This window comes from Mastigoproctus giganteus, chromosome 13, assembly GCF_048544385.1.
Source record: "Mastigoproctus giganteus isolate SK-2022 chromosome 13, ASM4854438v1, whole genome shotgun sequence".
NCBI classification, from domain to species: Eukaryota; Metazoa; Arthropoda; class Arachnida; order Uropygi; family Thelyphonidae; genus Mastigoproctus; species Mastigoproctus giganteus.
Window position 1 is genome coordinate 78,241,031 of NC_143587.1, and position 60,948 is coordinate 78,301,978.

General features: G+C 39.4%; 1 protein-coding gene across 1 annotated transcript; it reads left to right on the forward strand.

Annotated features, from left to right (window-relative positions):
* The first annotated feature begins 12,313 nt into the window (after positions 1 to 12,313).
* LOC150076201 (uncharacterized) lies at positions 12,314 to 59,045 on the forward strand. The gene is made up of 6 exons (XM_090387284.1): positions 12,314 to 12,365; positions 37,128 to 37,189; positions 39,498 to 39,596; positions 48,673 to 48,711; positions 53,533 to 53,586; positions 58,965 to 59,045. The coding sequence occupies exons 1-6, from the start codon at positions 12,314 to 12,316 to the stop codon at positions 59,043 to 59,045; spliced, it is 387 nt and encodes a 128-aa protein (XP_090243410.1).
* The last annotated feature ends 1,903 nt before the right edge of the window (positions 59,046 to 60,948 follow it).

Here is a 60,948-nt window from a genome sequence, read left to right on the forward strand (position 1 = left end):
TAACAAATCTGATCTTTCAAAAATTCACACTTTTTAGGCTTCTATTTTAGATCATAATCTGTCAGACCCTGGAAGACTTTCTGCGTTTTGGCAAGATGTGAATTCCAATTAGTGATGCGATGATGATGTCATCAAGATAAGCGGATATAAATTCATTTTTCAAGACCTGTAATACGAAGGCCATGGCCCTTACAAATGATGAGTGCCGATTCTTAATGCCAAAAGGCATTTTTAAAAAATTCATATAAAGTTTCCCCAGTGAAATTAAAAATGAAATTAAATTGTCTGTTTATACTCCGGAATGACCAAACAGTCAGAGGAGTTCACAAGATAGACAGATTACAAGAAACAGTACCGTATTCAGTAGTCACGGGCTTGAACCCTGGTCACCCAAGGCACGTGTACTTATGCACCCTCGCCTCGCGCCTGACCACTAGGCTACGGCGGCCTTCGTAAAAGTGGTAAAAGCTGTTTTATGATGGCCCGCTGGGTGTACCTAAATCTGGTGAAATCCTGATTGCAAATCAAGAGAAGAGAAATAGCCTGACTTTCCGAGAAGTTGCAGTATTTCAGCCAAATCCGGGATACGGTACGAATCAGAAACACTTTTAGAATCAATCTCCGAAAATCAATACAAAGTCGATATGATTGGTTCTTTTTGCATACTAAAACAATTTGCGCCGAATATGGTGAGTTATTGGGTTGGATTATGTTTGTCTCCAAAAGTTCATTCACCTGCCTTCGGACTTCATCTTTCAATAAAATGGGAACCCTATAGGCTGATTGTCTTACTGGTATGTTGTCCATAAATTTAATTTTATGTTTAAATACCTTTGAATTACCTAGCTGAACTGGAGATTTAGCAAAAATGTCTCTGTATTCATACGAGTCTGACAGTTTATGTTTCTGATCACCAGTCAAATGATCAAGATCAAAATCTAAAGTCACAGGAAATGTCTTATTCTCATCTACTTCCTTACCTGCAAAAGTAACTGGGCTATTATCAACACTTTCCAAGCTAGCGATCCCCATTCCCTTTGGTAGATATAAAGGCTCCTTTGTAAAATTTGCTACCAGGACATACCATTTGATCCGGACACAATTTATCAATTGAACATCTCACAGCTAGGTCTTCATGACCTAAGTTAGAATTAGGCTCTGTTAACACAAGTTGTTCTGTGGAAACAGCAAGCTGATTACAATATGCTCTCACTACCCTTTCTGAAGATACTGGTATCGTTGTTTACTGGTCAATTGGCTACAAATGGTTTTGAGTTCAAAAACTGGCCCTGACACCATCTTCCCTTAAGCAAATATTCAATGGGACCGAGCGGATTATACTTTTGCCTAAGTCTATTATGAAAGAAAAACATCTTAAAACATTTAATCCCAATATCATATCATATTGCCCCTTGAAATTTCCTGAAGCTACCAATACATTTTCCTGAAAAGTTGCATTATCGAATTTCAGATTCGCTGTAACCTCCGTATGTAGTGGTACCACATACCCTGAAACGCCCTGATGGTCAAGTCTGGGGACCTTGGTTTTAGGGATTTATCATGCTTAATTTTATTAAATACATTCGTGGATATCAGCATCACACTAGCTCCTGTATCGATCAAAAACTTGGCCTTAATGTTCTGAACATAACCAGAAATGAATGGTAATTTCACGTCATTATCAAGAATATACACTATATGTTGTATATTTTTACCATTAGACTTTAAATTGTTAACTTTGTTCCAGTTTTGACAGGGGGAACAGTTTTACGATGAGGAAAATTCCCTTTATTCTGTCTCTGTTAGAAATACCTATCTCTATTTTTCTTGTAATTGGCCTGATTTACTGCTCTTCCAAAAATTGGTTTAGGGTGTGTGTCTGATCACAAGCAGACTTATTTCTATTATATTATATTATATTCCCCTTCTTTCTCTTGTATAGAATTTCAAAATACCTCTGTTTTGTTCATTATAATATGTTTTTTTGCCTTATTACTTCGATTTCCATTAAAATTACAACCTTGTCTGTTAGTATGGGGAACCCAATTTTTTGGTAATGGAGTGTATTCGCATGTTCCATGACTCGAGCACGAGCAAGAAGAATAATTTGCCATCGGTCTAGAGTGATAAAAGCAGCAGAAGCTATCGTGCTGCACTTGCTCTGCAGTATTGTCGGTAATTTCGCATGCATAATAGCTTCTATAACACGGAGCAGGAGAGCGTCTATTGTGAAGGTCACTGCCCTTTGTTCTAACATCACTGGCGATGCTTCGCTTGTCGTCCAGTGAGCACCAAACACTGGGCGCTTTGCGGGGAGGGAGAAAATGATTATTGCTCTGACTCTGTCTTGTTACGTAAGCTGCCTCGACCTGCCCTTCTGAACAATTACATTTAGCAGTCTCTATTGTTAATGCGTGAATAGATTGTTGTCGATCTTCAATCTGATCTTGCAAAGGTTTTAAAATATATCTAAAATTGTTCTCTTGCCGACTAAAGTCTTCACTGCTGTAATTTTGACTAGATATGACATTAATTGGGCTATGTTTTGTGTCTGTGAGGAGATCGTTCGTTTCCTCACGTTTTGAGATTGTCATTGCTTGTGCAAAGGTTAAAGGGTATTGAGACAGAACCAATCTTCTAATTTTATTCAAAATTCCCCTGAGGATTGAGCCAGCATTGCCTGATCAAGAATATTTAATGCTTCTGGGGAATTACTTTCCGTTTTAAAAGCCAGGCATGCTAAATTCTGAACCCTAGCACTAAACATTGCAATGGTTTCGTCATGCACTTGTACAGAGGTAGGGAACTGGTTTAAACATGTTATAATTGGTTCTGTTTTCTCGAACTGTGCTACTACTACACTTTTGGACACACAATAATCCTTTAATTTGCGTAATTCAGTAGAATTTGCTAAAAATGCTGCCGAACGAAATTTTGCCCTGCAGATAGCCATAAGTTCGGGATCGCGCCAAGATGCTAGTTCCCCTACGCTTTCTAAAGTTTCAAAAAAAGATTGGACAGATGGGCCTTCATCTGATTTGCCGAAAAAAACTTGGGACTAGTCCAAGGTAACCCGCAACATTTGCTAAATAAGACCCACCAGTTTCGGACAAAGACCGCTGCTGAGTCCCGAAAAGTAGAGCTGAATTTTCAAAACCTATAGTCTGTGAACTCTGCTCTTCCATCTTGTAATTATTAGTGTATGTGTGGGATTATTGTCCCCAAAAATGGTGTGAACTTACCTTTCTGATGAGCTGAAACAAATAAATATCGTTAATACTCAGCAGTTCTAAAACAAAAAGTGTTTTAACATACAGCAACTCATTTTCTTTTTAATTTTGATATATTATCTAGGTGAAAACATTACAAATTACTAACTGTTGTTCAAAATGTGTGCTCCTGAAGTTTCTGTTATTTGTATTGCTGAAAAGCAAAAATAGATGCCTATATCTATTGTCTGCACACATAAAATATCAACATTATCACTACTCTTTCTACTACCACAGTAAGCTCCTTAGTTTTGTTTTCTGTTCTGTGATACTACTGATACTTTGCTACTCAGTCTACAACGATCTGGGTCATCTGTGTGGAACAGGACAGGGGTATGTCTGCCAGGGGCAAAGGTTGATGATGTTGCAGAGCGGATATCATCTTTTAAGGGCACTAAAGTTGGTATAGTTGTACACATTGGCACTAATGATATTAAGAGTAGGAGACCGTCACTTTTGAAAAAAAGCCATGAATTAGGTTGAATTTGAAAGTGTCTGCAATTCTGCCCAGAAACAATAGGAGGGATTATATGATGAGAGCCCTGTCAATCAATTTGGCACTTGATTTGGCACTGGAAAGATTGTGCAAGGCTCAAAGGGTAGAATTTTTTTCAGCCTGGTCTGTACTTGTTAACAGCAGAGACTGCTTCTACAGGGATGGGATACACTTAAATATAAAGGGTTCAAGAATGTTTGCTGATGCTATCGAAGCAGTGTAAGGTGGGTCGGAAAACTGCTACATTGGGGGAAACAAGGACTAATAGATTAACAGTAGCCACTGGCAGAGGTGAAAGTGATTCTTGCACTGCTTCTATTGGAATGAGCAGCAGCTTGGAAAATAAGATGGAGGATATTTCAGAGACTGCTCGGAGTCATTGGGGTACAAGAAAACACATGGGTTGTGTTAGGGTAGCTAACAAAAAGAAGAGGTGCATGTATACTTGCATGTACACCAATGCTAGGAGTTTGGTAAATAAATTTATTTGATGAATTTGAGGTATTGCTCAAAGTATCAAAGGTGGATATTGTTGGGATATCACAGACGTGGTGTCACACAGATATAAGGAATGCAGAACTGGAATTTTGGGAGTAGAACGTCTACAGAAAGGATAGGAAGGTGATGATGGGGTTATGCTATTAGTTAAGAAACACATAAAATCCAAGGAAGTGAAGCCAGTCGACATTGCTGGACAGTGCAGTGTCGAGTCAGTTTGGTGTGACCTAAACATTGGGAGATCAAAATTGAGAGTAGGAGTGTGCTATAGGCATAACGACTCTGAGGAGTATAATAAGAAACTGTACAGGGAAATAGAGCGGGCCAGTAAATCAGAGAGCCTTATAATGGGGGATTTTAATTTTCGAGATATTGACTGGAATTTGTGGGTTGGTCACTCACACACTAGCAAGGCTTTTGTGGATTTATTGGATGATTGTTTTCTAAATCAGCATGTTTGGGAGGCAACTAGAGGGAGCAATACTCTTGATTTGATTATCAGTAGTGATTTTTCATGCATTAAGAATCTGCAGATAATTGAACCACTAGGTGGCAGTGATCACAGTGTGCTGAAGTGGGATTTACTCAAGGAGGTAACTACCATCAAGGGTAAAGGGAAGGGATATTGCTTTCGTAAAGGCGACTACGATGGTCTGAGACAGTATTTAAATGCTATGCAGTGGGACGAACTGATGATGTTACCAACAGCAAACTCAAAATGGGAAGCATTCACAGAACGTATCTTGGAAGCTACTAGGCTTTACATACCAACTAAGAAATATTGTTCAATGTTCAGGCCTAAATGGATGTCAGATGAACTAATGAGACATATGGCAGAGAAGAAAAATGCATGGGATACATATAAATTAATGTGTAACACAGAAGCCCATGATAGATATAAGTTGATCTGTAACCAAGTTACAAAGAAGGTTAGGCAGGCAAAGGCAGATTACGAGAAATCTTTGGATGCAAAGAAAAACAGCAAGGAGTTCTTTACTTATGTAAACTCTAGAAGGAAGGGGATGAATCAGATTGGTTCACTTGATATCGATGGTTCAACTGTTCATGATCCTGCTCAGGTAGCTAACAAACTATATGAATATTTTGCATCGACATTCACACATGAGGAGTTATTCAGGAAGGGGAATGCCATAGTTGAAGTAAACACTGGTAGTGGGCTAGATGATCTTGTAATAATTTAGAGTAAAGTGGAGGAGAAATTATTGAAGATAAATACAAGAAAGGCACCTGGGGTGGATGGGATGTATCCAGTTATATTAAAGGAGGCAGAAAAGGAAGTAAGCATACTGTTAGCCATAATTATGAGATCTTCCATGGACTCAGGGGAGGTACCCACAGACTGGAGATGTGCAAATGTAACCCCAATTCACAAAGGAGGATCAAAGTCTGACACAAGTAATTATAGACCTGTGAGTTTAAATTCCGTTCCAGGAAAATTAATAGAAGCACTTGTTGAAGAATCAGGATCATCTTGACAAGAATTCAGTTATAGCTCAGGCAAGCATGGTTTTTTCAAGGGAAGGTCTTGCCTGACCAATTTGATTGGATACTGTGATGTAGTTACAAAAGAATTGGATGCAGGGAATAACTTTGATATTATATATTTGGATCTTAGAAAGACTTTGATACTGTTACCAATGGAAGACTGCTGCACAAATTGGAGCAGTGTGGCATTTGTGGCAAATTGTTGCTATGGATAAACGGATGGTTGAGTGGCAGAAGATGGAGAGTGGTAATTAATGGACACTGCTCATCGTGGACTAATGTTATCAGTGGAGTCCTTCAGGGTTCAATGTTGGGTCCATTGTTGTTTTCTGTATTTATAAATAATATTGATGATGATATATCAAGCTTAATGTCCAAGTTTGCAGATGATACAAAGGTTGGCAGGGTTGTTAAGGATGCTACAGACGCTATGCTGCTGCTGCAACAGGATCTGGAAAGGTTGAGCAGCTGGGCTGAGAGCTGGCAAATGGAGTTTAACATTGACAAATGTAAAATACTACATATGGGAAACAGCAACCACAGAGCAGCGTATCAACTCCATGGTACTACACTGACAGTGGTAGAGAATGAAAAGGACCTGGGGGTATTTGTGCAGGCAGATATGAAGTTCTCTGAGCAATGCAGATGGGCTGCAAGAGTAGCTCCTTGTGTCTTTTCAATGATATACAGGAATTTTTCTAGCAGGGATAGGGAAGTGATTATTCCCTTGCATAAGGCAAAGGTCAGGCCGCACGTTGAGTATTGTATACAGGTTTGGAGGCCTCATTTCAAGAAGGATATAGAGCTGCTGGAACAAGAATAGAGAAGGGCAATAAGGTTAGTGAACGGAACAAAGGGTTGCTCTTACGAAGAAAGGCTTATGTTTTACAGTGTCTGGAGACTAGGCACCGGCGAGGTGATCTGATAGAGTTGTACAAAGTCTTGAATGGTTTGACCATGCTCAATGCTGATGGGATACTGCCTCTTGCTCAGAATAATCACCTGAGAGGGCATAAATTCAAATTGAGGAAAGACAGATGTCGGATAGATGTGCGGAAATTTGCCTTTAGCCAGCACGTGGTTGTTTGGTGGAACAGACTTCCATTCCTTGTTGTGGAAGTTGATAGCCTAAATAAATTTAAGGCTCAGCTGGACAGGTATTTCGAATGAATTGCGGGGTGAACTGGAAGAGGTTTTTTTTTTTTTTTTTTTTGGCTGATGCTACATTAGCTTGCTTCTGGGCATTCATGAAAAATTGTTTGTCATCACGCAAAGACATGCTTCAATCCTGATCACAGCGCCAGTAATCCACAGGCTTCCTTCTGTTTTAGCATGCCTGCTTGTCTATGTAATGTTCTCTATGAATCACTCGGCGTCTGACAAGGCTGTACGCTAATATGTATTTCCAGAAGACCTGGGTTTCAAATGATAGTTCAGTATTTGGATTAAGACAAAAATCTTGCACCCTCAAGCCCACTCAGACTTAAATAAGAGTAAGCCCGAAGCATCAAATTTGCGTTGTGATTAACTCAAAGGTTCTCCTTAACTTGAACTTTGAGCACACCTAACTCCAAATAAAAATCTAATCAATAAATTATGTGTAACAGAGAATTGTCACAAGGCAAAATGATCAACAAAACAAGATTTCTTAAACATATAAGTCATATACATGAGTACATTTGAACTGGTCAAGGCTTTAAATTAATTTGTGTGGTTACATTGTAAATTAACTGAATAACAAGCATTATCTTCCCATTAGTAGTATTTGAATTTTCGCAAGAGAAATAGTGGAAATGTACATGAAGAACATTCCAAAATTCGGGGCTTAAAGGGGAACAGGTATCCTATGTGTTATCAGACACTCAGCCTAAAACACTGATGGATCCAATATCTCTCTATTACAGAAGATTTAGGAGAAGTCCGGTTGGCCTGCTTCCCTAAAATCCACTCATGCACACCTTCTCGATGGTAAGCCCTGTTTTGTCACTTAGGTGGCAACGAACGTGTAGAGTGGTTCTCTTCAAGACGCCTGGTCAGCGTGAAGAGGGAAAGACCAAACCCTCCAGCACATGAAACCACAACGAAACAAATGGCCCTCAGTCCCCAGCAGCTTTCACTCTCCCTCTTACAGCAGCGAGAGGATCAGAGTGGAAGCAGAGGGTGCTAAGAATCTCTGGGTACGACCAGGCTGCCATGCACGGAAACTGAACTTGGCCTGTTATAACGTAAGAACACTCATTGGTGAAGATAGGATATTAGAGCTGGAAAAGGAATTGGAAAATGTGAATTGGAATACCATCGGTTTGGCTGAAACAAGAAGAAGAAATGAATCACTTATAAGCTTATCAAGTGGAAATCTGCTGTACACCAATGGAAACAGTGAAAGGAGTGAAGGTGGAGTTGGGTTTCTGGTCCATAAAGATTTTAAAAACAACATTTTGGAATTCAAAAGTACATCACCAAGAGTGTCAAGACTAATACTCAAGATTTCTAAGAGATACAAGCTAAAGATTATAATGATCTATGCACCAACATCGAGCCATGATAATGAAGAGGTTGAAGAAATGTATACCGAAATTGAGAGTCTTCTAGATGAGCATAAAACCCACTACACTATTATTATGGGAGACTTCAATGCTAAGGTTGGAAAAAGACAAAACAGCGCAGAAAGGGGAACAATAGGAAATTTTGGAATTAGTGAAAGAAATGAAAGAGGTGAAAGACTTGTGGAATTTGCAGAATCTCAAGGATTGTCAGTAATGAACACTTTTTTCAAGAAAAGGGTGAACAGAAAGTGGACATGGAAGAGTCCAAATGGATTAACTACTAATGAAATCGACTTCATCCTCACTAACAGAAGATATATTGTGAATGATGTTACTGTCCTGAATAAGGTAAATGTTGGAAGTGATCACAGAATGGTAAGATGTACACTTGATATAGATGTAGGAAAAGAAAGGAAAAAACTGACTCGAGTAAATAATACAAAGGTCTTTGAGATAACAGAAGAGGAGAAAAAGCAGTATGTACTGGAACTTAAGAACAAGTATGAGCTTCTGCAGACTGCTGAGGACCAAGATATCGAGGAGGAATATTACAACTTTTTGAAAGTGATAAAGCCCAAGAAACCTATAGGGAAAAAGAAATCCAAAGAAGAAAAAATTAGTCAAGAAACACTTGTCATGATGAACCGAAGACGACAAATGAAAAGCAAGAAAAACACTGACAGGGAGAAAATTGAGTATACTGAGTTATGCAAAGCCATTAGAAAGAGACTCAGAGAGGACATAAGAAGATTTAACACAAGAAAAGTAGAACAAGCATTAATTGAAAACAAAGGAATTAAATCAGCAGCCATGAGCAGTAATACAGAAAGACAAATGATACTGAAACTGAAGAATAGCGATGGTGTACTTATAAACAGCAGAGAAGGCATAATTCAAATAGCAGAAGACTACTATAGAGAATTATACAAGGAGCAGGGGAATGATGCCAGCACTGTGGGGAAGATGGATTGCAAAGTAGCAACACATACAACATACCCAATATTCTTCCTGATGAGGTAGAACATGCATTGAAGAAAATGAAGAATCAGAAAGCCCCGGGGGAAGATGAAGTTACTGTAGAGTTGTTAAAATTATGAGGAAGAGACATAACACAAAAACTGGCAAGGCTCTTCACAAAGTGCATTAGAAAAGGTGTGACACCTAAGCAGTGGAATAATGCAATCATAGTTTTGCTGCATAAGAAAGGAGATAAATCAGAAATTGGAAATTATAGACCAATTAGCTTGCTATCCCACATCTGCAAGTTGTTCACAAGGGTCATTACTAACAGATTAGAAAGAATACTTGATGCAAATCAACCGAAAGAGCAAGATGGCTTTAGGACAGGATTCTCAACTATGGATCACCTTCATGTAATATCACAGCTAATGGAGAAAGCAAATGAATATAAAACACCATTATGCCTGGCATTTGTGGATTATGAAAAGGCATTTGACTCCATACAGCATAAGGCAATGTTTCGGGCACTGGAAAGACAAGGCATTGATACCCCATATATTATGATTTTGAAGAAAATATATGAGAGTGCTACCTCCTTTATTAGACTAGACAAAGACAGTAGGAAATTTAAAATTGAGAAAGGAGTTCGACAAGGAGACGCAATATCTCCGAAGCTGTTTACTGCTGCCCTTGAGGAAGCTTTCAGAAGTTTAGACTGGTCGCAGAAAGGAGTCAATGTGAACGGAGAGTACCTAAACCATTTACGATTTGCAGATGACATTGTGGTCATTAGCCATGATCCCAACGAATTAAAGATGAATATGGCTAAAACAAAAGTAATGATGAACAAGTATGCCACAGAAAAGGAAATAATGATTGAAGGAGCAGTAATTGAAGAGGTGGAGTCATATACTTATCTGGGACAAGTCATTAGCTGTAATAATGATAAATGGCTGGAAGAAATTTTGGATGGATAGCATTCAGGAAATATATTCACATACTGAAGAGCAATATCCCAGTTTGTCTGAAACGTAAAATAATGAATCAATGTATACTCTCCACCATGACTTATGGAAGTGAAACTTGGGCACTCACCAAAAGAATGGAAGAGAAGCTGAGAACTACACAGCGAAGAAGGGAACGAATCATATTGGGAATCAGACTGTTAGATAAGAAGAGAAACACATGGATTAGGCAACAAACTCAAGTAAAGGACATTCTGATCAAAACTAAAGAACTAAAATGGTCTTGGGCAGGACACATAGCTTGAAGACATGATGACAGATGGACTAAGAAAATAACAGAATGGTATCCAAGAGGAGCTAGAAGAAAACCTGGAAGACAAAGGCGGAGATGGATAGATGAAATTCGTGAGTTCGTGGGTAGTAAATGGATGGCCAGTGCTCAAAACAGAAGGAACTGGAAAGTTGCTTGAGAGGCCTTCATCCTGCAGTGGATTGAAAATGGCTGATGATGATGATGATGATGATTCCAAAATTCTAATACTACTAACGGAAAGATAATGTACTTTTCCACTATTTCTCTTGCGAAAATTCACAATCACTGACGACAGTGTCATACAATTGCTCCATTATTAGAATAAGAATAGCTCTGTCAACCTAACAATTATAATGAGTATTAAAACAACTAATTGGTTAGGTCACGTTAACTGTTAAATTCTAACTATGAAAAGTAGATACACATTTGTCGGAATGATTTTTATGAGGAGAGAGGTCAATGTGTATGTGTGTGAATTTAAGGCAAGGGAAAAGTAAAATTAACTTGTAATGGTTGAGTTTATATTGTTTCAAAAAAAAGCCTTATCACTTATCAACAAAATGCCTTTCTTTCTTGGCACTGCTTGGTACTACCATTTGATCTATAATTACGACTTTGGGTTATCTTCCTCGATTTTCTTTATCGGCTGATCTTCCACTCTCTCTTCACTACTTTCGGTACCAGAAAAACTCTACCAGATACTGGAAAACCTCTTGTAAATCTTCAACTGTTTTCTAAGTCTCTCAGATCTCACTCTTCCAACACAGAATATCACGAAATCTACCTTAAGACTGGCAAGCCCCTTGGTTTCATTCCTCTCTTCGTATAAATACCTCTACATTCCCCCTTTTCATTCTGACCTCACGTATTAATAATGTGGGGCAAGGAACTAACTTGGGGTCTGTCAATTTTGGAATTTGACGCAACTGAAAATGAAATATTGTAGGAAGAAAGGAAATCCCATGTTTGTGTAAGGCAGTTTCTTTTGTTTTAAAATCGCGTCATCGAACATTAATCGATATAATTTTACGAACGGAATTTTAGAATGACAGTCATTGGGTTTATTAGTTTCGATCTCGTAAGGAATTATATCTCATGTTCTAATTTCTCACTCTCTCTTCTGTCACAAGTCGCAATCTGCTCTCTTCGTTCCTGAAGCAATTTAAGCAAATGCAAACGACCCATTGCCTTCAGGGAGAGGGGACTGAAGTCATCTAATTGCTCTAGGCACTAAACACGGTGTATCGTTTCAACAACAACTTCCCACTATTGCGACAACTGAGTGCTGCTACGAAATCGAAAGTTAAACGGCGTTTATTTCGTCAGATTAGTTGTATAGACCATGGAAAAAGTACAGGACACTTTGAAGAATAAATGCTTCTCAAAAGCAGGTGAAAGGGATAAAAAAATGATGGCATTTCTTAACACTTTAACAGTTGACCGCCCTCAAGTGTAATTCTTTGCCCCCACACTATTGACCCGTGAGATCAGAACACGTCATGGGTAATTCAGTTAGGGGATGCCGAGGTATCTATATTGAAAAGGGGAAAGAAAACAAAGAGTTTTGGCAATTTTGACGTAGATTTTGGAGGATTCACAGTTGGAAGAGTGAGAGTGAGATCTGAGAAACTTAGAGGGCAGTTGAAAATTTCCAAGAGGTTTTTTCAGTATTTTCAGAGTTTTTCTAGCGCCGAAAGTAGTGAAGAGAGAGTTGAAGATCAGCCGATAAAAAAAATCGAGGAAGATAATTAGTCGTAATTATGGATCAAACAGTAGTACCAAGGTTTGCCGAGAAAGAAAGACATTTTGTCGGTAAGTGATTAGCCTTTTCTAAAACAACACAAACTCAACCATTCGAAGTTAATCATACTTTCCCCTTGCCATTAATTAACTCACACTCACAGTACCTCTCTTCTCATAAAAATCATTCTGACAATTGTGTATCTACTTTTCATAATTAGAATATAACAGTTAACGCGACCTGACCAATTAGTCGTTTTAATTTTCATTGTAATTGTTAAGTTGACATATATATATACAGTAAACCCCCGCTATTCGCGGGGTTACGTTCCTAAGAAATGCCGCGAATACTGAAAACCCGAACACTGGGTTATGGCTGCCATAGTAATAAAGGGGTTCCTTTCCAAAATATGAAATATATAAGAAAAACTAGTCTAAAATTTTGTCTATGTATGTATTATATGTGCCTTCATAATATGACTATGTACATAGACAGTACATAGTGAAATGTAAGCATATGGCATCGAAATGAAAATAAGAAACAATTTAATATTAAATGTAATATTTATTAGAAATTTCAAACAAATCTTTCAAACCAGCACCTTTGCTAGCTAAAACTCTAATCCCGCCAGTGCTATCACCAGTTTCGCTAAAGTGCTGATAAAGGAGTTTTGCCTTTTTACGGATGATGAGTGAACTTAACGGAATTTTATTTTGAGTTCGGTCTTCTATCCACAGATTTAAAGCTTTTCCATTTTTTCTAATTTAACTTCACGAGTTACAGAGCAAATTTTTGAAGCAATTAGCACGTTTTCATGGACGCTACGGAGGATTTTTTCTTCTGATTTCTTGATTGATCATACCGTTGACCCATTGATTTTACAATGTTTTGCCACTGAGGAGACACTTTCACCATTAGAAATTTTGTCTAATAACTCTCGATTTTATTCGCTAATGTCATCACCTTTGATATTTTCACAATATCCCTTGTTATTCGTAGCCATATTTTTGTACCATTAGAAAGAATTTGTCCACAATAAAATCACTTTCTTCCGTTAACACACTCGAAAAAGTTTGTTTTACACTGCTTTTGCAGTGTTTATATGCTTATAAATTAAAATAAACGACGAAACCTTCCATGACAAGTGCATATCACATACTGAACAAGGATTAGTGAGAAACATCCACGCTCGCGATTTTGTCACCCCTCTCTCCTCCACCCACTGATCGCTGTTTTGACAGAGAAAGATAATTTTAGCCACACCCATGTTTTTTTATGGCGGAAAATGTTCACGGTGCTTTAAAATTCACATTTTTTTAGGTTTCATTTTATATTAAATCAGCGACCGCAAATACAGATACCGCGAATAGCGGTGGTTTACTGTATTCCTATTCTAATTGTAGAACAATTGTACTGCATGACTGCCATCAGTGATTGGATTGTGAATTTTCGCAAGAGAAATAGTGGAAAAGCCACATGAAGAACATTCCAAAATTGTAACACTACTAATAGCAAGATAACATTTGCTATTCAGTTAATTTAACCCTTAGTACCAGTTCAATTGTACTCATTTGTATGACTTATATGTTTAATAAATCTTGTTTTGTTGATCAACTTGCCTAGTGACGATTCTCTGTTACACATAATACACATAATTTACCCAGTAGATTTTGAGTTGGTGTTAAGCGGGCTCAAAGGTGCACTAAAGGAGACCCTTTGAGTTAATCACAATGCGATCTTGATGCTGCGAGCTTACTCTTATTTAAACCAGAGTGGGTTTGAGGGCGCAAGGTTTTGTCCTAATCCAAACTACTGGACTATCATTTGAAACCCAGGACTTCTGGACACACATATTAGCGTGCAGCCTTGTCGGAAGCCGAATGATTCACGGAGAACATTATTTAGGCAAGCACACACGCTAAAACAGAAAACCTGTGGAACAAATATCTGTAGATTTCTAAGTTCTGATATTAAAATCTAATCTTAAGTTAAGTATTCCATCTCATGCTTACAGTGCCAATTTCTCCCCTGGTGGCGGAAACGTGAACTTTTTTTCTTCTCAAATCGCTTCCCCATACCCTAAGTGACACACCCACCGATTTCACAGTGCTATCTCTAACTGTTTTGACAGTCTGCAGAGTAGCACAGTGGTATCGTCACCGTCCTCCCCACACTGGGTGAAAAAGGCCTGGTTCGCATTCCATCGATGACACGAGGAACATTAGTGGGTTTTTTCACTCTGTGGCTGAGTTAGTCGGTCTCAGGCATATAGAGCAAGGTTTTTTCCCCAGAAACTCGTGTTTTTCGTCCAGCAAAACAGATAAATCGACCATAGAAAACATGCAATTAACAGACATAAGACACAGCATGGCAGATGACTTTAATGATTCGGGTGGCGTAAAAATAAAAAAAAAACTGTTTTGACACTAGGGTCTCGTGAATAGGGAAATTTATTTTATAACTACTAAATTAATTATTCACTCCGGTACAAATTAATGTACCGGAGTGAATAATTAATATTCACTCCGGTACATTATTGTTAGATCGAACAGCGGCATTGCTGGTTGAAGGCCCTGCTAAATTCAACGCTTGATTTTCTCTTTGTATTTTAAGCAATCTTGATAGTTTTTGTCGTTCTTACACACTCATTGCTACCTCTGTCTTTATTTTCCTAGGTTGGCTTGCTCGATACTCTCGATAACGATCTGCATTTGATTTCAGCATCATCGAACACAGCTATAGCACTGTGGCATTCAGTTCCTTTGACTAATCAGAATATGATTGATGTGAACACATCTATAGCGGCACCTATGTTGCACATGGGTGACTACTGTACAAATTGGAGCAGTATGACATTAAGGACAAGTTGCTAAAATGGATAAAAGGACGGTTGAGTGGGAGAAGAAAGAGTGGTAATAAATGGATACTGCTCTACGTGGACTCATATTATTAGTGTCCCCCAGGGTTCTGTGCTGGGCATATTGTTTTGTGTATTTATCAATGATATTGATGAAGGTATATCAAGCTTAATGTGTAAGTTTGCAGATAATACAAAGGTTGGCAGGGTGGATAATAACAGTAATGACAGTATGCTGCTGAAACAGGATCTGGAAAAGTTGGATAGATGGGCTGAGAAGTGGCAACTGAAGTTTAACATTGACAAATGGAAAGCATTGCATATGGGTAGCAGCAACCCCAGAGAAATATACAGATGGGTGGTGTTACACTCAGGGCAGTGGAGAATGAAATAGACCGTGAGGTAATCTTGCAGTCATATGAAGTTTTCTGATCAGTGCAGAGAGGCTGCCAGAGTAGGTAATGGGGTACTGTCAATGGTATACAGAAATTTTGCCAGCAAAGATAAAGAGGTGATTATCCCCTTGTATACGGCAATGGTCAGGCCACATGTTGAGTACTGCATACAGGTCTCGAAGCCTCATTTTAGGAAGAATGTAGAGTTGCTATAACGAGTACAGAGAAGGGAAGCCAGACTGGTGATGGGAACAAAGGGGTACTCTTATGAAGAAAGGCTTAAATTCGGCAAATTGCAGCTTCTGGAGACTAGGCACCTGCAAGATGATCTGATTGATGTTTACGCCGATTAGCCAAAACATTATGACCACCTACCTAAGATGATATTGGTCCTCCACGTGCAGCCAAAATAGCTCGTACCCGGCGAGGCATGGACACTACAAAGTTTCTAAACGTGTCTTGTATCCGGTACCAACACGTAACCAGCAGGTCCTTTAACTCCTCTAAGGTCCGTGGTTGAGACGCTGCAGATCGGAGTTGGTGTTCCAACACAAGCCACAGATCCTCAATGGGATTGATGTCTGGGGATTTTGGCAGCCAGGGGAATACCTGGAAGTCTTCCTCCTGTTCCGTGAACCAGTCTCAAACAATCCCAGTGGTGCGGCATGGCTAGAGCTGCCATCTCTCTCTAACCTTAAAAATGAGGACATTTGGACAGAAAAATCCCGACTTTTGAGGACGCTTTTCCCTATTGTATCAAAACACACCTTACATTCTCTTACAGTCTTTTAAAAAATGCCTATGCAATAACAGTTTATTATGATAACAGGGTAATAACACGGTCACTGGCAAAGTAATAACATGTTAAATATTTTAATTGAATAACTCAAATCCCTTAATTTAACAGAATTCACACTTACCATTCTTATGCAGATTGCTTAACTGTAAAAAATGATACACAAAAATGTTTCTTATGGTATGAATAAAACAAATACTTTTATTTTTCTCAGCCTAATTTATTTGCTGTTCTCTACATTTCTTTTATATTTTTCCACTGATGCAATTTTACTCTGTAAATCTGTGTTTTTGGATAATATGAATGGAAATTTTTACACAGCATATCACTGAAATTGAATTTTATAAGCATTAGTCCCTTAATAGAATCCACAGTAAACGAGTTTTTATCCTTAGACCACTGCATCTCCATCACTGAAAACTCTTTCAATAAATGCATTATGTGGTGGTGGTGGTATGGAAAAGAAAATTTGAGCAATTATTAATAGCTCTGAGAAAAACTCTTCATTTTTACAATGGCTAAAATAATTAGCCCATCTTACATTACAAGGAACAGAAACATCACTATCCTTAATTTCCAGTACAATTTTTTTTAATTACAAAACTAATCAAAACACTTCACTTCATTCACACACACACACTCCTTTTGCATGAAGGTACATAATTGTTGATACTATGCAATCCCATTCAAATTCATTCATTCTCTTAAAGACATCCACCTGAATGAAGAAACTTCTTCCAGTGGTTTCAACCCGATTTCCAAGTATTCAGTGAATGATGAATATAGGTTCTGGATATTTCTTCTGAAAACTCCATATTTCTCTGTGTATATCTCTCTTCCTGGCGCCTCTCCAACATTTCCTTCACTTTGAGGGAAATGAACTGGCATTTACTTCTTTGGGACAGAATGTCCCTTACGGAAGAAAGAGCTTCAATAACTGCTATCAGAGAATTGTCATTCGTTTCAATGCTCATTATATGTGAATTGAAGACTAGCATTGCAGTTTGGCAATGAACATGATAAGTTTCACTAAACTCATCTTCAAAGAAAAGTTTTAAAATTTTGGAGGGATTTTCTTGAGAAAAAAAGAAAGACCTTAGGAATGGATAAATACTTATAATCCTTTCGATTGAGGCAATAGAGATAGAGAAAGCTAGCGTGTTCTGCTATGATACACAATTTTTTTTATAGGTAACCTCTGTAAATTCGCAGAACTTTTTTTAGGTTTTCAACACGTACAGTACAGACACTGAAATAATTCAAAATCTTAAGAACAATGGAGTCAATATCTACATCAATTGCATTTGCTCCATGCTGGATGCAGTTATGCAGAATGTGGGCAAGGCACCCACTCCTATTAGCTGCACTCCTCCAAACATGATGTTACAGTTATCCCCACCAAATGCAATACATTTCTTATCCAGGCCACTTTTACACAAGGTCTCATAAATATAGCCAAAATTAGTAGCTGCTGTCGCATCTGACATGCTATTTAATTCTATTAGCTTAAGCCACCACTTTTGAGCCACCATTTTTCCAGTCAGTAGGGATAGCACAAGAATAGGGAAATTTTTCAGAAATTCATGATTAATGGTGTGAGTGGAAACTCCAAAAAACAGCACATTCTGCAGAGATTTAACTACTTCAACTGAATTCACTGCTAAAACAGAGTTAATTATGGCTTCAGTCTTTGTTTTTACACAAGATAACCTCCTAGCAATATCTGAATCAGAGCATATCGACTTTGATAATTCTGCTGTACAAGACATTGATTTATAGTTGTGGTGATGTGCCACTGTGTGAAAGGCAAGGGCTCCTTCAGCAACAAACTCTTGGATCAAGCCCTTTAGGGGAATTTACTAAAAAGTCCGTTACCTTGCTGCAAGATTTTTTAAATCAAATGTTCTTATGTTTCTCTGAATTCATGTGGATGTCCAAATCACCTTAACCCTTGTTAGCAACCGAGATATAGCTTTCTGGACTGAAAACAATGCATTTTACCTCCTCATCTATTCTTCCCTTTCGAAAACCTTGATATTTCATCCTCAAGTCGTCAGTAAACTTGCACTTCCTTTTGGCATAATGGGTATTCCTGACTATATGTAAATTAAAGAATTATTTTAATTTAAATCGTAGAAATAAAAAATTATTTGAAGAAGTGACTGATTACGTCATCAGCTGATAATTAAGAAATATTGCATACAAAAACTATGCTTACTCGTAAATAAATACGACGAATTGAAACTGGACGTATCAAATTATTGTTTATATAAACTGCTGAAAGAAGAATAGAAAATGTGAGATCTCTTTAAAAAACATGGAATAGAAATTTTAATTTAGAATAAATTCACTTAATTAGAATGAATTTCAGGTAAAATGAATAACGAGAGAAAATTTATTTTGAATTTGAATTGTCTACTCACCAAGAATGTAAAAGAGCAGAGAAAAAAAAAAAAAAGAGTGAAAAAGCCAAACTGCACGAACAAAATTTCAACTCGGAACGCACGATGAACTCCTTAATATCTGATCTGCGTTGTTTACAGCCAGAAGTGGAGATCCTTGGGATTCTTCCGCAACATTGATTGGTGTACAAATTTTACCGATAAGTATCAGGAGATTTTCAAATTTTAAGAGCCAAAATTCCGGATATTTTCAAAATTTTAGAAATATCTCCGAGACGGTCCATGATACGTAAAAAATGAGGACATGTCCAGAAAAATGAGGACGGATAGCAGCCCTAGGCATGGCATATTATCTTGCTGAAAGACAGCGCCGCCAGAAGGGAAGACCGTTCCCATGAAAGGGTGTACCTGGTCAGCAGTGATGTTTAGGTAAAGTGTAAAGTGTATTTAGGGTCAAACGGTTGCAGGGGTTTACCCCATCTCCACGTAGTTTACGTTGTAAGGTGATACAGTACACTGTAAATGCAAGAGATTTAAAAGTGTATGGATAATGTTTAAGTGTGGTGTTTTGTACTGTTGTTCCTCTGGCCATTTAGCTGTCAGACCTCTGCTGAGGCCCGACGTTGCCCAACTTTCGCCCCGTGGAGGCAGACCAGATACCCAGTATCTCTAAATTCAATCTGGCAGGTCCTGCCACCAAATTTCTTGAGATTTCAGTAGCTAGGACCTAAACAAAAATATATATATTTGTTATACGCGCGAAGTTTATGTTCGATTGTAGGAGACAGCGCTAGGGATAAAAGAGGCCGAGTAGTTTGCGAAAATTTGGTTTTGGGCTAAATTTTGACATGTGGAGTGGTATGCTATGCTGCAGGTAGAGAGGGGGAGACTGAAGACTAGGGGAGAAAGGTAGGAAGAATGGGGTCAATAGTGGAGATTATCCCAGTGAAAATCACTGGGGCGTGCCCATGCCCCACCAGAGGGAAAATAGGGGGAAAGAACGGGAAACCGTCGCCTCCCCCCTTTGCTAGGTGGGGAGAAAGTGGTGAGCTGAGCAAGAGATCTGGCTCAGGAGGTCGCCAATATGGCACAAAGCAGCATGTATACTGCAGGTTGTATCAAAATGGTGAATGTTATTCTTCATGGCTGTCATTTGTTGAGAGTAATCTCTTCACGGTAGCTTGATCAGTTTTTGCCAGACAGGGTCTAGATTCTGCTCTTGACTGGTTGTTAAGTTGTCGTGCACAGTTTTGTGAGGTAGTGATGTAATTTGGTGCGGCTGCCAATTGTGGAAAGTTGTCTCTCCGTTGCGATTTGATAAGGTTGTTTCCAGCTGGGTCCATGTTTGGCTTTTTATCTAGTTTATAAGTAATCTTTCACTGTTTGTCGCTCACGCTTGCTAGATGGCATCGTCGGCAGTGATTGTCACGCCTAGGTTAGTACGAAGGCGTTGATTCTCACGCCTAGGTTAGTATCTGTGCGTTGTCTGGTCTGTGATTTAGTCAGTTCAGGTTGGCAGTGAGGTGTTTTCCCTCTGTGTTTGTGGAATGAGGTGTTTTCTTTCAGGTAGTTTAGTATCATCTGCCGGGCAGTTTTGCAGGCAGGTGAGTGTTTGTGCTGTTTTTCTCCGCTTATGGTTGTGGCTCTGGCAAGATTCTTCTTCTGCAGAAGAGGTCTTGCGTGTACTTAGTAAGCGCCTTGTAGCTGTTCTTCCTCTTCCTCTGTTCTTCCTTTAGTAAGTGGTGCTCCTGGTTGAGTGGCACATATTGTATTTCTGTGATCAAGCGGCAGCGTAGATCCTCATATAATTCGCAGTGGTGCATCAGATGCGTCCATGTTTCTGTCTCTCCACAGTGACAGAAAGGTGTGGTACTGAGGCTGAAGTAGGGCAATTTTTGGAGGATGGTGCTGTGAGCAAATAGGTGAGTAAATAAATAAATAAAATTTCTGTTTATACTCCGGGACGACCAAACGGTCAGAGGAGTTCACAAGATAGACAGAATACAAGAAACAGCACCGTATTCAGCAGTCAGGGGCTTGAACCCCGGTCACTCAAGACGCGTGTACATATGCACCCGCGCGTGATAGCCAGGTGTGGTGATAGCCAGTGTGGGTATTATGGGTAGATAACCTGAACCTGTGGTTTGAATTTTCGGGAATTGAGCCCTTTGGAGAGTTCTCCCAGTGTGTTTGCCAGATTTGCTGTAGGTGTGTATTTAGCCTCCTTTTCTCTGTTTTGATTTCGTCGTCAGGTCTGTTTTAAAATTTTGGCAGGTGGCAGTTTTGCCCTTCGAGAGGTGGCGAAGGAGACTGCAGCAGACTATTTCCAGGTCCAAAGGAAGGGCCCATGAGGGCTTAATGTGTTATAAGCTCTGAAGATGGTAAGCAGGATGTGGCGTTGCGTTGCTTCAAGCCTTCATCTGTATGTTGCTGTAGTTTCTTTGTGGTGCCATGATCCAGCTGCATATAAGACAATTGGTAGAAAGACAGCTTTGTAGTAGAGGACAAGGGTTTTCTTTCTTAAGCCCCATTCTTTACGGGTGACTCTTACGAAGAGAGACGAGTACTTCCTGATTTTGTTGCTTATATAGTTGATATGGGGAGTGAAAGGTAGGTGCACTTCTAAGATGAAGCAAAGATATTTCAGCTCAGTTTTTAGCTTGATCGTGGCCCTGAAATATTTTTATTTGTGGAGGTCTCCTGATATCCAGGGTCCCTCGAAGTAATACTGAGTTTGTTTTGGTTGGGGATATTGATAATTATTTTGGTTTGCCCATTTTTGAAGGGCGGCGCGCGCCCGGTTTGCGGTGGTTTCTAGCTGGGCCCTGTTGTCTTCAGCGAGCATCAGAATAAGATCGTCGGCATGATCTTATTCTGATGCTTGGGACTTTATGTCCCCAAGGTCTAGATTCAGAAAGCTATCCATGGTCACATTCCATAGGAGCGGGTCCAGGACGGACCCACTCCTATGGAATGTGGGCATCCTCTGTGGACTGGTCTAAATACGGAGCTGTACGGGGTTTCTACTCTGACTGATCTGTTTGTGAAGTAGGTGCTGATACACTTATAGAGGTTGGTTGGCAGGTTAGCCTCCCTGAGTCTGCCGAGGACGCTTGGCCACCATAGGATGTCAAACGGCACAGCAAAATCGACCACGATGACGAGGAAATATTTCCTGTTTGTTGTTCTTGTTGTTGTAGCAGTTCCGATGATGTTTTCAAGGGCATCCGTTGTTGAACATCCCTTGCGGAAGTCGAACTGGTTTGGAGATTGTAATCATGAGTTTGCATAGCATTGCTCGATTCTGTTTTTCAGCAGATGTTCTAGAAGCTTTCTGAGCACAGTTAAGAGCGCTATGGGTCATTAGGAGCCCAGGAGATCCTGTAGCTTAGTTGGGTTTTTGAGTACCGGTCGAAGTGTTGCCTCCCTCCAGGCGAGGGGGAATTAACCATCTTTTAAAAATTTATTACGTAAGCTTAGCAGTTGATCCGGGATGATCTCAGTTGTCTTTTTGATGAGTTCGGTTTCTAGGAGGTCTGTGCCAGGGAATCATTTGTTTCTCAGCGTAGCTGCTGCATTATCCAATTTATTTCTTGTGAATGGTTTTTCTTCCTGCTCTGTGATGTACATGTGGTTTTGGTGGCAGAGCAGTAGTTGTTATGGAGTAGCTGGATCTGGGTGCCCTGGGAAGATGGCATCCAGGATATTATTTGTAGATTCTTGCCATGTGGTTGTATGTCCGTCCCCCTTGTGGTTTTTTAGTTGCACAGATGACTTTGCCTCTTGGGTGCCTGTTTGTGTTTACACAGTAGACGTTTCCTGTTGTGGTGACCAGATGTTCCCACGTACGTTGTTTTCGTTCCCAGACTTTGGCTGTGTATCTATTTCTTGCTGTGCGGTATAGTTCCTGCATTTGTTCCACTTCGGTAGCAGGCCAGTTTCACCTGGCGCGTTGGAAGTTTTTTCTTGAGGTATTTGCCTCCTGCTTGAGTTACTGGAGATCCCCGATACAGTTTCTTCTTTCTACTTGACTTATCAGCCGCTTCTGTGATTAGCTTAGTTATTGCTCTTTGGTGGTGGTCCAGATTTAGTCCCTCTGTCTCAAGCATGGGGACAGTCATCCACAGTGTTTCTTGGAAGAGAAGCCAATCAGCCTTTCCAATGGCATATCTGCTTTGTTTTTGCTTGGGGATTATTTCTCTAGTTATTGTGCGATTTAGCCGGAAGATGATCGTTCTGTGGTCTGAAGTTGTCCAGTTTTCAGTTGCTAGTATGGTCTGCGATGGTTATAGTAGCTAGTGAGAGGTCTAGTGTGGCTTCCCACAATGTGCTGGAGAAGGTCGGTAGGTTAGTAGGCTGGTTTAAGATAGTGTAACAGCTATTTTCAAGGAAGTCCTCCAGGCGCTGTCCATTGTTTACATCTCGTCATCCAGGAGATTCATGGCGCCAGGCTGATGAACGGCAGTTTATATTTGCTCTAATGATTATTTTTGCCTTTGGGAATCAGCGTGGGAAGTTTGCTGCCCAGGGCGTGTCTCCATCTTTTTGGACTATTTTGAAACTCAATGGGTAGCCCTGACTTCATTGCCGTGAGTATATGGTTCCTGTATGGGTAGGTTGCCCGCATTTTCTTCTCAGGTTTCTTGGTTAGCTGTGCAGCAACCGCCTTTGACCTTTGGGCATTTAGTTGGGCGATCTGTACCCTGTTGTTATTATATTGTTGAAGGAGCGCGGCCATAGTCTAGTTTTAGTTGATATGTTCTCTTGGCCTTAATGTAGACAGGACACTTGTTGTTCCTGATCGAGTGGTCTGCCTGTAGTTGTTATGACTTGCAGTTTGCACAGGTCAGGGGTTCCTCTCTTTTTTAGGACAATCCTTGTGTTCGTGGCCCTTTTCGGCACAGTGGCGACATGTGGGGACAGTTTGGGCATAGGTGGGCATTGTATGTCTAAAGCGGCCACATCTGAAGCATTTGGGCACAGGCACATGCTCATTGTAGCGGTAACTTCCTCAGTTTATGAAATCTCTATTTTGCTGGTTTATAGAGATCTCTCGCCGGCATGCATGCCGGCGAGAGATCTCTATAAACCAGCAAATTTGTATTTGCTCTAATGATTATTGGCTGATCTCTCGCCGGCATGCATGCCGGCGAGAGATCAGCCACCCAGTTGGTAGTGTTTCCAGATCTGGACCTTGTCTGGTATCTCGGTGTTACCAGCATAGCTGAGTCTGCTTCCCGATGAGCCTGTTGCAAGTTTCTTGCTTAAAGTTCAGCTCGTAGTGTCTCTGGTGTCAATTCCTTATGTGTTAAAGATGATTATGCTGGGTCCTTTCTTTTTAGGGGTCTCAGCTTCCAGTACTAGGGTCGGTATCTTGGGATTTGCAATTATCATATGGGCATCTTATTTTGTTTGTTTCGATAATAACGCCTGCTTATTTTTCGAACAGATTTGATCTTTGCTGTCTTGAAGTCATCTGCAAGTTTTGCAATTACTGTGTTTTTCACAGCTTTACTTGTTGCATGGTCATCCGTTAGTGTTGGTCGGAGGATTACCAGGTGTGGAGTAAGCAGGAATATTTTACGCTTGGTGGCTGTTTGGGTTTGTATGGCTGGTGGTTCCTTTGCATTTGTCCTCAGCGCTTCTGAATATGTCAGGGTGAGCTGTGGCATTTGTCTTTCCCCGCATTCAATGTATGCCTGCAGCCGTGTGGCAGCTCTCTCGTTTTCCACGTGGGTGTTATGCAGAATTGTTTCCATCTTGTGGAAGATGTTGACTATCTGCGATCTTAGATCTGTGGATATCCTGTTTTGGCTTCTCTTTGAAGATAGTTGCTAAAGCCGTTTTCAGGAAGAGTGGCTTCTCGTAGACAGAGCCCTCTGGTATGGTGTGGTCCAGGGATGGACCACATCCCTGGACCACATTATTTTTGCGTTGAGTTTTCTTCTGGCTGTTCCTTTGTTTCAGATTGGGATCATATTTCCCATTCCGATTTGATGATCATGTTTTCCATTCCGATTTGGGGATCAGTTGTTTGCGGCTTTTCCGCCTAGTTGGGGCCCTGGTCGGAGGGCCTCCATCTTCTTTGGATAGTCGATGATGACGGGTTCATCATTTTATCTTTCAGTCGTCTGCGCGGTAGCACAGTGGTATCATCATCGTCCTCCCCCCCACCGGGTGGAAAAGGCCCAGGTTCGAATCCCGTCGATTACGCAAGGAACTTTATTGGGTTTTTTTTTTCACTCCGTGGCTGGGTCAGTCAGTCTCAGGTGCAGATAGCAAGGTTTTTTTCCCCAGAAACTGGGGGTGGGTGTTACGTCCAGCAAACAGACAAATTGACCATAGAACACACGCAATTAACAGACATAAGACACTGCACTGCATATGAATTTAATTATTCAGGTGGCCTAAATATAATAGTTTTTTTTTTTTTTTTTTTTTTCAGTCGGGGGATCCCCATGCTTATCCATTTTCCCATTAATGTCCGTGGACTCCGGATAATCAATACCGTTCAGATTATCGGGTTCTGTATATTATAATAAGGTAGATAGCTTAAAATGATGGCGTTAGATGCCACCCACAAGTTCGTGGGTGTATTTGGACGCACACAGTAGGTACTAGAAGTTTTGGAGGCACACAGTAGGTACTAGAAGTTTTGGAGGCACACAGTAGGTACTAGAAGTTTTAGACACTAAAGTACATGTTTCCTTAGTAAAAAGCTCGCTAAAGGCACATTTAGGCAGTAAAGGCAGTCAAAGTGTCAGGTGGAAACGCGGCCGCCGCTTTATATCGGCAGCCTCTCTATAACCCTGTTGTCAGCCACGTGGTGACCATGCGGTCTGGCAACAAAGGATATAGATAAAAAACGCTTCAACCTGACCAAATTCCCAGTAAGTTGACAAAGTGGCTCACCAGTGGATTCCTTAGATCTTTATCTTCCTGTGAGTACACTTTTTAACTGCTGGAGAATACTTAAAACACATTATTTTAAACAAAAATCACAGAGCTGAAATAAAGTACGTCCGCACGGTAAGGCAGCCATATTGGTGATAATCATGATGTTTAGGTAAGTGTAAGATGTGTTGAGGGTCTAACAGCTCCTGTGGTTTCACCCATATGCCCATATGCACTAATAACTAACATTTTTTGGTATCTTATAATTCTTTAAGTTTAGTGATCTATCATCACTGTGATATTTAAGCCAAAATATCTTTTAATCATTCTGTTGATTAGATGACTTACAAATTTTACGGTCTTTAGCTTGTCGTCACATGAAATAAATTAATATTCCATGTGATTTCAGTTTCCGCCCCTTCCTCGAGGAGGAAGAGCTCTACTCGTTCAGAAGGTTAAAAATTTTACTTTACAACTGCCTGACTTTCAAAAAATGGTCTCACACTGAGTCTCTACCCAAAACATGAACTATACAGGGTGTTTCAGTTAAACGTTTCAGAACTTCTAAGAGGGGTAGGGTACATCCTGACAACTCGAAATCATATAGCAATGTGGGGTCGGAAATGCTTTCCTGAAGCGGTGTTGTACACAGAAGCACCATAAAGAAAAGAGACCGTAAGTGAGAAATCGTTTTAATAATACATGAAAAGAAGCAAAAGGTACATGGATTAAAGTAAGTGTTCGAAGTTTCTTCCACGGGCTACAATGCACGCCTCACATCTCCGACGCATGGACATCCGAACATTCTGGAATACTCCAGGCGAATTTCGAATTTCTTCGGCAGCTACTGCGATTCTTGCAACCAGCTCCTCAGCATTGTCAACAGGGGTGTCATAAACTAGCGATTTCATATGACCCCAGAAATAAAAATCAAGACATGATAGGTCGGGTGACCGAGCAGGCCAACGCATGGGACCACCACCACGTCCGATCCACTGTTGACCAAATGTGACATCCAGGTAGTTACGAACATCTCCGCTATAATGGGCAGGGGCTCCATCGTGTTGGAACCACATTGTCTGTTGCGTCGATGCAGAAATCTGTTCATCTCTCAAAAGTTGTGGCAATACTTGCTGCAGAAAGATCAAGTAGATAGGTCCGGTTAGACGACACGGTAACAGGTAAGGTCCGATGAGGTGATCTCCCGTAATACCGGCCCATACATTGACCGAAAATCGAATCTGTGCTGCACGACGTCCTATTGCATGCGGGTTCTCGACCGCCCAGATATGGTCGTTATGCGTGTTGAAAATTCCTTCCCTTGTGAAGGATGCCTCATCGGAAAACAACACTTCAGCAGGAAAAAGGGGATTTGTAGCACATTTTCCAAGGTACCACTGTGCGAAAGCAATACGAGGTGCATAAACCTCCGGTTGCTGTGTCTGGATACGCTGCATGTGAAACGGATGCATGTCTTGTTCTCGGAGAATCCTCCAGACGCTGCAATGTGAAACCCCGACTGCGTTTGCTAGACTTCGTGTACTCGTTCTTGGATTCCCCTGTACATGCTGCAGCACATTCTGTTCGACGGCTGGAGTCCGTGCTGTTCTTTCCCTGTCAGCTCTTTCAAATGAACCTCTCTCAGCTAACCTCTGGTGCAGTCTTGCAAAGAAATTATGACTGGGAATACGCTTCGTCGGATATCGTTACGCTGTGCGGCTGGCCCACTACAATTTGCAGCCCCGTACGCCAAATGCATATCGGCTAACTCTGCGTTCGTGTAATCATCCATCCTACTAACTTGGCGTTCTTGTTCAAGAAATTCGAAATTCGCCTGGAGTATTCCAGAATGTTCGTATGTCCATGCGTCGGAGATGTGAGGCGTGCATTGTAGCCCGTGGAAGAAACTTCGAACACTTACTTTAATCCATGTACCTTTTGCTTCTTTTCATGTATTATTAAAACGATTTCTCACTTACGGTCTCTTTTCTTTATGGTGCTTCTGTGTACAACACCGCTTCAGGAAAGCATTTCCGACCCCACATTGCTATATGATTTCGAGTTGTCAGGATGTACCCTACCCCTCTTAGAAGTTCTGAAACGTTTAACTGAAACACCCTGTAGACTAGAGGGGGAGGAAGGAAATTATCACGATAGATACCAATGCCTCCTCCATCCTTTGCAATAGCCCCGAAACAGACTCGAAAGGTGCACTTCTAGAAGAACTTATACGGGCAAACAGATTAACGTTATGTAATACACCTGAACACCCTTATATCAGCAACAGGGCAATCATTCATAGACCCGACCTTAACAAACCAACCAGCACGACACAGCATCAAATACTGGCAGATCAGAACTTCATGGACCAGGAGTGATCACAACCTGATCACTTTTGAATACCAGCAATCGCAAACAACAGCCCCCTCCAGACTGTCACACGACTTCCCCGGGTTTAAGATTCATAATGCCAACTGGGAAAGATTTTATGTGAAACTCAGAGAAAAAGTCACGCCGGAAAACATGGATAGGATTGACCGAAGAACCCTGTGAGGTTGGGAGTTGGATGCATACTAATTTCTCGCTTGCACCGACCAAGTGAAAAAGAACTTTATTACTAAGCGAGACAGTAACACACAAAATGGAAACTGGCACAAGGCCAGATATCATATATTAAGAGATAACATATATTAAATTTAGCACAAATAAAGAACGTAACCTAGCTTTCGACTACTATATGCAGACTTTGTCAACTAATTGAGCACTGATAAGCGGTGGTTTTTATGTGTTTGGCTGACCTTCAAGTACGTGAGTACGCGATGTTTACAAAGGAGGGGAGGGTAGTTTACCGGTGTGTGCAAACGGTGATGAGGGAGAGGGAGAAGGTTGAGGTAGGTGGCTGCCGAGCTCGCGGACTATGAGTCTCTCATAGTCCCGATAGTCTCCATCTTTGAGCCTTTCATAGTCCGTGAGCTCGGCAGCCGCTTACGACGGCAGTCATCTTCCTCAAACTTCTCCCTCTCCCTGCCCCTTTCTTTATCTCTCTCTCTCTCTCTCTCTCTCTCTCTTCACCGTTCACACACACACACACACACACACACACACACACACACACACACACACACACACACACACTCGAAAACTACCCTCAGGCCATCAAGATGGAGACCACATATAAATGTCTCGGCATTTTGCTGGAGAGCAAGTTGAAATTCGTCCCACACACCAAGTATAAAGCAAAAAGATTAAACAGGTTAAGGAAAAATAATTAGAATCACCAGGGCAGTCTGAGGCGTCAAGCCTCTGACCCTCAGGCTGTACTATGAATGCATCATCATCATCCCCATTGCTTGTTACGCTGCAGGTGTCCGGGGCCACAGAATCACCAACAGCCTTAGAAGAAACACCCACTACAAGCCCAAAGATTTTTTCTGCTTGCAATTTCGAGAGCCTGCAGAACAATGTCCACAGTTGCACTCCAGGTTATCTGCCGCAAGCTACCGACCCAACGGGAAGTAGCCTTCCACTATCTTCAATACTACAGAAGGAAGAGCCTCCTTGCAAGAAACGGAGACTACGAAATAAACATGAACGTGTCAACTAAAGAAGACAACAAGAGAATAATCCAAGAAATAACGGATGCGTGGAAAAGAGTGGGAGAAAGAACTGGACCCAAGGTTCAGTTCTTTCTCCCACTCTTTTCCTCTTGTATATTAATGACCTTCTTCCATTGACCGGAAATCCTATCCATAGTTTTTCTTGGATCGAGAAGAATACCAGGATATTTTAAGAAAATTTCAACTGACTCCTATTTCTTTCTCTTCCTTGATTATGCAGGAGATTCGCTGAAAGATTCCGACTTGCATTATCGGAAACAAACTTTGAAAAATCCATTTCCTTCACTGGACTTGAGCTATTTCCGTTTTTAGTGAAAAAATCAGAAAGAAAGGAGGCGGTCAGACTTAAAATTCCTTAAGGCTGTCTTCTTCACTGTTATGCAATCATGTACTAGTAGTCGCACACCTGGACGAATGTAAATAATGTGATCTAAAAGAATGTTTCTCCTAAGAAAAATAATGTAATGTTAGAATGCAGACATGTGATTTATAACATTTGATCTCCTTCAGTCTCGAATGGATAAAAATATTCACCTATAGCTTGCAAGTAGCTACAAAATTCTATTACCTGTATCTTCGACCGCTGAATTTGTGTTTAACCATGAATATTTTTTTCCATTTTTTATTATTTTTTAATGTTCTATTCGCTGTTATGACAGTACAGAAGACTGAAGATCCAATTCTGAGACTGATGTGTGGTAAATAACTTTTCATTCTCTTTTTGTTATGATGAAAAATTCCCACAATATTTTTATTTATGATTTATACAAGATAAAAGTAAAAATTAATTTTAACGTATGTCATTATGATTATAGATTAGTGGACAAAAGTTAAGGTGCAATCGACATTGTATATTTTCATTTTGTAAGTCGTAATGAAATATTACATATAAATCTAAGAACGTTCACATATGCATATGTGCCTTATTCTGATATACAAATACTGGTGAATTTAAACAAATCGGGCTGACGGTGCGTCGCTCGGTTTAATTATGCACGGTGCTAAGCGCATTTGAAATGTTCCCTGTTCCATTGGCATACTGTGCCAAGCCCATACTCACCAGATGTGAGCCCCTGGGGTAAGTTTTCACTGTAAGCTTCAAAGAAAACTCTGAGGAAGAAAGAAATGCTATTGGCGAGTAATTTTCTATTTTATATACAATTTTACACTTAAAATTGCGTGTTTTACATCCTATACTTTTTATAATTTCTAAATTTATTATCGTTTGACATTAAAAAATTATATCCTTTAAAAACATATTAAATATGGTGGTCTCGCTATGGCACTTTACCTATGTCACAAAAATAATCAGCCCATTAATTTCTAATCTGATTTGAAATATTTCCTTCCTGTACAACAGTATCAGTGTTTTCAATATCTTCAAATCTTTCTACACTCAATGTGTCTTCGAACATCTATTCGTCCCGACTATGAACATAATTATGAAATGCCCAACACGTCTTAACGATTTCTATAGCAAACTCTAGATTTACATTAAGTGACTGTGAAAAATTCTCCATTTATTTGAGAGACGTCAAAATGTACACTCAACATATCTACGAGCGCCGCTCGGATGATAATTAAATATTCTCTTCTTGTGAATCAAAAAATTTTCTACTATAAGGTCGAAACACGTTTTGTGTTAATCCAAATGCTTCATCTCAGATAAAAACATTAAGCATAATAGGCCGAAGCTTCCGTTTCAAGAAGTGGTTTGCCTCTTGAAATATCGAGAGCATTATTTTCGAGCTGTTTATAGAAATTGGAATTTTTAGAATATAATACCGTCATATTCTTTGTCAAATGATCCAATATCAATACAAATGAGTTTATAATTTGCGTCAGCTACAGCCAGCAATATTATTGAATAGAAATGCTTGTAAAGTTGCAATTATGATATAAGGAACACTCATTTTTGATCTGACGTTCCCCTCAATGGCACCAATGCAGTTCTGGAAATTAGCATATTTTTCGAAAGATGAGATTTCCTTACTCTTTTGTTCTGTGAACGTAAGAAAACATTCCTCTTTCAAGTTATTCAAAATATTATTATTATTATTAATACCCATATGGTGCAAGGAAGCCTGAGGCTTATGCTGCACCAGGGAAAAAAAAAAAAAATTTCCAAGTTACCCTGTGAGAGAGAGAGAGAGAGAGAGAGAGAGTCAAAAGTAGAAGGGAATCACCAAGAAAGAGAAGAATGATGATATCCAGCTCAGGACCCTGGGTGTGCCAAGCCCATACTCACCAGATGTGAGCCCCCGTTCTTGGCTATTTTGCATACTGTCGAATGTCCAATACTGTTAGAATAATGCAGGTCTACAGGACGTTACTGTGTTCGCTTCCTAAATACTTAAAAAAATTCTTGTGAAATTCAGGCGAGCAGGTGCATAAGTACACGTGCCTTGAGTGACCGGGGTTCAAGCCCGTGACAATACGGTGCTGTTTCTTGTATTCTATCTATCTTGTGAACTCCTCTGACCGTTTGGTCGTCCCGGAGTATAAACAGAAAATAAAAAAAAAAATAAAAATAATAAATAAACACATAATAATGGCCCAGTAGCTATGACACTGGACTACCAGCCTGATGGACCCGGGTTCGAGTCCCGCCTTGGCGAATGCGGCTCCATCACGCTGGGAGACAGGTGTAATAAATTAGAATAATAATAATAAATCAATTAATAGCAATAAAAAATTAATAAATAAATGAACATCGTGAAAGTTGCTCCAATGGAGCCTACCTACCCCAAGATCAGAGTAGCGGACAAAAGCCGAGGATAAACAGGTCCACTCCCACAGATAGGTGATGTCGCAGGCATTCCCAGCGAACTGGTACATCCACAATGCAAGCAACGCGGAGATGGGTGAAACCTCTGGTGCCGATAGACATCAATACACTTTCATATCATCCATCTGTGGTTTCACACAGTTATCCGAATTTTCTCACTCAAGGAATCACATATCTGAAGCATAAAGACAAAGATACGAGAAACCTGGCGAAATACAGGCCAACCACCTGCCTTCCAACAATGTACAAGATCCTGACCAGCTGCATAACCAAGAAGATATCAGACCACTTGGGAAGTCAGAACATAAAGGCCGAATAGAAGAAAGGATAAAAAATGAGTGGTACCTTATATTTTAATTACAACTTTACAAGCATTTCTGTTCAATAACATTGAACGAAATATTAATCATACTGCATCGAGTGTGGCGCAGGATAAAGTCACTCTCGTTCAGGCCTTAGGCAGAGGGGTCTCCCGAGGAATGTAGCGGAGCAAGTGGAGCATAATGGCTACCACACGAGAAGGGCAAGACCATCAAGCCCCACCAACTGGAAGTGCTAACTGCGCTAGTGAAGGAAGGAAGAAAACGCCAAAGCATGAAGTGGAGCAGCGAAATCAACACGTACATCATGCAAGCATACTACGAAATTACGAAGCTGGAGACCGATATGACAATGTACAGGGCGAGACTACATACTAAGTAGCTAGAACGATTCCCGCATATTCAGGTCACCGAACAGCGAATAGCGTACGAGAGAAGGACCATCGTCACGAAGAACTTGATAGTTCCTGCAATCTTGGAAAAAAGCAAACAGGACTTGAGCGATCAACTACAAAGGATAAAAGATAAAGTCAATATGGAACAAGAGGAGGAAAAAAATACCACCACCGAGCCAGAGGAGGATGAGCAAGAAGAAATACAACCCACAGCAGCAGCTGAAGTGAAAAGAGACGAGGTCCTGATATCCAGAATAGAGGACGAGTGGAAGAAGGCCCTAACAGAATTTGAAGAAATGAACCCTACAAAGACCCACGTGATACCGAAGCAGAGGCCCAGTAGAACCTTGTGGAGAGTCATAGACCACCTCAATCGGAAAATAATACCACATTACCTCGAAAACAATAGTGCAACACTGGAGGCCATCCACACAGCTGGAATGGAACAGAAACGAGAGACCACCAGCAGAAGAACCGAAAACAGAAGGAACCGCCAGCTTGGGAAAGAAGACTTCAGCAGAAAATAGAAGAATTAAGAGTCAAGATACGCCAATTTATCCAGTACCAACGAGATTATAGGAGTAAGAAATTTATTGGAAAAGTGAAGAGCATCCTCAAAAGGGACAGCGCGTCCACGACAAATATGAGACAAAAAATCAGAGACACATTGCAGCAGAACCTCCTCACAGGGCAAAGAGCCTTTTACAGGAGTCTCGGAGAAGACAGGAAAGAAGGGAACGGACCACCGGAGCAAAAGACGAATGAGGAGTCTGGAGCAACATATGGAGCACAGGGAAGTAAGACATAACAGCCGATAGAACTAGAATGCAAGAAAACCAAAGACGTACAAGAGATGAGAGAGTGGGAGATTCGGCAAGAAGTAAAACAGACGATCAGTGTCGCTCACATTCACGCCTAAGGCAGAGGGATCACCTCGAAAAGTCGAAGACAGTCTCTAGAGGCAGACAGTGGAGCAAGTGGCGCTGTCTGCATTATGGCTGCCACAAGCGAATGGCAAGACTATCCAGCTCAACCAACTGGAAGTGCTTCCTGTACAAGTGATCACCTAGGAAGGAAGAAAACACCAACTCATGAATCGGAGCCTCGAAATGAATACGTTCAACATGCGAAAATACTACGAAATAACCAAGCTAGAGACCGATATGACAATATACAGGTCGAAACTACATACGACGTGGTTGGAACGATTCCCGGATATTCAGGTCACCAAATAGCGTACTAGAGAAGGACTATCGTTACGAAGAAACTGATATCTTCTGCAAACTTGGAAAAAATCGAGCAGGACGTGAATAAAAACTCGAGCAGGACGTGAATAAAAAATCGAGCAGGACGTGAATAAACTAAAAAGAATAAAAGATATGGACAAAGTGGAAACCAGAGGAGGAAGTTAAAGAAGAAGTACAACCCAGAACGGCTGAAGTGGAAAGAGATGAAGAATAGAAGACGAGTGGAAGAAGGCTCTAACAGAATTCGAAGGAATGGACCCCACAAAAACCCACGTAATACCGAAGCAGAAACCCAATAGAATCCTGTCGAGAGCCACAGACTATCTCCATCGGCAAATAACACCACATTATTTCGACAATAACGGTCAGCACTAGAGGCTATCCACGCAGCCTCCAGCCTCCAAATATGCTGTCATAGCAGCCACTAGGATTAATGGAGGAGGAACGAGAGTCGAGCAACAGAAGAACCGAAAAATCAAGGAACCGCAGCCTTGGGAAAGAAGACTTCAGCATAGGATAGAAAAATTAAGAGTGAAGATAGGCCAATTGACTCAGTACCAACGGAGTAATAGGAATAAGAAAATAATTGGAAAAGTGAAGAGCATCTTCAAGAGAGATAACGTCCACAGCAAACACGAAACCAAAAATCAAAGAATACTTAGACACCCTGAAGGAAAACCTCCTCGCACTCATCAAGAGAATACGCCAATGCAAAGAGAGCTCCCAAAGGAAAATGAACAACAGAATCTTCAATGGAAACCAAAGAGCCTTTTACAGGAGTAACGAACAAGACGGGAAAGACAGAAACGGACTGTCCGAGCAGAAGATAATCGAGGAGTTCTGCGGCAACGTATGGAGCAGTGAAGTTAGACGTAATAGCCCCCCCCCCCAGATTGATCTAGAACGGAAGAAAACCAATGACGTATAAGAGATGGGAGAATGAGAGATTTGGAAGGAAGAAGTACAACAGCCTATCAGGAAATCCGACAACTGGCAAACCTCAGGAAAAGATACGTCCGCAACTACTGATGCAAGAAGCTCACTTGCACACACAAGCACTTAGCAGAGCAATTCGCCCGAATGATGCCACCCGGAGACAATCCCACAGTTTCTTATTCAAACGCATATCTGAAGCCTAAAGATGAAGATACAAGAAACCCGGCTAAATAAAGGCCAATCACCTGTCTCTCAACAACGTACAAAATCCTTACTAGTTGCCTAACCAAGAAGATACCAGACTCTCGTGAGGGGTGCTCTCCTTTGTATTAAAATATGTTTTAATTAGTATAATTACCTTTTTTTTTTTTTTTTTTTTGTAAATAATTGGTCGATTATCCCGGAAAAGGGCAATAAAGATTATCACTCTCTCTCTCTCTCTCTCTCTCTCACCACTTGGAGAGTCAGAACTTCATGGCTGAACAGTAGAATGGATGAAAGAGGATGAGCAAAGGATGCAAGGAGCAATCACCATTGAAGTCACATTTATAAAGCAAGCCTACAAGAAACTCCGCAACCTGTACACGCCCTACATCGATTACCGCAAGGCCTTCGACTCCGTGCCTCATAGCTGGCTAATAGAGACGACGAATATCACAAAGTCAATCCGACGGTGACAAATTTCCTAGAAGCAACCATGGCGAAATGGAGTACCACCATTAAGGTCGAGAATATCGCAACTAGACCAACCGCCATCGGGAGAGGAATCTTTCAGGGAGATGCCCTGAGCCCACTGTGGTTCTATCTAGCACTCCAGCACTCATCCCGCTATCCACCATGCTCAACAACAACAAAAAATAAATAAATAAAAAAATATTCAAATTATTATATTAGGGTTACCCGTAATGATTACATAAACTCGTATTTGTGTCTGTAAATTGCGCGTGTTCTCTGGTCGATTTGCCTGTTTTGCTGGACGAAAAAAAAAAAAACCAGTTTCTGGAGAAAAACCTTGCTCTCTATGCCTGGGACCGACTAATTCAACCATGGAGTGAAAAAAGCCCATTAAAATTCCTCGGGTCATCGACGGTATTCGAACCCGGGCCTTTTCCACCCGGTGTGGAGAGGACGGTGACGATATCACCGTGCTACCGCACAGAAACCATGCTCAACAACAAAAAGTATGGATATAACCTCAAGGAAGGATAGAAAACCTGTACACTCTTTCTCGCGTGATGTACACGGATGTGCTCTACACGGAAACCGAGAAGCAACTTTATCAACTACTCCGGATCACCAAAGAATTCAGCAACCATATTAGGATGGAATTTGGACTAGAATAATGCAAGACCCACGGAAAATTAGGGAAAATTAGTCAACCGAAGCTACCGACAACATCAGGGGAAGTCATGTTCGAGTTGTAAAGTTCAGGTATTGTTAATACGTAGTAGTGGAATGGTTTTAAATAAAAATTCTTAAGAAGTGGTGGGATTGCACCCTATCCATCCCATCTCACTTCAAGCGCTATATATGCATTTGCATATTAATTACAGACTTAACGTGTTATGTCTGTGAATTGAATGTGTTCTTTGGTCAATTTTCCTGTTTGTTGAGTAAAAAATCCTAGTTTGGAAAAATAAACCATGCTATCCTCGCCGGATATCGAATGAACAACCCTATGAAAAAAAATCGAAAAACATCTTTCCTTCCGGTGTGGGGTGGACAGTGATTATATCAACTATACTATACTCGAGGATGGCCACTAAGACATGGGAAGTTAGCAAGTTGTACCTTTAAATTGTATTCTCTGAATCGGATATCTTGCGAAAAACAAGATATCCAATTCTCTGATCGGATATCTTGTTTTTCGTGAGAATAATCATGCACTCCCCTTACCAAAGACCAACTGTCTGGTCGTGGTATTAAAAAAATAAATAAATAAAAACAATGCATCCAATCCTCGCTTCTTGTCGGGAAATATTTTTTCAAAAGAGCTGCAGTGCTGTCCATAATATTACTCCCAAGCACGGATAACATTTATGCTATTTTGATTTTGGTTACATAATTCTGGTTACAGGACTTTTAAAATGTATTATTATTTTTAATTTTTTTAACATATTCCCAGATATATTCAGTCAAATTTGCAAACCTTCATTATAAGTTTAAAATAAACATTTCTTTTTTAGTTAAAAAGGGGAAGCTGTTTTTGAAAAAGCTATTTCAGTGCAATAAAATAGCCCCTCTTAAGGTAAGTTTTCACAGAGTTGTTTCCTATAAAATATTTTCACTGTGTATATATCTGAAGCCACCATTGGTAAAAGCGTGTAAAACTCTGTTGAGGGATTTCGTAGTGTAATACATTACGAAGTTCTTGCGTATACACATGCACTACCATTCAGGTCAGAGGAGTTAACAACAAATCATAAATACAATTTACTACTATTAGTATTAATAATGGAAAATTATGCAAGAAAGCAAGATTATAAAGCATCAACCAAAAAAAAAAAAAAAAAAAATCCGATTTAACCTATCCATCCACTACAATAGTTTGCCTAGTTCTTCCTTGACTTTATACAAGTCATCCAATCTTTTGTCACTCAAGCCAAACTTTAAGTTAAAAGACAAATATTAACGGCATCCGAAATAGTGATTGCCATTGAAATCAATGGAATTTTTCCTAATCTCGCGGCATACTTGAAAAGGGTCGCGGCACAGCAATGCGCCGAGACACACCGGTTGGAAACCACTGTGCTAGACAATCACTAATGATTCAAGAGGACTAATACAAATAGACAAGTTCATCCCTACATAGCCCACGTTTCGCCACTGAGTGCTCTTTCAAGGCAGAGTATTCGAGAAGGACAGGTGCTTTCCTGAGTGGACTTTCAAGTCTGAGTACTCGATGAGGATTGGTGCCTTCAGGTTGTGCATTTCATCACTGCTTGGTCTTTTAAGCCGGTGTACTCGTCTAGTCCATTGGAAACGTCAACGTCTAAGTATATTTCATCGCTTATGAAGATGACGCACTTGCAAGAGATCTGTGTTCATCTTCTGACTACAATTTACTGATGAGAATACTTCTACGGTCTGACTGCAATTTACTTCGGAGAATACTTCCACGGTGTGGAATTCAGCTTTCCGGGTTATATTTCATTTATTAAAAAACCTTTTTCTCAGACTTAACATTACATTGAATTGTACGCACTGACTGCAATTTCTCACTAGCTAATTTTCGTGGAAGGGACTCGAAATTCGTTTTATATGAACTGCAGCGCTTCAATATCTTATAATTGGTACATTTTAAGACATTGAAGTGCGGGTACATGAAGTGCAGAACTTCAATATAATGTAATGGAGCGGGAATTAGTGTTGTAAGTCTGTAATCATCTGTATATTGCGATTAGTGGCAGGGATGCCAGAAATGCGGCCTGGGACCACCAAGTACAATAAATAAATAAATAAATTGCCATCCAATTCCACAACAACGGAAAGAAGCCTCTTCCAGCAATCAACTACCGGAAGTCAAACTTGCACACATCTATTCTCCTTGTGTACATCTTCTATTCTCCTTCCACACATCTTGTGAACATTGATTACACTGTCTTTTTGATGGTAACTGATCTGATTAATGAACCATTAATTACTGGTCAATGAACTATGAATTGCTCCTACTTTAAAACACAAGAAGTTGAAATGAACCATAATTTATGGTGCAATGCTGGCATAAAGCTTTGTGTTCCACTGTCACAAGAACCACCCGTGGAAAAAGGCAGGGCTGTATTCCTATTGAGATCAAAAGAATTTTTATATGCTTCTTTCACACTGTAACTGAGTTAATCAACATATGGCGTTTCATCACAAGCTTGGGCTCTGGTGCATCTCCCGAATCCTAGGTTAATTGTCTAGCAAGCAGGCAGATCAGCTGGCTGGGACCACCAAGTACAATAAATAAATAATGAATCTGTACAAATAAATTCATATTTGTACAGATTCATATCAAATCTAAATTATGAGCTGTATCAACAAAAAAGATTTAATTGGATTTCTTTGAATTATCACCGAGCTATCTGAAGCCATGAGACACCACCTGTGTCCTGTTCGTGAGTTGTATGTGCGTGAGAAATTAAGTGGTTTCTGTGATTCGAACAGGTTTTTTTAGGTGGTGGAAAGTACGACATTAACTGGACACTTTTATTACAACGTAATAAAAGTGTTCCACTTTATTTTAACTAGTCTGGATGAAAAAAAAGTATTTTTACATACTTAAAATTTACAATTTTTAATTTATAATTAGTAAAATGAATAATTTTACCAACATCTGTTTTTGTTCTATTTTATTTATTTACTACTGGATTTTAAACTTAGACTCAGGAGATCACTGAGTACTAAAAACACCTTCATCTCATGAATAAAAGCGGTATTTCGATTCTATTTTGTTAGTGAGTTTGAGACAAAGATTTTGTAGTTCTTTTTTTGTACAGATTCATATTTGTATCTATATGCAGAATTCACATAAAAGGACTATTTAATGCCTGTCATAATATTTTGACTTCCAGTTGCGGAATGTTTTTAATATCTGTATCCAGAATTATACTACAAACACAGAATCAGCATCGCTGAAGATAATGTGCATTTTTCCAGAAAAATGGACTCAGGTAGGCACTTCATAAAAAAATCGATATTTTAGAAATGGACTCAGTAAAATCTTTTCATCTTATTCCAGTTAACGTTTATTTATGGCTAACCTTGATATGTTAAGTATAGGTTTAACTCTTCACCGATTTCAACCGATCTGTATCATATAGTTAGTCAAAAATTGTAAAAATATTTTAATTTTATAAACATTACAAATTTTAAAAAAAATTGTTTATGTTACATAAACAAAATTTCATTTGGTTTATGTAACATAAACAAAATACCTTCAAAAACACTAAGGTTGATTGCACTAGTCCCACTTATGACGAACTGTTTATTCTGAATGATGAGTTATACATTTCTCTAAGCGGTACGGTGCTCAGTATATCAAGAACTAGAATTTAGTGAATAATTGAGCAGTTAAACCTTCTTGGAGTGTAATCTGCATTTAATTTCTTTAAAAAAATGCAGATTATTCTCAGACGTTTCGTGGTACTTCCTGTACTTCTTCAGTGACTGTAAAGACAGCATGCCGACCGGGCTAGCCAGGTGGCTAAAGTGCCTGCCTACCAACCCAAAGGTCGCGGGTTCGAATCCCGCCTCGGGCTTCGATCAGTGTAAAATGAAAAAACTTTGGGAGGTTCATTATAGCCACAGAAGCCGATGTGCTAACAATAAAAAAAAAGACAGCAGAGCCAGTAAATTATGGTGATTATGATTTACATAAAGTTAATTATTAATTACTGTACATTAAAATCAAATCAAAAAGTGTAATCAAATTAAATGGGTAATAATGTAAAATTCTTCAATCTGAATTTTTTACAGAAATTAAAGTCAGATTGCACATCACACCACTCCACACATGTTTAAGTGCTCAATTATTTCATCAAATTCCAGTTATAGGCTGCACAGAAAACTCGTAATACGATTTCGGGAGTATAGTCGAAATACGATTGTACTATCGTTATACGTCTCTTTTTTATAGCAGATGATACTTTTCAACTTTCACATCATGAGAGATGAAAGTATCATATATACGTATCACTATACAAAGTTTCATAATACAATATTTGTATAGTGATAAGGCAATTTTAGTTTAGCTATCATTCAGGCCATTCACCTCTACTGTTACATCAGGCTTGATAATGGAACCCTAGATCATACTCGGAAACGTCATCCCAATAACGTATAGTAAGTTTTAATTTAATATTATGGGTTGCAGATCATGTGGCAAGGGCTTCAATGACATGATTTGCTCGGTTCTCGATCGAGGAACGAGTGAGTCCATCTACCAGGATAACGAGGTCATCAGCATAGGAGAACATGGATCCTGAAATATACGGAAGAAACTGTTTTCCGAAAGCCATATACTGGTGATTATTCATTAGATTCTGAGATTTAAGATAACATTTAAGATTCTGAGATTTAAGATAACATTTAAGATTTTGAGATAGATTTAAGATTTGCACCGATTAAGATCTATTTTAATAATGTTGTCCTCAACCAGCTTGAAAGAGAAATTGGGTCTATAATGATGAGAATCAATGTGGTCTTTCAAGGGTTTTTGAAAGGCCAAAATATTTCAGCCCACGTGGGTAGCAGTTGGTAGAATAGTTATTTCGACGGTATTGGTAGTCGTTATTTTGACGGTGCAACCACAACGCAGGAAGGAGAAAGACCTGAGGCAACGACTTGTGACCGAAAATTCAACTGCTAAGAAAAATGACGTCACAGTGTTTAGTAGCTGTTGAAGATTGCCTAACTGTAAAGGCGGCGAATTCGTAGCCAGTGAAATGCAAGAAACAACGTCACAGATGGGAAAAAATTTGTTAGGACAGTATGTTTGTCTCAGTTATACAAGAGATAATCAGATAATCTGTGTTGACACTCTCTAGTGACTTATCAACGGCGACGTGGCGACCTAACCATTGACAAAGACTAGATAAATAACGCCCAGATCTACCGTAAGAACCTGAGATAAAACATAAAGGTCTCACCAACGGAATAATTAGGTTATCCAGATTCAGATGTGACAAAATTGCACTCGTATATCTAACTATATCCAATAATATAACTTTGAAAATAGGGAGCTAAAAACATCGTGGACAATATATAGATAATGATTCTGAACATCTAGACGACGAAGAACACCGCAGGCCTGAATGCCGGAACGGACCAAGACAACAGAACACTGTCTGATCCTTGAAACCTCCACCTGAGTCATCCTAATTGCTGGATTTCTGCTGGCTCCTTGACTAGTCGACTGACTAGCCTCTCCAACATGCAAACCTTGACTCCAGATAGGACCTACTAACCTAGTCTTTAGACTGAGTAAGATTGCAGAGGTCTCTCGACCACATTCCAGGGCCGCTCAGAAGCGCGGGGAACACGTGAACAACACGCAGGCGACAATACCGTAAAAATTGAAAACCAGCGGCGTTACATCACTTTCCCTAAACCACAAAGACTAGGAATCAGTTATAACTATGCTAACCAGAGACACATCTAAATTGCGGAACCTATGATCCTCGCGTTTGACTTTCCGAAACTGAATAGTGCATTGGGAGGAACCATTTCTGTAATTAGCGTTTATCCCGTGGTGTTCAGAGAGTGGAATAAACAATGACCAGGCAGAGTACAGGTCTATTTCAGTCACTCCAAAACAGAAAGTTTCATTAAATTTATAGTTTTGGGGTTAATTTGCCATTTTCACAACAACTTTCTACCCTTGTCCATTTCTTTGTTTCTATACAGTCAACAAGACCCGAACTTTTTCTGGCCATCAATAATACATTTTATAACCAATTTATGTGTATCTGTTCTGTTTTCATTTGTGGTGGGAAAATTTGAAGGAGTAACTTTGGAAACGAGAGTGAGAAACTAAACAAAGGAATTTAGCAAATCACAGATTTTCATTTCCTTTATTGGCAAAGAAAGTCCTGCAGCTGTTATTAAACATCGTGTACTATTATTCTACATTTTCAAGTTTCTCAGAGCAATAAAAGCACTGTGTTAACAAGCACGATTGCATTTTTTTCTAACGTGATAGAAAGGCTGAAGATTTAAGTTATTTATTATTCCAGTTTTCATTATTTTATTTTCACAAATTATGAATGATCTATGACTTCGGCGACTGTCAAACGTTGTCTAATTTGTGATACTAATATATGTTACTCATTGCTGTAAATTTAGTTTATTATCATGATTTTTTTTACTGTTCTTTTTATTTTGTTACAATTTGACAGAACTACTGTATTTATAATTTGCCAAAAAGCGCTGATTTGGCAGATACAGCTCAACTATCTATTTTTATCAGAGGAATAGATAGAACTTTTATTATAACAGAAGAACTGTTATCACTTACTCAACTTAACAACAACAAGATAAAAGAAGTAATGCTATAATCCAAATTTGAACAATAACTAAATCGGAATATCCACTGACGGCGCGAGATGTATGGTAGGGAAGGACAAGGGCGCTTGTTCTTCTCAACCATAGATCATATTTGAAAAAGGATATCGGCGAAAGTTTATATGCTGAAATTTTATTTTTGATTGCATAATTCACCAAGAGAGTCTATGTTCCAAGAAAGTGAATATTGAAAATGCGATGAACGTTGTAAAATGCATCGACGAAATTAAATCTCAATCCTCACTTGGTCATCGTATATTTATGGAACTGCTGAAAGATGTCGAATCTGAGTGTTGCATTTGTGTGGAATTTGTATTAAATGATTGTGGCGCCAAGTCGCAGACAATGTATTCGTGTATTTTGTGCAAGAGAAGGATTCAATCGGGACTAAAGTAAGAGACGCGTATACACGGCATAATTATGAGAAGACAGAATATTATCATTTAGAAAAGCGTTTCTATCGCTGACCTTTTTATTAATAATAATAGTAATAAAATTTTATGATTAGCGCAAATAATAAAGGTAATCGTTTTTAACTCATTAAACGAAAGAGTCAGTTAAAATTACTAAAATATCTTAGAGCTAAATTCACTGAATATTAATCTTTTAAAATCATTAAAAATTTATTGGATTCACTTCTCAGGTAAGATGTTTCTGAGGAAAAAAATAAGCGGAGCAGAATATATAAAAAACAGATGAATAGAAAAAACAAGAAGGGAGTACGTTAAAGTATTGCAAAAGTACTACAACTATTGTACATGCAGAAAAAGGTGATAAATCTGAGCAAATTTCTGATGAAGATAAAGTAATGAGGCAACCTATAGCGGAGCAAGAAAATTATGCTTCTATTGGAGGTGAAAAATCGGAAGCAGTGGATGAAAACATTCTCATAGAAGCCATCAAGGATCCTGGTCGTTGGCCCAAAATTTTATCAAGAAAGTGGATGAACATGTTGGTGGAAATTGGACCTTAAACAATTAAATAATGTTTATTTTCCTTCGAATGAAAAAGGACGATTTTCAAGTGTATATTGTACAAGGACATTAGCAAACAACGAAAGTTAAATCGTGACTGGTTAATGTATTCACTTTCAACAAATAGTATGTATTGTTTTTGTTGTAAAATATATGGAACTGCAAATATTCAATTATGTTCAACTAACTTTTCCGATTGGAAGCATGCTAGTATTAATTTTCAACGACATCTTCTACTCATTTTTCTAATTACAATAAAGACCATGTTAACAAAACAAAGAACTGTAGATAAAAAACAATGTCGCTTGTATGAACTAGAGAAAAATCGGAGGACTGAAATTTTGAAACGAATTTTTGTTGTTGATCAATATTTAGCTGGCTAGTCTCTTGCATTTCGTGGTTCCTCAAGTGAATTGTACGTTCCCGATAATGGTAATTTTTTGAAAGCAATCGAAATGTTAGCTAAATTTGATCCATACTTAATGGATCACTTTTCCAATATTAAAAAAAAATATTAGCCATATGCCACATTACCTGGGAAGTAAATTTTAGAATGAAATTATTTCTTCAATTGCTGACAAAATCAGGAACGAAATATTAGGTAGGGTAGAAAACAGCAAGTATTTCTCAATTACTCTAGATTGCACTCCTGACAGTAGCCATATTTAACAATTAACATTTATCATATGTTTTGTTCTATATTCCGGAAATGACGTAGAAATAAGGGAACATTTTTGGGATTTCATCAAATTAGTGACACAAAAGGTAAAGGGTTATGTACATTAGTATTAAATGATTTATTTCCAAAATATAATTTAAAACTAAATAACATGAGGGGTCAGGGTTATGACAACGGTTCCAATATGAGTGGTAAATATATTGGCCTTGAAAAACTTATAAGGATGCGAATAGTCGTGCAATGTTTGTACCATGTAATTCTCATATACTTTAAATGTAGTAATCAATGATGCAACAAAAGTTACTTTCGAAATTGTTCAATTTTTCGATATTGTGCAACGGTTATACACTTTCTATTCTTCCTCCTCATACAGATGGGAACAATTAATGGAAAATATTCCAAAATAAACATTAAAATATTGTCAAATATCGTTTTAATGAAAATTAATTTTCCGAGGAATTACCGAAATGCCCATTAAGCAGCACGAAAACGTTTTACGTATAAATTATTGTTCCTAAAAATTTATTACGTAATACAGTATCTTCATCTGATGATTTCTTAATATGGTATCTCATGATTCTTAGTCATAATTATGGAATGAAATCTGTAAAAATTAAAACAAATATTTATGGAATTTTCTTTAAAATGATGCATGTCTCGTTGTAAGTAGTTGGAAACACAATTTTCTGCTGGGGTCGAAATGGAGAATAGTTTTCCTAGTGAATAGAAACAAAGTTTACTGTATAAACAGTCAAACAATTTTTAAAATATAACGGGGTACAGACAGGCGGAAGGACACTTTAAGAATTATGCATAGGATAGGATTATTATATAGTTTTGTATATCAGTTTCAGTAAAACTGAAAAAAATTTAAATTACTTTTACAGTAATTTAAATTTGTCTCAGTGTTCATATTACTAGTAAAAACTAAAAGTTTTTCGGAAAGCTTTTCCTTTTAAAAATATAACAAAAAGGGTCGCCAAATACTTGCTGCACGCAAGCGGAGCAGGAGTCAGGAACGGCCCTGGATATACCATGGCAAAATGGCGCTCATTTTTGCATGCCACTCTAGCCCTGCAACTTTTCTTTCTTTCCCTAGGTTGGGCGCCTCAACCCGGGGATTTCCCAAACTGTTCACCCTTCCCTACCTCACTCAACTGAAGATTGTTATCTTTATTTCTCCTCTTTTTCTTATCCACTTTAACGCCCCCTCTCCAACTATCGCCCTTGCTCTCACTTTTTATTTATTTTTTTATTATTATTTTTTTCTTGGGGCACACATAGAAAGCTCAGGTGGCTCTGTGTCGGATCCAGCAAGAGATTATAGCCCTCTCTACTACCCTTCTCCACGTGGTGGAGACGGACAACGTGGGGTCCCGGCATGGGCCCTGTGGTTAACGGCCAACACAACCAAACACTACACTACACTACACAGCCCTACACTAATATGTATATATGATATCGGTGTTTAGATACACCATAGATAACTCTTAAGAAACTACAAAGTAGTTGTTGGCGGCATCATTTGCTCTTTCTCATATTGTGCTCTGCCTTCACGACGAGTTGCCATGATATTGCACTACCTCGAATAAGTAACGCTTCACTGATAGAGAAGACTATTGTTACTTATTCTCAGTTGAGTACCACCGATATCATATATAGATACCAAACTCTTAAAGTATTATGCCTTGTGCATTTATTTATTTTAAATATTGACAACTAATATGTATATACACATTCTGGACTTTACAGTGAACTGTATGCATCACAGAGTTAGACACTGTTTTTGCGCAACAGTGTCACAGCTTTTGACACTGTTGCTCATGGAAGACTATTGTACAAATTGGAGCAGAATGGTATTAAGGGTAAATTGCTACAATGGATAAAAGGATGGTTGAGTGGGAGAAGACAGAGGGTGGTAATCAATGGGTGCTGCTCTTTGTGGACTAATGTTATTAGTGGAGTCCCACAGGGTTAGGGGTGTTGGGTCCACTGTTGTTTTGTATATTTATCAATGATATTGATGAAGGTATATCAAGCTTAGTGTCGAAGTTTGCAGATGATACAAAGGTTGGCAGGGTTGTTAATGACAGTAATGGCAGTGTGCTACTGCAACAGGATCTAGATAATTTGGGCAAATGGGCTAAGAAGTGGCAACTGAAATTTAACCTTGACAAATGCAAAGTACTGCATATGGGTAGAAGTAACCCCCAGAGAAACGTACCAACTGTGTGGTACTACACTTAAGGTGGTAGAAAATGAAAAAGACCTGGGAGTAATTATGCAGTCATATATGAAGTTTTCTGAGCAATGCAGACAGGCTGCCAGGGCAGGTCATGGGGTTTTGTCAATGATGTTTAGGAATTTGCTAGCAGGGAAAGGAGGTGATTATCCCTCTGTATAAGGCAATGGTCAGCCACGCCTTGAGTGCTGCGTACAGGTCTGGAGGCCTCATTTTAGGAAAGATGTAGATTTGCTTGAGCGTGTACAGAAAAGGGCAACAAGATTGGTGAGAGGAATGAAGGGATTCTCTTACCAGGAGAGGCTTAAGTTCTGCAAATTGAAACAGCTGGAGACTAGGCACCTGTGAGGTGATCTGATTGAGGTGTATAAGGCCTTGAATGGGATGAGCACGCTGAATTCTGATGGGATTCTTCCACTTGTTCAGATTACGAACCTAAGGGGACATAAATTCAAATTAAGGAAAGACAGATGTGGAATAGATGTGAGAAAATTTGCCTTTAGCCAGCGGGTGGTTAATTGCTGGAACAAACTTCCATGTGTCGTTGTGGAAGTTGATAGGTTAAATAAATTTAAGGAGGAACTGGACAAATATTTAGAGAGAAATGTTTTGTAATTTTTTTTTTTTTTTTTTGGCTGATCCCCATACATTTGCTTTCTTGCATGACATGCCACTAGTACTACGACTATTGTGCCGCCAGACAGCAGACACTATGTTGTCACTCATGCGTTGAAAGCTATCTTATCTATATAGTCTTGATGAAGGTCATTGTAGTGAGTGCCATGGAATGTCTTCTTCCCCATCTTTCTGTCTTTGTTTCTTCTGTCTGCGTGAGATGGATATCTTTCTTAAGATATAACGGTGTGTGCTGTTTCTTCGTCTTTCTTAAGGCTCGGTAGATCAGTGCTGTGTTTTCCCATAGGTTCTTACTCGCCTTCTTCTCTTGTTCAATGAGGTCAGTCAGTAGGGTAGCTTCCCTTTTCGGGCCCGGAGGTAAAGAACATGTTCAGGCCCCTACTTAATTAATGAAAATTGCAAAAAGAGGAGACAATCAAAGACGCCGGGCCCCTTATGCTCCCGGGCCCGGAGGCAATTGCCTTTCCTGCCTTCATGGTAGCTACGCCACTGAGGTCAGTCAAATCCCTCCTTCCTTCTTCGCGGCAATGGTCAGTCTCTCGATTGCCAACTTCGGTTGATGTTGACGGCTTTTAGTCACCATTATCATGGTCGAGCTCATAAACTCTGCCAGCTCAGTCTTTGTCCAATCTATAATGCCGAAAGAGTATGTCAGTACTAAGACTATGTAGGTGTTTATGGCTCTGATCACTTTCCAACCATTCAGCTTTGATTTTAGCATGTTCCTCAGTTTCTTATGGTATCCTCTCAAAGAGAGGATTATGTTTCAATATAAATGGCAATGGAAAATCTCAAGCTTCATAGTGAACAAAACCATACAAAAATAAAAATACTCGATAGTTTTATTTTATCTGTAAATCTACATTAAAACCCTTTATTTAGGAAAAGAGTTATTATTATTATTATTATTTATTATTTTTTTTTTAAGGTTTCTATTTTATGGAGTAAGTCTTTGGATGCATTTGAAATCAGTTCAGTCATTAAATGTATGATTAATAATTGCTTGTTTGGTGTATATACAAGATTTTAGACTTATTTAATTATTATATATATTTATCATCGAAAAATATATAAATATTATTACAAAGGACCGTCTATTTATGTAAATGAAAGACTAATTATTTCATATTTTCATTTACTTTTTAATTTTTCAGGCGATGGAGTGTATTCATGAGCAGAGAATAAAATTAGAGGTATGGAATATTTTTCAAACTAGCGGTTTGCAAGACCAACAAAACTGATGAAATAATGAATTGATTAATTTATTAAGTTCATAAATTTATTAAATTCATCATAAATTAATTAAGAATAAATTATTGATAAATTAATATATTTGAATTACGTTACCTTTCTCATTAAATATTTGTATGGCGCAGCTAATTACAAAAATATTAAAGCTGTATCCAAAAAACAGCCTATGGCCCAACACAGGCTCAAAATAGCAAATATTAAAACTCAGCTTTAACATGGGCTATTTTGAAATCTTCACGCATCTGCGCAAACAAAATGAAATCTTAAGGACGATTTTGCTATGGGAGGCAGAGGAATCAACGCAACTCTTCCAGCGCGCCTCCTCTTCCCCAGATAATCTTGTAGCTTTCCTTGATGCAACCCATGGATCTTGCAATTCTCTATGCCAACCTGTATTCGGATGTCAGTACTGAACTTTTCCCTGATCAGAAGTAGCTGTTGGAGTTGATTCCCGGTTGTGACGTAGAGTTTGGTGTCATTCACGTATATCAGGAGGTGAGGGAGGGTGTACGGGTTTTGGGTACCACTGGTACAGCCGTTTCGCCACTTGTCACTCGTTCAGAGAGAGATCTAGGGTCGATTACTTCGAACCTCTGAATTTCTGAAGTCCTCCTCGATTGAGGCTGTAGTTAACCGACGATAGGTGGATGGAGTTGGGTTTATCCCTATGAGTTATTCCGGGTTTTTCAGCACCATGAAAATTGGCCGATGAGCCCATTGTTACATTATACTTATTATGGGTAGGCAGTGCCACGCTATTATTGGAGAGATCACTTACTAAGGCAAAACGAAGAGACACCATCTAGTTAATCACTAAGGAACACAATCAGTCACCATCCAGAATCAGTCACCAAAGTAGTAGCTAAAACAGCAGCACAATAAATCACCATCATAAGGTCAGTCGTCAAAGCGGCACAGTGTGTTAGTTGTCTGACGGCACCAGGGGTTTCTTCCCCCATCTTCGCCGTTAAGGCAGCACAACGATACATCATCTGAATTCAACTACTTGAGATTAATCACCAAGTTAACACAATGGGGCACCATCTGGAATGAATCCCTTAGGTAGCGCGATGGAGATGTATGTTTTTCAAAAACAAAAAACATTTTGCTTTTGAAAAACACATTCCAGCGACACATTTTAGCCACAATCTGGAATGTGTTACTGGGAAGCACAATGAGCCACCATCTGAAATGAGGTAGCGCAATGGACCACCATCTGGACTGTATCATAAGTAGCAAAGTGAACCACCACTCAGGATGAATCACTGAGGTCACTTAAGCAGCACGATGAATTAACATTTAATTATTCACTAATGTAACACAATCGGCAACCAACCAGTATCAGCCACCAAATATAAGAAAATATCATCTCTGATTACTCGTTTAGACGAATTGTTTACTTTCCAAGTTGTATCAGTCTGAGACTTGATTTTGTTAGTCTAGAAAAGGTCACACAGCTAAAACTGCAAAGCAATAAAACAGGATTAAGGTTCGCCACAGTACCCTTACGATTGTGAGAGACTCCTCAAAATTTCTCCAAAGCGAACTAAACCAATAATTCACAACTGCAAATCTCTTACATGCAGGCTCTTCTCAATTTGTTGCTTCACTTCACCACAGATCTCCAAGTAACTATATTTGACTTTTTAAAACAATCCTTGCTGTTTCCTGAAAGGCATGTCCTCAACTTGACGCTTTAGTGATTTTTTACATCAATGTATGCATACTCGTAATTAAATGCATGCATTTAATTACGAGTATGCAACCTACTAAATATTCAGAAAACTTTACCTCTCATCCATGCTTACTGCTAAGATATTTACGTTTAACATAAATATTAAGTTCTGAATTTAGAAGTATACAGTTCCCCTTCAGGAATTCATCCGTACTGGTCTCTAGGCAGTTTTCAATAGACTCATAAAGTAGAAACGTTCTTCGCCTATTAAATATAACTTTCGCAAACTCCTGAAAGGCAGCAAAATCCTCTTCAAAACCTATCTATAATTATTCATTGCTCTCTGTCAAACTGTTTAGACTTGACACCCTGAACGTGAGGGTAAACCAAGCAGAGAAAGAGAGTCCTGTATATTCACTTGTGTCCTCGAAAAGTTCTAGTGCCGTCCAATATGAAAGCACCACTGGATTCAGGGGAGGTCACCACGGACTGCAGATGTGCAAATGTATCCCTAATTCACAAAGGTGGATCAAACGGTGACAAGAGTAATTACAAACCTGTTAGTTTAACTTCTGTATCGGGTAAAAGAATGGAGTCGCTGGTTAAAGAAGCATTGTAGGGTCATCTAGACAAGAGTGCAGTTATACACTGGTGTGCAAAATTTAAGGATCAGTCAGGTTTTCATCTGTAGCTTCTCATAGGAGTGGCCGGGATATAGGAAAAGCATACAAAAGGAACCTCATGAGGTACAGAAATGATGAAGGAAAAAAACACCGACACAACAACGGAAACAAAACGCTACAGAAAGACTTTATTCAAAAATGGCAACATAGCACTAGCTGCCATGATACAGATGCATCACTGCCAAAGATGGAACAAAGGGAACAAAGGGTGGTCCTCAGTAGGAGATATGGCCACCGCTAATATCGATGCAGGCTTTGCACCGCCTGTCCTTATTTAGAACAATGTTGTTGATAAGTTCTTGCGGTAACATCGTCCATTCCTCTGTCAGCGCCATCTTCAGCTGGTGAACATTTTCTGGTGCAGGTGAACGTGACGCTAGGCGTCTTCCCAGAGCGTCCCATATGTGTTCGATGGGATTTAGATCGAGGGAACGGGCAGACCAATCCACGCGAATAATGTCCTCACTTTCCAAAACATATCAACAGCTGTAGTGCGATGGGGTGTGGCGTTACCATCCATAAACACGAACTCGGGGCCAATGGCACCTCGGAACAGGCGCACATTGGGAAGGATTACCTCAGTACTGTACCCGTTACGGTACCGCCTTCCAGTATCTGGAGTTGTGTACGTCCATCCATGATAACGCCTTCCCAGACGAGAACACCTCGACCGCCATATCGATCCCTTTCAGTGATGTTCGCGGGGTGATACCGTGTGCCAACCTCTCGCCAGATTAGCTGATGTCCAGAATCGCTGCTGAGACTGAATCTACTCTATCAGTAAAGAGTACCTTACCCCATTGCGCTGCTGTCCAGTCCTTTTGTTCGATTCACTACTGCAAGCGGTGTCTCAGATGGGCAGGTGTTAAAGGCACACGACATACTGGCAGTTTGTAAATATTTTAGTCCTGCCCTTTCGGATGCAACAATGTTGCTCATGCATTAAATAGGTCATTTCATTATTGGATATCGATCAGTGCGTTTTGACAGGTGTGTCTGAATCCGTGACGTTTGGTTTGTAATTATACGTACTAACGTAGTAATTAACACAATTAATACGACCTTGATTGGCAATTACCCATTCCGAGAGAAAACGACCCAGTCTTCACAGAAAGATAGAGAGAAACTTGCCAAAAGGTTACGAACTAATCATAGAATAAGTTTAATGTGACGATGGAGCAAGTGGAAAATCAACGCGACAGGAAGTGGATAACTGATATGGACGAAGAACAGGTCAAAACTCAGCGAACCGTTAAACGGCTCAGACGTAACGTAATTAGATTCTGATAACGAAGAAACCACCGAAGTATCATATAGCGATTTAGGTGATATGGTGGATGAATGTCAACATTGCAGACGATTATCTTTTGATGGCGAACTCGGAAGAGCTGCACATTCGTGTTGTCACGGAGGGAAGGTATGTTTCCCGATGGCAGCTACCTTATTCATATGCTTTAAAGACTTGGTTGTTTGACAACACGGAAAAAAGGAGACACTTCTGAGAAAACGTTCGAGTCTACAACAATTTTTACTCCTTTGCGTCTTTTAATTCCGAAAACACGGACTTTCAAGGTGGCGGTGGCCCTTATACGATGCAAATACGAGGAGGTGCCTTGGTGAAAGGAACGACGAGTTTAATGTTCGTTAGAGACGTTCCACAATTCGGTCAAATCTACATTTATGACCACGGAGAAGCATTGATGGAACGAGCTAAAAGAGTGAAAAGAACTGATGTAGACGCGAATGTTTTTTTGTTCGAGTTTACATCACCAGGGGTTGGCGAGCGAAGTCCCCCTAGTATTATATTAAAAATAAAAATGATAGTGTACATTATTTACTGTACGAGGGGTGATCATTTAATTCGCGGACTGGTGAAAGATCTTATCTGAATTGTCATCACCTGAATCTTCTCTGGATTTTTCCTTCTCGAAATATTCTGCCTTGAACTTTACACACTTTGCCACCATCGTACCAACGCATTAAATGCTTTTAGCAAGCCATTTTTCGAAAGACTGTGAAGCGTTTCTGTTGCGGCTCTGCGAGAATCGTCCGCTGAATAAGGGGGATGTGGCAGAACTTCAGAACCTATGGCAGTGATCATTGCTTGCACAATATTAGCCATATGGGGTCTGGCATTGTCTTCATGGAAAAATAAAAGAAATCTCCTACATGCTTCAATTATTAATATAAAATTATGAGTTTCCTTATTTTATTTTCTTAATTTATATTTATTCTCTCTTATATTCTGTCCAGACACCTTATTTTCGTGGAGCTCTATGCATCTTTCAAATACAATATGACGACAAAAATTAGACATTAGAGACGTTTTTTTACTTCAAAAACTTACTAATTTGGATGTTTCAATCTTTATTTTTATAACATAACATGTATTTGGATATTTTCAGGAAGAGGACCCGAATTCTACCGAAGCAGACAGAGCAGCTGAAAAGAAATATCATGTAAGTAATAATTAGGAAATCGAACATCGTGACAAAGAAGAGCAAAGTAACTTCCTGAAGTCCCCTTTTGATTCAAAAATTTATCCAAATTACATTAATATAAGTTTATTTATTAATTAATTTTTTTTATTTACTTGCACATTTTAGGATTTTTTATAACGCTGTTTTAATAAAGATATATCGTCATCAGGAAGAACTAATTGATATTAAATAATCCACTTCAGTCCTTCACTGATTAATTTACATAGATAACCTGTTCAAAAAAGTATAAACTTTAATTACGCAATCTGGAATTGGTTGGTTTGGAATTTTAACGTTGAGGCAAGTAAAATCAAAGGGCATCAGTACGTACAAATTTGTATTACATTGTGGCTATGGTCGGTTTTTAGCGCAGAGAAACCAGAATTTTTAGAAATTGTTACTGTTCGTCAAGGAACTCTCTTCCTGTCCTACAGGTGATCAGGATGGCAGCTTTCTGGATTTCCATGTAAGAGTTCTCTGGGAGTCTTATTCTTGCTAGGTTCTTATGGAGGCTCTTAAACGCCATGCCGGTGGTTGACACAATAATCGGGGTTCTCATTACTTGTTCGAAATGCCACATACCTTTGACTTACTGTCTTAGGTTTGAGTACTTCCTCAACTTTTCATCGTATGTTTTCTGGCGGTTGATGGTTTTGGGCACCGCTATGTCAAACAGGTAGGTAGCCATTTCCTTCTTGCCAATGAAGATTATGTCCGTTCTGTTGTGTGGGATAGTCGTGCTTTGTGATGGCATGGTCCCATTATAATCTGCGAGTTGAGGTCTCGAGTATGGCCTAAGGCTCATGACTGTAATACGCTAAACTTTTTTTGATGAGCTGGTGTTTTTTCCCTAGTTTCTGATATATTATCCTTGGCATCTGGTCGTGTCTGCAAGTGTACTTCATCTAGCATCCTGCATCCTATGTTGATATGCTGGATTGTTTCTAGAGCCACGTGGAGACTGTGTCATCTATTACTCTGGGGTCCTTGTATTTCCTGTAGTTCCTGATCTTGGATGGCAAGCATGAATCCTTCGGTCTTGTGGAAGAGCTTTCCTTTTGTGAACCATGCATTGGAAGGCATCTTATCTATGTAGCCTTGATGGAAGTCATTGTAGTTTTGCCATGGAGTGTCTGCTTCGTCCATTTTTCTGTCTTTGTTTCTTCTGTCTGCGTGAGTTTGGTCTCCTTGTTGAGATTGTGTTGTGTGGTGCTGTGTTTTCCTGGAAGTAATACTACAGGTTCTTAATCGCCTTCTTGTCTTTCTCAATGTGGTCATTCAATCCCCTCTCTTCTTCTTTATGGGTCAGTCTTCGGGTGATCTTGACAGTTCTTGGTCGTTATTATCCTGATCGATCCCATAACCTCTGCCAGCTCGGTGTTGGTCAAAGGAGTACATTAGTACTGGGACCGCATAAGCGTTTACGGCTGTGGCCTCCTGCCATCGACCTGTGATTTTAGCAGGCGTCTCAGTCTCTTATAGTACTTCTCTATAAGTACTTATAGAGTAGTGTCTCTCCCTCTAACATGAATTCAATCTCTTCACCAGTCTTCAGCTAGTAGTTTTGTCTGACTGGACGTCTTTGATGCAATCCTTGTGTCTTGCATTTGTCTATGCCAGTTTGCATTCTGATGTGAGTGCTGAACTTTTCGGTGATCCTTAACAGCTGTTGGAGTTGATTCTCGGTTGCAGTATAGAGTTGGATGTCATCCGTGTATGTCAGGTGAGAGAGGGTGTACGAGTCCTTCCTCCCTTTTTTTAGGGTATATCCGTACTTGCTATTATTGACAAGTTTATTATCTTTTATTTGCACTGAGTAATCACTGAATTATGACAACCTACCTAATACTTCGTAGGTCCTCCTTTTTCCTCAGTACAGCAGCTATCCGATGTGGCATTGATTCAACAAGATGTCGGAAGCGTTCGGGAGGTATGACCAAATAAACTATGTGCAATGCGATCAGCAATGGAGGTGACTGGTGTATCCAGACGGCTGATATGCCTTTCCATAGTGTCCCACAAGTGCTCTATGGGATTCCACATACACCAAGGGTCCAAGTTCCTGCCTGTGAAACATGCCCCACACCATACAACCGCCTCCACCGGCCTGCACTTTTGATACCATGCATGGTGGATGAAGAGCCTCATGTTGTTGATGCCAAATCCGTACACGACCATCCAGGGTGTGGAGTAAATAACGTGATTCCTCCGATCTGCACACCTTCCAGTCTTCTAACGTCCAATTGCATGCTCTTTGCACCAGTCGAATCTTTTACGCCGATGAACCTTGGTTAGGAGAGGATGCTGTAGGGGGTGGTCTGCTGGTATAGCCCATGCGTGCGACGCATGGTCATGCCAGATATTGTTCCGAGTTGGCCTACGTTGTATTGGGTAGTCAACTCTTCAACAGTGTTGCGCCAGCTCACCTATACGAATCGTCGGACCCGGCGCTCACCTATAACATCAACCTTTCGCTTACCTTTGCAGTTTTGCCGTCGGGTCGTTGTTTGACCATTTTGACGGTAGTCCTAGTATACTTTACCTACAATGAGATTAGACCATTTCTCTTACCAAGGCTCCGAACCGAAGCTCCTTTTACGGATACTGAGTTGGAATCTGCTACAACCTTAAGGGATGGTAAATGTCCTGGACAGGATCTCCTTGAGGTTTCTGTACTTAAAAGATTTTGGAAAAATTGCCCATTAATTATATTAAACCTTTTGAATGCTTGTCTGTCTTCAGGATTATTCCCGCTGGCTTGGAAACAGGCTAGGCTTAAACTTCTGCTTAAGTCCTTTGACAAACCCTCCAATGATCCAGCCTCTTACAGGCCCATTGCACTGCTGCCCATCCTTGGCAAAGTCTTGGAAAAATTAATTGTTTCTCGTCTTCTAAATTATTATTTACACAGGAATCTAAGTTCCCCACTTCAATTTGGCTTTACACGTGTGGAAGGTCTTCTATTGATGCTATTTGTCAGGTTTTGAGTTCTGTTCAAAATTCCAATTCTAAATATGTCTTCGGTCTCTTTGTTGATTTCCAAGGAGCATATCGACACTGTTTGGTGGCCGAGTGTCCTGGCGAGGTCCAGAGAGGCCGGGGTCTCTGCTCCTATTTACCGTCTCTTTTCGAATTACTTTGATTCTCGCAGCATCACAGTTTCCTCAGGATTCTGCTCTGTCTCCAGATCTGTTTCTAGGGGCTGCCCTCAGGATTCCGTTCTTGGCCCTGTGTGCTGGAACATGGTCCTCGATGGGTGGCTCTCGGCTGATCGAGACAACATCCTTCAGATAGCTTACGCAGGCGATCTTGCTATTCTGATTTTTGGTAATTCCCGCCGGGAGCTAGAGTGCAGAGCAAATGAAGTTCTAGAGGACTTGAATATCTGGTGTCAAACACATAAACTTCAAATCTCGACTAACAAAACAAAACAGATGTTGCTAAGAGGCTCTCTTGATGTGAATAGACCACCTGTTATTAAGTTGAATGGAGAAATGATTATGAGTACTTGGCAGCATAAATACTTAGGAATTTATTTGGATGACCTTTTCATTTTAATTACCATGGAAAATATGTACTTCAGAAAATGAAAGCTATGACCTATAAAATTATTAAGATTACCAAGAGTTCTTTTGGTGTAAAGAAATCTTCCATTAAATTATACTACTCTTGTATATTTATACCAGTTGTGTGTTATGCGGCTGGGGCCTGGGGATACAGAATCGGTAATTCCCTTGTTCGAAAATATCTTACCCAAGCACAAAGATTCTTTCTTCTCGCTGTAAGTAGAGCTTGTCGAACTGTCTCTACAGCTGCTCTCCAGGTCCTCAGTCATCGACTGCCAATCCAATATGAAGTAATGTTACATTATCTTTTATATTGTAGAAGAAAAAAATGTTCCTGCGATTGTAAATGGTATAACATATAATACTGACTCGCAAGAAAATGTAGACATTAAAAGAATAAGAAATGAACGTTGTAGAGCGTGGCAATATACCTGGTCTACTTCTACTTTGGGTAGGGAGACCTTTAAGTTTTTTTCCCGAGGTTATTGATTACGACAAGAAAATGGACTGGTTCAATCCTGGTTTATACGTTACGTTTTTATATACCGGTCATGGAAGTCTTAACTTTAAATTGTTCTCACTAGGATTAAGTAACACTTCTCTCTGTAGTTGTGGTGCTCAAGAAACTGTTAAGCACCTCGTCTTTCATTGTCCTCTGTACGATGATTTAAGACTGGACTTTCAACTTCTCACAAATGTATTTGACTGCTCCGAACTTCCAAGATTGGTTAACTGTTCTGAATATTATACTGCCTTCTCCACCTATGCAGAGAAATTGTTTAAACGGAGGAAAAGAATTCTTGCTCCTGAGGTTCAGTAAAATGCTAGATTGTTTCTTTGGTTACTCTTACCTGATGTATTGATCAGTCTGCTGGACTCCGAAGCCCAGTATTTATTTATGTACCATCATTGTATATAGTCTTTTTATGTACCATCATTGTAAATAGTCTTTTTATGTATAATTAATCATTGTACTTTTATGTATAATTAATCATTATAAATTGTACACAAAGTATAGATTACTTTCACCGGCGAATAAGGGAAACCCTGGAGCCCGCCAAAAAATAATAAAATACTTTGACTTTTGACACTTTAACTACGGCGGCTCTCGAACACCCCACCAGTTTAGACTTTTGGGAAATCGAGGCACCAGCTCGTCGAGCACCCACAATGTGTCCTTTATCAAAGTCCGATAAATCCTTCCTTTTACCTATCACGCTCGGAATTTTACTACCTACCGAACAACTGACACCTTCTCTGTGCTACGTAGGTGTCGACTAACTCCGCACTCTCGTACCTCACGTGGTCAACGGGTTGCATTCAGTTTTCATAGGGGTGGTCATAATTCAGTGATGACTCAGTGTATGTCGGAATGAAAATCGGCTCAGAAGATGCTGACTATGAAGCATGGCAACTAGACATCTTATGGGGGAACTGATACAGTTATATAAATCTTTCAAGGGAATCAGTAAAATGAGCAAGGGAGGTACAATTTCACAGGCAGAAGAGAGAACCAAGGGGCACAAATACAAAATTTTGGGGGGCGTAACAGAAGACTGGATCTCATGAAATTTACTTTCGGACAGCGTGTTGTAGATCTTTGCGAAGAGTTGCCTGTGAGAATGATCGATATTTGATAGTTTGGTAAAATTCAAAGCGGGAGAGGTACGTTTTGGCGAAGCAGAAGGTATGGGTGACAGAATTTTTTTTTTTTTTCTTTTTGGCAGTTGAAGAAAAGAAGTCCATCCTTGCTTAATTTTGCTATTATAATATCAATAATATACTTTGCAGGAGAAGCTTCACCAAAATGTCACAAGGTTAGCAGGTGCTACTGGCTGGTCGGTACCAGCCAATAGCACCTGCACCTGGTAATGACTGATAAACAACGATTATCTACTCCTTATTGGCTGTGATTATCAGGCGACTGAAAAAAGTCAAACGTGTCCGACTTTTTTCGATTTCCTTCCTCCGTCTGACTGATATTTTAAAATTCGATGGTTTATACCTTATAGCTCCCATATTTTACAGCTTTCGTTTGCCAAGTTTAGTGAAGCATCTTTAACTATTTAAAAAATGATAAATGTAATAAAAGACTGCAGCCAGAAATTTAAAAAAATAATTATATTTTTAAGAACTATGTAACATGATTAATACAAATTAAATTGTTCTTTTCATTCTTTTTCATTAATGGCTTTATTTTTTACTTCCCTGCAAAAAACAACGTAATTCGCTTATAAATACTCAAGATTCTGAAATTCATGATGTAGTAAACTCAGTTTAAAATTAATAAAAGTTAAATAACTTTTAAGTGAAATAAAAAAAAATATATTTAGCTATTGCATTATTCCTGATCTGTTTACAATAATGGTGAATTGTATAATTTAAATTAAACGCAAGGGAACACAAAGAATATTTTAAAATGTATTGGTCCCTTATTAACTGTCCAATTTTACTACAGGTATCTGGCAAATCCTATTATTGGCAGACAGCTGCTCGTTATCTAGCCTTAGCGATTCACGAGGCTTTTATTATTTGATGGGAATATCCTTTGGAGACCTGTGTACCTTGTTAAATTGCACTTCAGTTCAGTGTGCCTTGCTTTGAATGACCACCTGTTATTAAGGAGACATATGATTTCGCAGAGAATCGATGAGTTCATCCGTACTGTTAAGTAATTTTCCTAGGATAATGATATCGATCCTGTTGAGATGAATTTTCGTGGCAGTACAATTAACTGTGGGGTACAAAGGAAGTTTTCTGAGATTTTGTAAAATTTTTATTTATTTTTTCTTTTCTTATCCCGAGTTCCTGTTTAGTCACCGGATGATAATATTTAATTTGAAGAAAACTTTTGATCAAAGTCCTAACTAAGGTGGAGAAGACGTATCTATAAGGTTAGAGGATTGTAATTTTTTTTTTTTGAAAAGAGATCTTGGTGGGCTTTAAACTAATAGCGTGGAGGAATGCTGTAATGTAAAAACCTGGTGTGTGGCAGTCTGCGAGATGCATGTGGCGTCTTCTTCCAGTCAGTCGTTGTCCCAAAAGATTTCGTGTAATTTTGAAATTTCTCAAGAATTCTAAGTAGGGTGTTGCAGAGTCTGTCAGGTGCTGCTTTGATGTCGAAGGAAAGTATGTCATATTATTTATAGTTGAGAAAAAGTAGCTAAGTCTGGCCAAAACAGTGCTCATTTGTGCCTTGGGTCATCTGGTCAACTGCATTAGCAAAACATTTTCCATCTCCTCTGTTCCTACAGTGATACTGCTCAAAAACATTTCATTCCATGAGCCTTGCACTCTAGTACAGCTTAGGATTAATCTAAAAGAATCTCAGCACGCTTTTTTTTTCTTTTTTTACAAAACTCAGTTGAAATTCTTTACGTATGAGTCTCTAGTGCGCAGCCGTTTAGGATCCTCTACAAGAGATTCAGAATTCCAGCATAATAAGATATTATTTATTGCTCCATCATAAAATGATATGACAGAAGGCAAAGCCGAGATAGCAAGTTTTAGAGTGAGTCGCCTATGAGTTCACATAACCAGTAAAAAACAGATGTCCTCTTTATGTAATTGTTGCATCTTTCTAAAAAAAAAAATTAAAACTTCCTGCCAATAACAACAAAATTAGGGCTTCATGAAAGATTAATTTAACGATAATAAGTTTTAAAAGTGTTAAGTAACTTATAAATCAATCTACATTTGTATCTGCAGTAATTGATATTCATTTTAATTCTCTTTCAGAAATGCATAAAAAGGATTATGACGAAACCAACAAGGA

Bases quoted from the DNA above. Each gene is read 5' to 3' on its own strand.
- LOC150076201 (XM_090387284.1), top strand. From the start codon at position 12,314: ATGGATCAAACAGTAGTACCAAGGTTTGCCGAGAAAGAAAGACATTTT. The intron at 12,366-37,127 runs GTAAGTGATTAG...TTTCTTTTTTAG, and splicing joins GAAAGAAAGACATTTTGTCG to TTAAAAAGGGGAAGCTGTTT. The intron at 39,597-48,672 runs GTAGGCACTTCA...TTAATTTTTCAG, and splicing joins TTCCAGAAAAATGGACTCAG to GCGATGGAGTGTATTCATGA.